Genomic DNA, 63,234 nt, shown 5'->3' on the forward strand with positions numbered 1-63,234 from the left:
AGCAAAAGCTTCAAATTTGACCTTAAGGTAATAGGATTCATTAGCTATGTTTAGGATTAAATTTACTTTAATAAGGTTATTTTTCTGCCTCTGTACATCAAACAGCGGTCAGCGAAACGCAAATCAATTATTACAAATTATACCATTTCAGTTGATTATGTAGAGTCTGCTAATTTGTATAATTAATGACTTCAGACAATGGGAGCAATTTATTAATAACTATCTGTACACATGGTCTGTATGACACTTTATTTTACAGCTGCTGGATCATCTGTTAAACATGAAGTATTATACACTAGGATGCTAGACATGTATGCTAATTAAACCCATAATTAATTGAAACAGTCATAGTTAAAGTCAGAATGCTGACAGGCTCTGCATCTTATTAATCGGGGCAATCAGCTATTCAAAAGGCAAATTCAATCAGTGATTCATAACCAAGCCACGGGTTTTCAATATAGCTACTATAGACTTGACAGCTGTCTACCACTAGTCTTTCTGTACATTAGAAATCGTAACCTCCCTATAGAAATTTACCACTGCTACATGGAACAATATTTTCAGATATATCAGAACAGACATGGCTAATATTTTACATCAGGTGTCACAGTAACAGCTAATATTAATGTTTCAACCATTCCTCCTAATAATACATTATTTACCGCATTTGTATTAACATGTATGGTATAATTACCCTTAGAAAAATTAATTCTGTCTTCATTTGGAGAAAAACAAGTTTATGTTTTTTTTTTATTCATTATAATAAATTACTTTTGATGCATATGACTGAAAAAAAATCACACAGTCCACTAGAGTAAAATAGTGCTTGTCTCCATTAATTTCTATGGGATTTTTAAAAGAATATTTATCAATGGGTGATAAATACGCCTTTAAAAATGCTATAGAAATGAAAGGAGAGTGGCAGAACCTAACTCTAGAGGACTGTGGCGATCTGTAACTCTTTGTTATATATACCCCAATTTTTTTTTCTTAGATAGTTTATACAAGTATGGGACCTGTTATCCAAAATGCCTGGGCTCTGGGGTTTTCCAGGTAAATGATCTTTCTGTAATTTGGATCTCCATACCTTAAAACTACTAAGGAAATATTAATTTAACCCAATAGGAATTTTTTTTATCCAATAAGGATTATTTCTTATTTTGGATCAAAAACAATTTATTGTTTAATTGTTACAGGGAAAAAGGGAAAACATTTGAATTACAGGCAGTTACGTACGAGATAGGGTCTGTAGGTTTGTTCTTAAGTTGAATTTGTATGTAAGTTGAAACATATACATTTACGTATTAAATGCAACTTAGACAGATGTCTTTCTTAAAGGGATCCTTTCATCGGAAAACATGTTTTTACAAAACACATAAGTTAATAGTGCTACTCCAGCAGAATTCTGCACTGAAATTAATTTCTCTAAAGAGCAAACAGATTTTTTTATATTCAATTTTGAAATCTGACATTTTCGCTAGACATTTTGTCAATTTCCTGTCATGTGACTTGTGCCTGCACTTTAGGAGAGTAATGCTTTCTGGCAGGTTGCTGTTTTTCCATTGTCAATGTAACTGAATGTGTCTCAGTGAGACATGGGTTTTTACTATTGAGTGTTGTTCTTAGATCTACCAGGCAGCTGTTATCTGTTATCTGTTAGGGAGCTGCTATCTGGTTACTTTCCCATTGTTCTTTTGTTTGGCTGCTTGCAGTACAGCAGTAAATGATTGAAGTTTATCAGCGCACAAGTCACATGACTTGGTGCAGCTGGGAAATTGACAAAATGTCTAGCCCCATGTCAGATTTCAAAATTGAATATAAAAAAATCTGTTTGCTCTTTTGAGAAATGGATTTCAGTTCAGAATTCTGCTGGAGCAGCACTATTAACTGATTAATTTTGAAAAAAAAATTTTTCCCTTTATCCCTTTAACATAGAATTTCTTTTTACCTTTCTGTACATATTGATTTTTACCTTTTTGTGCTCTGCAGTAGAGAACACACAATGTACCACTTGAAAGCTTGTGTAATTACTCATATGGTTTCTAAAAAAACTCTTACATTCTCTTATCTTCACTCCACACATCACACATACAGTAGTGTTAGGCTAAAAGCAAAATTTATATATTTTTTCTGTTTATTTTTGTTACTCCAAACACCTGGGACGCATATACCCTCTTACCACTTCTAACTGCCAACTGTTGCATGTATTCTTGTGTATTGGATCCTTCACTTAGCAGTTCTTCATTTTTTTTAACCATGAATCAGGTATCATTGGCCTGGGCCTAGGAACAGTTGCAACCCTTGCACCCTCTATAGTTCTGTCTCTGCTCAGAGAATTAGTATATCTATGCAGCAGCACAGGTATATCAGTCAAAATAAACCATTTTCCATGTAAAGGTAAAACTGTACCTTGCTTTTTTATGTACTTATATTAGTGGCAAAACAATCTTATTGGGGTTATTCATAATGTCTAATTGATTTTTAGCAGACCTAAGGTATGGTGATCCAAATGATGAAAAAACCCATATCAGTAAAACCCCAGGTCCCAAGCATTCCAGATTAAAGATCCTTTACTCCAGAATGCAACAAAAATCATATATCATAAGGGGTTTGCTTTTGCCTTTGACCGCTAGAGCAATGAATGAGCACACATATGCAAATTATTCAGGCTCCTTCAGCAGAATGATTTATATCAGTGTGTTTTACTTGACACTGATAGAAAGACAAATAAATTCACTGCCTGTTTATAAACTATTTATCCTTCATCCTCACAGTTATTTGCTTAAAATGAAGTCTTTGGGTTATATTTATCAAATAGTGAAGTTAGAGATCGCCACAGTCTGCTACAATGAAATTCCACCACTCTCCATTCATTTCTATGGGATTTTGAAAGGCGTATGAACTTTCAAGTTCACCCATTGATAAATACTCTTTTAAAAATCCAATAGAAATTAAATCTGACACGGGGCTAGACATATTGTCAGTTTCCCAGCTGCCCCAGTCATGTGACTTGTGATAAACTTCAGTCACTCTTTACTGCTGTTCTGCAAGTTGGAGGGATATCACCACCACCAGAAGTTCATCAGCAGAACAATGGGAAGGTAAGCAGATAGCAGTTTTCCTAACACAAGATAAGAGCTGCCTGGGCGAAACAACAGCCTGCCAGAAAGCAGTTCCATTCTTAAGTGCTGGCTCTTTCTGAAAGCACATGACCAGGCAAAATGACCTTAGATGGCTGCCTACACACCAATATTACAACAAAAAATACACTTGCTGGTTCAGGAATGCAATTTTATATGGTAGAGTGAATTAATTGCAGTGTAAACCGTGTAATTAGAAATAAAAACGACATCATAAAAATCATGACAGAATCCCTTTAAATAATAGCTTCTCATACACATGAGCCCACTGTATAGTTTATGTTTCATATGTTAGAAAATGGAGGGGGGAACCCGGTTACCCAAAAATAATTTTACGGACCTGTGCAGGCTATCACTCTGAAAAAAGGAAAAGACGCCAGCATTTTTTGGGACTTTTTGCACACACAAAAAAAAAAAAGTCCTATGCACTCCATTGTACCTCGCCTGGTCTGAGCTGGCGAAGGCAAGTCTGGCGAAAATTCGCCTGACGCTCTAACGTTCTAGCGTCTATCTCCTTTGCTAGTGAAGTGACGCCTGTGCCCAGTAGGAAATTTTGAATTTCTGAAACTACGTCACGCTGGCAAATTTTCACCAGCGTTATTCACTTCTCCCTTTTGGGAATCTACCCCAAAGACTTAACAAATAAGAGAAGGTTATTTTACAGTTTAAGCATATTTAATATTTTGGTGTTGCAAAGAAGATTCACACTAACGAGACAAATTATTTTGTGCATTTATTTGGGATCAAGTACAAGGTATTGTTTTAGTGCTACAGAGAAAAATAAAATAATTTTTTAAAAATTTTAGATATTTGATTATAATGGAAACTATGGGAGATGGCCTTTGCGTAATTCTGAACTTTCTGGATAATGGGATTCCGGATAAAGGATCCCATACCTGTATACTATATTGGCTCTTGAATAGGTAAAACAATTACCTGGAGTTCTGGTAGAGGCTTGGTTGCTGAGGAATACCTATAACTTTGTTATACAAGATCTTTCCTTGATCTGTGGTTCGGACCATCTTTGACAGATTTCACTTGTGCAGTGGCGTTCCGCAGTTTCTCTACAGCTCACAGGAAATATCAATTAAACACAGATGACTTGGATTTGTATAATTTATTTGAGAATTGGCTTATGTCTTGTTGTGGCTTGCCAAAACTTTTCAAACATTAACACTAATTAGGGCCTATTCATCACTAATTAAGTACATAATAGGCAACTTTACAGAAATCGATGTCAAACAGAAAATCCAACGGAGCAATATGCCCGCGCTATCACTACAACCAGCAATGACTTTTGATCCATTCATAAGTTTAGAGGCACATTTCGAATTCTTGTGAGTTTTTTAAAACTCTATTAAATTCGAATATACTCAAAATTCGACTGGGGGGTTCTTTATTAAAAAAAAATCTAAATAAATCTAAAAATCTAAAAAAAAAATACTCAAATTCGACTAAATTCGAATAGAGTTTTTTCTCTGAAAAAAACTCAAAGGGCCAGAGTATGATAAATCTCGAAATTGAAATTTAAACTCATATCGAGTTTGGATAACTCACAGTTTGGATTCAAGAGTTTTGACCATAAAAAAATTTTGAAAACTAGAATTTTCAATTCAACCCTTAATAAATCTGCCCCATAATGTTTTGAAAATTGTATTGTAATATAGCAGTCTCCCTATCTCCCCTTTTAGGAAAGCAGTTTAGTAAGCAGTTCATATTTTCCAGCATTTGTGATTAGTGTTTGAGCAATCTACTGGTCATGAAGGGTCATAGATTATTCACATGAGTATTTTGCAATACCTCCCAACTGTCCTGATTTTTTAACCCGCAGTCCCACGTTTGTTGCTGAAATGTCCCAACTTTCTCTTTGATCTCCTGCACTGAACAGCTATAAAAAGATACAAAGTTTCTAACTTCATTGGCTTTTGGAAGAGAGCCCAGAATACCTGCAAGATTCTTTTATAACAGTTTAAGATACAGTAAGCAAAAAAGCAATTGTAACTATTTAAGATAATCAGGTCTCTTAGGGAAACTGTGACTTGCAGCTTAAAGGGCAATTCACCTTCATTCAGGGGTGATCCAGGCCCCTTCGCTGCATGAGGCAACAGCAGTTGCTGCTGCCCCCCCTCCCGTGGAAATTCGCTCTTAAAGTACCAGGAGCAGCATTTTTGCTGCCCCATGTACCTAGTGGGGCGCTGCCGCCTGAGGCGACAGCCTCAACTTGCCTCATTGGCGAAGCACCCCTGCCTTCATTAGCAAAACTGTAATAACACATAAAAACCACAGAAATGTGTTCAAACTTTCCCTAGACGTACTCCATGTCAGTACGTTACGGGATAGCCCCTCCTCCCTGCTCCAATTAGAAGGAACCTCCCCAAGCCTTTAAAAGGCCACCACACCCACCTACCGGCGTCTTTTTTTTCCTTCTCTTATGCTCTTGGCTTTGTTCTCTAAACAAAGGCCTCAATCATTAGAAGCAAATTTTTGTTTTTCTCTTTTTATGCCTAGGAAAGCATTAGGCCTGCCCGGAAGGCGTCCTAGGGACAGGGGTTTTGGTCCATGGGACCTTTTTTCCCCCCAGCACACTACCTCAGACCTGGAGTCTTCTGAACTTCAGCTCCTGAATCAGGTAAGGCACTGAGGTGCAATGTTTGCTACTCCTTGTCTGCCTGTATTTCAGTTGCCTTCCCGTATTGCTATCAAGAGCATTGGGTGGCAGGTGCTTGTCCCCCCATTCGTGTGCCCTCCCGACCTGCCCAGAGGGCCTCAGGCGGCACTGGTGTATGTGGCCCCTACACCCCATTTTTACGAATGGGCGAGGGAGGTGGCAGTTAATTTAGGCTAATTAGTTAGGGGCCTGAACCTTACTGCCCCCTGTTACCTTTGTTTTATTTTTGTTTTAATGGGGGCAGGTCATGGCCAACTGCCTCCCTCAACAGACTTTCCTAAGGTGGAGGTAGTTAAAATAATAATAAAAAATAAAAAATATAAAAAAGTTTCGCTATAGGCTTCATATTATAGCAAACTTGGGCCTGTGCAGGAAGCACCAACACTAATTATCCAATTTGCCTCAGTATAACCCACGCAGTTGCTTTGGGTTCCCTGCCTATACAGACACCAGCTGAGTATAATCAACCCCCCACTGAGTACAGACTGAGTATAATCAACCCCCCACTGAGTGCAGACACCAGCTGAGTATAATCAGGTCCAGCTAAAGCAAGTGGAGATGGCTCCGCCCACTCTCTAACTCAGCAAGCGAGGAAGCTGCAGCCTCAGGTAAGTCCTGCTGTTGTCAGTAAACTTGTGAGGCCTGTTTTCCTGTTAACAATAGAGTGTCCTGGAATTTGTGACATTAAAGGGTCAGCTTCCAGCCTTGTATAATGAGCAGCAGGTAAGGAGTGTGCCCATATGCTGTTCTGCAGTGACTAAAGTCTAACTAACTGCTTGCATGCTATATATTCATATGCTTATCTGCACTGTGCCTGGTTATGATTGTTTCCTGCCGGAAAGCACAAGCCATTTACAAATAGGACACCAGTAGCCCTATTGAATATGGATCACTGGGCTGGGGGGGCTGCTAGGCTCTGATATATACTTGCTATAAACATCAGATAATCCATAATATGTATTGCGCTATTTTTGTTCTGCATTCTATGTTTTGGCTATTGCTCACATAGAAAAGGTAGCCATAATGGAGGTCGAGCAAAGGTCTGGCTGAATGCTAGGGCCCGATATAAGCTTGCTCTATACAGCAGCTAATCTAAACTATGGACCTCATGTTTCCGTGATTGTACCTGTGCTCCTATTTTGTTCTACAGCTTAAGCTCTGGCTATTGCTCACAGGTAAAACGTGGCCCTACAGGATGTAGAGCACAGGTCTGGCTGGCTGCTAGGCCCTGAGACATGCTTGCTCGAAGCAGCAGCTAATCTAACTATGTATTTCATATTGCTGTGATTGTACCTGTGCTACTATTTTGTTATACAGCTTATGCTCTGGCTATTGCTCACAAAGAACACGTAGCCCTGCGATATGTAGAGCACAGATCTGTCTTGCTGCTAGGTCCTGATACATGCTTGCTATAAGCAGCAGCTAACCTAATTATGTATTGCATGTTTTCTGCAGTTTACGATTTGGCTATTTCTCTCATGGAACAAGTAGCCCTAATGGATGTAGAGCACAGGCCTTTTGAGTTGCTAGGCCCTGAGATATGCTTGCCCTAAGCAGCAGCTCATATAAACTATGTATTTCATGTTACTGTGATTGAATCTGTGCTTATATTTTCTTCTGCAGTATATACCCTGGCTATGGCTCACCTGGAATAGGTAGCCCTAAGGTATGTAAAGCACAGGCCTGGGAACGGCTAGGACCAGATTTACGCTTGCCCTAAGCAGTAGCTAATATTTTATGTATTACATGTTGCTGTGATCATATCTGTATGCTCCTATTCTCTGCAGTATGATATGCTCTAATTATTACTCACCTTGAACCAGTAGCTCTAATAGATGTACATCACTGGACTGGGTGGCTATGAAGGTCTGATATAGGTTTGCTCTGACTGCAGCTAACCTAAACTATGCATTACATGGGGTTGTAATTGTTTCTGGGGTACATTCAGGTTTAATCCAGATGAGTACTGATAGGAATACCTACATATGAAGGTCTTTTCATTCTATGGCATTGCTCCTGGGATAAGATATGGCTTAATAAATTAAACACTAGGCAATATTTTTTCCCGATGGCAGGTAAGCTTAACTTTGTCTTGATAAGCACTACAGGAGTTCTGAAGCCTGTCTGTCATAAGGATTGCTGGGTTAACAATAACCACAGGTATGTACTACTTTTGGGACCATTGAATGTAAATTTTTCCAGATTCAGCAGCCTTGTATCACCGATCACTGCCTGAACGAATGGAGGACCAGATAATTGCTTTGCCCAGTCAATTGTGCAGTCTATTACTACCCACGCAGCTCGAGCTCTGGGGTCGGGTACTGTGCTCTACCAGGAGCTTAGGACACTGACCGAGGTACATATTATTATCACATATTTTAATATATGCTTGCACCATGGCCCACATCCTGCAGGGGGATTCTACTGCCTTCAGAACAAATGCTCAATAAATGGATAAACTCCATAATACAACTGGTCTACCAAGCAACATATATGTTTGCATCTATAAGAGGGCCATAGGCAGGTGCATATATTTTATTATTAAGGCATGTATATGAGTGTGTATATATGTTTGCACAGATATCTATATATGATTTGTGTCCTTGGGATGGGTTCTTTTTTGGAACCAGAAACGTTGGCTCAATAAACCTATATTTTTATGCAACATATAGTATTTTTGAAGATTCCTGGAACAATCAGTACTTGAACTCTTCATCCATAAATTTCACTATAGCAGCCAGGACATCTGGCTAGTTTCGAGGGGTGCAACCTGTGGAAATTCCATATTCATAGGTTTAAGGAAGAACAAGGTATACAGTTCTCTATGCTTGGCTGAAGGATCCCCAGATGTATTTCTACCGTTTTTTTAGGGTGACTCCTTGGTGCCTCCTACAAATTAGAGAGGGGAGCCACTACCCAGTGTTATTCCTATACTATTTCTACTGATATTCTTAATGTCAGGATAGAGGGGACATTTTATCTGCCAATACAGGGTGTCTATAGAGACAGGGTACACATACATATCAGGCCACTGGGAATTTGCATAAGGTATATATTTCAAACCAAGGGTTTTCAGGCTATAGGAGTCCTCAAAGTGTCTGTTAGTCAGTAGAGATGACCTCTGTTCAAGTCTGGCCCAGGATAGGGATATTCTGCTTATACTACCTTATACTATCATCAAAACGGCTTTGTGACTTAAGGCTCTGTGTCCAGAAGGCACTTATTTTGGGCCCATTTATTTTATTTATTTATTTATTTTTTCTTCAATTCTCAAACCCCTAGTTAGTGGTTTTTTAGAATACAGGGCCGGCTGTTCTTCCACACCAGATAGGTAACTGATTGGACAGCAGATGGAGGCATCCTAGGAGCGTTAATTATTTTCCCTCTCTATGTCTGTGCCCTCTTGGAACACCAGCAGTTTTGGATCTTTCCTCCTCACAGTTACATACTGCAGTGGCTACTTATCCTATTGCTTCGGCCGAAAATGTACTTGGCTCTTCTGAGCAGGATCATAGTCTTCCCTTAAGTGGGACGGTTGCAGTCATTACAGTAGAGTGTAATCTCTTACCACTTCCAGTCATTAATTTCATTGAGAATGAATTAAGGATAGTTTATGTATCTGTCCTACAGATTTGTCTAGCTTCAAATGGGAGGCTTGGAAGTATTTTTTTTGTCTGTTTTGACCATGTCTGTCACATTATTCCCTATGCTAGGGGGATTACATTTACACCTGCTGAAAATTGTGTCTGAAACATTCGCACAGAGCTCAATGTCCAGGTAATTTCCAGATACAACACTCCTATTATCCTGGTTTGTTCTCGGATTCACATTCCTGTGCTACTCCTGATACATATGACCCAGCATTACTCTAGTAGATCAGAGGCCCTTCTGACACTTACTGGAACATCCATAGTGTCCCTCCAGTTCCAAGGTCAGCCTCAACGATTAAATATGTAGTATAGTTGATTCCACATCTAAGTGGGTCCCTTATGGGTAGAGAGAACACAGGTTTGTGGGTGACTATAAACATTTATCCAGGGCATATAATTTGCCTCCATAAATCTTGGAATTAGTCCTTTAGTTGCACTGTGGTTATTGGGATCTGTAACCTTAGGGGTATTCAGTTATACCTCTCAGAGTACTAGGTTGGGTCAACCAACAGGGGCTCTTTCTTAGGTACTGGAGTTGCTCAACTCTTTACAGTTAATTGAGTCTGCCTCATCACAGGACCTTACACAGGGTAAGGAATTCTAATCCCAATTATTTTCTCAGGTGCCCTTGTCTCCGATCTTTAGGATCTGCTTTCTGTTAGAACAGTCCTGACTAACATGCATTCTGATATGAAGATATTTATGGTACTGGCCTTGGGTACCTGAGGGTACATTGGATATCCTACATTTATGGATATATCCTAAGCAGATCTTTTCTATATTGTGTCTGTTTTGGGTTCTTACTCCTACCAAGTGTTTCTTACAGGTACCTTGCAATGTGCACTGAAATTAGGCATACATGTGATGAATGCTTTTTGGTGAGTAGGAGAGTAAGTATTTCAGCTTGCTGAATTCGCCTTTTACAGGACTGTCTTCCTCTCTCTCTCTTCTGGAGGGTGAAGTGGTGGTTAGTGAGCTAACTTGTTCCTCACTCTCAGTGGGCTAACATCTCTCTCTCTCTCTCGCTCTCTCTCTCTTTCTCTATAGTATATGCTATACTATAGCTCTATTCTTAGCCTGGTGAACTTATTCTGGGGTTTTCACCTGGACTCTCTATATTAAGGTAAGGAGTTTGCATGATGGTGGACTATCTAGTCAGAGATACTCCTTTCCTTATTACAGTTTCTTCTTAAAGCATATTCCCTCCCATGGGATAACGTTAACTTGCTATGTCCCGTAACGTACTGACATGGAGTACGTCTAGGGAAAAAGGAAGATTATTTCATACTTACCGAGATCTTCCTTTCCTAGACGTACTCCATGTCAGTACACCCGCCCTTTCTTTTCCGGTAATTTAAGAGCTTGTTACAAAGACGCCGGTAGGTGGGTGTGGTGGCCTTTTAAAGGCTTGGGGAGGTTCCTTCTAATTGGAGCAGGGAGGAGGGGCTATCCCGTAACGTACTGACATGGAGTACGTCTAGGAAAGGAAGATCTCGGTAAGTATGAAATAATCTTCCTTTTTCATAACCTGACAAATTTTGTAAAGTGAACTTGGTAATTAGGAGGTGTGGCCACAACAATGGGTGTGGTCAAAAAAATTGCCACGCTCTGCAAGGCAAGTCTTTTTGTCCCTCCTTCTATTTCCAAAATGTTGGGAGGTATGATTTTGGTTCTTCTTCATATGGGGAAAATATGTCCCCCTTTCTGACATGAACTTATTCAGTAGTAGAAAAAAAAAAGCTGTGTATAAACCTTTGACTAGAAATGAACATAAGTGTTTTTTTACACAGATATACCAGATTCCACAGATTAAAAAATAACTATGATAGTCTATCTTTGTGCAACCCTTCCCTTACCTTGTACCATTTTTAAGTGAGGTATACTGGGACTGGTCCCACTGTTTTACATAGAAAAGGGAGGGGGTGATATCACTCCAACTTGCAGTACAGCCAGGCCCAGACTGGCAATCTGTGGGTTCTGGCAAATGCCAGAGGGGCTGCTGTAAGGTGCCATAGAAAGTCAGTATTTAGTGGGCTGGTGGGGGCTGTTTGGGCCTCTGTGTGGGCTGATTGGGCCTCTGTGTACCTGAAATGCCAGGGCCTATTTTAATTCTCAGTCTTGACCTGAGTACAGCAGTAAAGAGTGATTGAAGTTTATCAGAGCACAAGTCATGACTTGGGGCAGCTGGAAAATTGACAATATGTCTAGCTCCATGTCAGATTTCAAAATTGAATATAAAAAAATCGGTTTGCTCTTTTGAGAAATGGATTACAGTGCAGAATTTTGCTGGAGCAGCACTATTAACTGATTCATTTTGGAAATTTTTTTTTTCCCATGACAGTATCCCTTTAACTTCACTGTGGCATCACAGATATCCAGCAGGTATTTATCTGTTCAGTCAGACTCACATGTTTGACTCCACTAGTTAAATACATTTTATCTGCCAATGAGTACAAATTGGCCTCTACTGGGTTCTTTCTCTGTTCCAGGAATGTCACTAAAAAAAAAAAATCAACATTTGTTGTTTTTTCTTTTTCTCTCTCTTTACCTACCCTGAGGCCATCGAACTGAAGTTAATGACAGGCTAAAAAGTATTAGTTACCCAACAGCTGGCAGACAACACTTCCCTGTAGCTTTATGTCACAGCATATGCCAACCACTCAGAGCATGTTATAATTCATACTTCATCTCCCACCACAAAAGCAGATGGGTTGAAGTATTGTTGTTCTCACTCTATTTCTCAGCCCTTGAGGGATCACTAAATAAAATCAAAGCAGATGGGCCATTACAGGCTCATTTGTGCTTGTTACAATGTAATGCACACCGGAAATCTAACGGTATCAAGCACAAACACGATGAGACTTTGAGACTAAATTGTAAGTCAGAGGGCTCTATGGAAAAAGAACCTAGAGCAGGCCCATTTATCATACACTTATTTTAATTCTAAGACGTATTCTTTATTTGCTGCTTACAGGGTGCTTGGTAGCAGAAGCACTCTGTTTAGTAAGCACTGAAGCACAGCAAATGTTTGTCTTTCTGCAAATGGAACCTGTCATATTCCAGTCAGCAGCAGATTAAATAATACCCAAAGCCATTAATCCCTTAGCTCACTCACATTAGAAGTATTTGCCAAAAGTGGCCACTATGGGTTATTAGACCTGGTGCAAAATTGTATCTTTACATTACTGCAGTTAGGGGCAAATTCACTAAGATACGTAGTTGCACCAGGCGTAACTTCGCCGCACTTCGGCAGGCGTAGTTTCGCTAGCACTCCGCAAATTCACTAAAATCCGAAGTTGCGACTCAGGGGTAGCGTAAGGTTGCGAAGTTGTGCTAGCGTTGATTCGCTAAGTGAAGCGAAGTTACGCTAGCGATGGTTAATTTGCATACGGCGCCGGCTCCATCTATTTCAATGGAGGAATATGTAGCAGCACTACAAATGCCTGGGAAACCTTCAAAACATCACATAAAATTTTTGCCCTACACATGTGCCCACTGTATAGTTAAGTTGCCATGAGTTAGGAAATGTAGGGGGGAAGGAGGGGAGCCCCAAAAATTTTTTCGATCTTTTTCAGTCTATTACCCATAATATAGAAAAAACGCCAGCGTTTTTTGGGACTTAGAAAAAATTTGAACTTTTTTTGAAGCAATCCCTATCTACTCTATTGCTCTTCGCCTGGTCTGAGGTGGCGAAGGAAATCTAGCGTAAAAGGTAGCGTTCAGTACAATGCGCGCATTAGTGAATTAGCGTAGTTACGTCCGTTGCGCAAATTCGCCAGGCGTAAGGGTGCGAAATAACACTAGCGAATGTAAGCCAGCGTTCGTTAGGGAATTTGCGAAGTAACGAAAATGACCAACGCTAGCCAATTGACGCCAGCGTTAGGCGCTTCGGCGCTTAGTGAATTTGCCCTATATACTGGTATGGGACCTGTTATGCAGAATGCTTGGGATCTAGTGGTTTCCAGATAAGGGATCTTTCATCCGTTAAAGAGATACTGAAGCCAGAAAATAATCCTTTTTTTATCCATCATAACATTATCTTTGAATGCTATTTATAATTTTGCCATAAAAGTATTTGCCTGATGCTTTTACCTTACCTTTCTTTCCCCCATGTTCCTCTATGAGGGGGCTGCCATATTTGTGCAGCAGTAGTCGGCTAGCATTAGAAACTCTAAGGGAGGAACTCCACGATGCGGCTGGAGCCATGTCGCCATGCGACGAAACGCATGCGACATGTCGGATGTTCTGAAGGTAACAGGAAGTGATGGAGAAATCACAGGTAAGAACTACATTTAACCAACTATTGGATGGAAACACAGCGCGCGGGGGTAAGGATTTCTTCTTCACTTCCTATTATCTTCAGAACATCCGACTCGTCGCATGCGTTTCGTAGCAAAAAAACTATCAATGTGACTTATATGTAACTTTTAATGTAGAGTAATATTTATAAAAGAAAAAAAAATTTTATAACATTTTTTAGTTTTATGTAAACATTAAATAAACCAAATAGGCTGATTTTGCTTCCAATAATTATTAATTATATCATAGTTTGAATCAAGTACAAGATACTGTTTACTTATTACAGAGAAAAAGGAAATCATTTTTAAAAATTCAGATTATTTGGATAAAATGGAATCTATGGGAGACAGCCTCTCTGTAGCCTGGAAATGGGCCTTTCAACTGTTGCCACCTGTTTTTGTGACAGTAATGTTAAAAAAAGGGACAGCCCTCTGAAGTGACGCTGGGCAACATCAGCTGGAAGAGTTTGCAGGAGGCTCAGAAAGCAACATGTCACTAAGGTGATGGGCAGGGCAGCCATCGGGGGGGACAGGGGGGAGAGTTGTAGGGGGCCCCGAGGGTAAGGGGGGCCTGGCCTAACTTGATTAGCCGGGCCCCCCGTCTTTCTAAAAGCTGCTGACTTTGGGAAGGCATGGACGTTTAAGGGGCCCTGGCCACCAATTTTCTCATAATGTGGGGGGGCCCTGGCCACCAATTTTTTTTCTCATGTGGGGTCCTAGCCACCAATATTTTTTAATGGGGGGGCCCTGGCCACAAATGTTTTTTAATGGGGGGGGCCTGGCTACAAATGTTTTTTTATGGGGGGCCCTGACCACCAATATCTTTTTATTTTTTATTAACATGTGGGCCCTTTTTTATGGGGGGCCCTAGCCACCAATATTTTTTTTGTTTTTTTACTGTGTGGTGGGGCTTGCGGTGGGTGCAGCCCAGGGGGCCCAGGAAATTTTGTCGTATGGGGCCCTGCGATTTCTGATGGCGGTCCTGGTGATGGGCAAAGCTTGAATGCAGGTACAAGGGGCTGCCACACTCCTAACGCAAGACAAATGACTACCTTATGTGCAGGGGGAAAAGGATTTGGGGGCGGATAGAGAAAGATAAGCCCTACTTATCCTACCCTGAAACTGACCCGACTATAAAACACAAACACACAACAAATGACAGTGAATCGTAGGTCTCTGCTTTAAAACAGTCCTTCTTCCAACTGCTGTATTATATTATATACTGTAGCTGGTAGGCTGAGCTCTTCTCATGGTTCTGCATGCTTCACCACACAACTCAATCAGAGAGTGGTAGATGATTTACTGAGGGCTTCACTAATGTGGCAATTCTTACCAAGCACTGTGCCATGTCACAAATGTTGCAGGGAATACATTTTTCAGTTTAGGAGCAGTGGTGTGAAGTTGGGACTTGCACCTTGTACCTGTAGTGTAGTGTAGGCACAACATTTGCCCTTCACTAATTGCCAACAATAAAAGGAATATGCTTTGTGCCAAGCAACAGGAAAAAAACATGATGTGCAGTTGCGGGTGTCAAACCCAAGGTGCATCTATGCTCTACAATGGCAACTAAACTTTCTAGGGGCAGAAAAGCTTTTGGAACTTCACTGAAGACTTGTAAGCATTAAAGTTACAGAAGATCTGATGATAAGTTCAGTAATGTTAAAGCACCACGACTGCACAACCTATAAAGGACAACTAAAACATCATGCTAAATCTGTCTTGTCTTTCTAAACTTAGAGAATGCTTTAAGACATGCCAGGGTCTGGTGCAGAGCAGCACCTTTACCCTTTACCTTTTGTTAACTTGTACAAAAAAATCTCCTTGCCTTTTCTCTAACAAATGTATGAGTGAACTTGCACAACACCTAGAGAAAACTTTTATGGAATTCCAATTTAACATTTTTAACCATTTTAATGTCTTTGAGATGTACCTGCATGATGTAGTAACCCAATGGCTATATTTTCTTAATTATACATGTTAATGCTTTAGAAGTTAATATGCATTAAAAAAGCCACAGCCCATCTACAATACTGTAAAAAATAAAAATGAGTTTGTATGTAATGTCACCATCCCCTTGTTTGTCCATGGGAATTACCAATATAATGTCATTGATAGCATTCCAGTTGCTTTGTCATAGTGCATTGTATCAGAGACAAGAGTCACTGTTCCACCCAGCCTTGTTTTGACCTTAGCCCTGACAAACTTGTCAACTACTTTAACTCTTTATTAACCAATATAATTGACTTGTTTGCCCCTTTGCAGATTCTGAAACTTTCATTCAGCCCTCTGCTGTGCAAAGTGATTGAGGAGGAGGTCTTTCACAAAGGCAAATTTTCTGTGCTGTCAAACAACACTACAACTCTACACTCACAAACAATAACAAATCCAAACCACGTGCCTATTCTTAGTTCTAACTCCAATGTTCCCCCCCATGTGCTTTTATCAGTCTTTTGTTACTACTTTCAAAGGCATGATATATAACAGAAACAAATTCCCTTCCAATATAAGAGTCTGGCCTGTGTTTATCCTCTTCTCCCATCATGCTTTTATTTTCCTTTAAAGGCTTCATTTATTGTTTTAGCCTTTAATAAATATATAAAAGGCATTGATAAAATTAAAGAAGGAGCAAATGTTTTGTTGTTGTTCCCAAACATCATTGCCCAGTTTCACTAATTCACTTATGGCTGAATGGAAGAAAATCCCACCAACAATGCTCCAAAATCTCATAGAAAGTCTATCCAGAAAGAGTAAAGTCTGTTATACCAGCAACAAAAGTTCATACTGCCCTTGCTTTGGTAAAGAGATATAAGAGAGGCAAGTGCCCACATACTTTAAGCCATATAGTGAAATCTAGCTAGTACCTATAGATATACACACAAAGGAAGCTATCTACTTACCACTTGGTCAGGTTTAGGGCTCCTTTGTACCTCGTGCACCAAAGTGAGCACAACTTGGTTATTGTTGCATGACACTAGTATAGATGGGCACAAGCAATCTCAGTTGTGTGTGGTGTTTCAGCAGGAGCAATTCTGCACTATTTTTTGCATCAACCACTTTTAAATGAGCCCTAAACATTTAAGATTTCTTGGACAACATTTTTACCTATATGCAAAAAGAATTTACTCCATTGATTGTTTTGTGCAGCTTTTATACTAACATAGCATAGTAATATAGTAGATGAGGTTAAAAAAAAACACGTCCATTGAGTCCAACCTTTTATGTCTAAACCTGCCTGACTGCTAGCTGATCCCAAGGCAGGCGAGAAACTCCATCTGAAGCCTCTACAATTTGCCTCAGAGATGGGAAAACTTTCTTTCTGACTTCGAGAGGAGAATTGGACCAATCCATTGATCATTGATTGTACATAAGTGGGTGCAACCTAAGAGTGATGATGTGTGCAGGGTTACCAACAGAATTTCCCACCGGAACAAGGGTTTTTTTTAAAAAAAATTCCCAAGACAATTTGAAGAAAATTTGCAATAGAATGGGAATGGGGCAGCCTGTAGCAGAATAATGTGCATGCAGATTTAAGATTATGAAAGAGTAGTGGCTAAAGCAACAAAATTTACACATAGGGATCATATAATAAGCTCTTTACTGCTTTATTTACCAGAATAACAAGAGGGACAAGAGGTAATACATTCCGATTAGAAGAAATGAGGTTTCATCAAAATATTTGGAAAGGGATTTTTACAGTGAGAGCTGTGAAGTTGTGGAAGTCTCTCCCTGAATCAGTTGTACAGGCTGATACATTAGATAGCTTTAAGAAGGGGTTGGATAGCTTTTTAGCAAGTGTCCATACAGGGTTATGGAAGATAGCTCGTAGTACAAGGTGATCCAGGGACTGGTGCGATTGCCATTATGGAGTCAGGAAGGAATTTTTCCCCCTCTGTGGCCAATTGGAGAGGCTTCAAATGGGTTTTTTTTTTGCCTTCCTCTGGATCAACTAGTAGTTAAGCAGGTTAAATATAGACATATGTGGTTAAACTTGATAGACGTGTGTCTTTTTTCAACCTAATTTACTATGTTATCTGAATAGAAAGAGATGTAATAACAAGTAGCAATAAAACAGTAGCCTCACAGAGCGAAAGTGACCGGCATCGGTGACCATTTGAAAGCTGGAAAGAGTCACAAGAAGAAGGGAAATCATTCAAAAACTATAAAAAATAAAATAAAAAGAAACATAAAAGTTGCCATTTTATAACATACTTAAAGGGACAGTAACGCCAAAAAATTAAAGTGTTTTTAAGAAATCACAATATAATGCACTGTTGCCTTGCACTGGTAAAACTGGTGTGTTTGCTTTAGAAACACAGTTGTCATTTATATAAACAAGCTGCTGTGTAGCCATGGGGGCAGGATACACAGAAGATAACAGATAAGCTATTTTAAGGATCCCATTGTATACTACAGAGCTCACCTATTATCTGCGGTGTAGGCTATGCCTTCTCTCCTTTTTGCACTTCGCCTGCACCCATGGCCTAGATGGCAGGGTGTTTTGATAGGTATGCAAAGGTTAAAATAGCTTGGGGGAAACTATCAGTTTTATTGATCCACTCTATCAGATTGATTGGGAGACATAACCAGTTCCCAAAAGCTTTTGCACCAGTGAGTAGACTGATTTCCGATTGCAATAACCCTATGGATCCAAATGATTTGAACGGTTCTACTCACTTCAGGTCTGTACAGCTCACTTCTTGAGGGGGAGGGCTGTCTACCTATGGGCATGATAAAGGACGTATGTCAGTCTACCCTTAGTCCTGAAAAGACCCCAGATTGATTTATTACCTTGAGGAGCTCTTTGAGGGGACCACTCTGCACACAGCAGTGTCATCTGAAAACAGGCAAATACACTTTATTCATTGCTTTCTGTAAGTGCTAGGGAGAAAAAACATGGACGCCTAAGAAAGACATTTGTTCACAAACTTCCAAAACCTAAAGCCACTTAGGAAGGCATCTCTACAGTCAGGAACAGATGTTGCTAGCTGGGTTGTTTTAATAAATGAGCACAAGAGACATTTGCCCAGGGTCACCATGACACATTTCATTTAATAATATTCTTGACTTAAGCATCTTCCACTAGTGGCTGAGTCTGCCTTTTAATCCACTATATTAAAGTTATTTTTACATTTTTTTTTCATTTTTACATTTTTTCGTTCTGGTTTGTCTGCTCTCATGGCGGTTAGTCCAGGTGGTGCTCCTGGAACTCACTTCTGCATTGTAAGCACCAACCATTTCATTATTGCCTGCTCGTGATGAACCTCACCAACTTTGTAAAATGGAAACAAATTTGCAACGGGCATTTTTTCGTGAGACGATTTTTCAAACCGTGCAACATTTTTTTCTCTTACCATCCATTAGAGTCTATGGGCATGTTTTCTCGACAAAACACAGACAAATATGTTGCATATCCCTATTGCCTGCCTTATTATAAAATTTCACCTGCTTGACGGTAGCACTGGCACAAATTTTTGTGGGTGGCCCATCAGTGAGATCTTTACACAGGGCCTACTTACACCATAAATAGCCCTGGTTGCTAGAAGTGCAAAAACAAAAAAGTGGGAAATGTGATCTGGCACCCCACAGGGGAGATTGGTAAGCTCTGCCACTTCTGGCAGGAGAGGGCTGGGCTATAATAAAGGGGTAGTTCACTTTTATGTTAACTTTTAATATGTTATAGTAGTCTTAGAAAATTTTCAATTGGTCTTCATTTTTGAACAGTTATACAGACAAAATGCAAATTGTCTCAGACTATCACTGCCTATATTATACGAAGAGTTGATGTTACGGTGAACTACCTCTTTAAACTGTTATTAATATATTAATACTGTTTGTAAATATTTATATATAAATATATTAAGGTTTCACTGTTGTTTTTCACCCCAAATATACTGGGTTACCACAAATCTTATTTGTCACGCTATGAACATTCCTATTGTGTTTTAATAGGTATTATGCATGGGCAATAACAAACATTATTTTCATTGAAATTCCACTAAAAGAAGCAGCCTGTAATCCTGAATCATTATCAGTAGGTGGCACCAAAGTATAACATTCTCAGATTATCCTGCGCTGCAGTAGTTCTTTATAGAAACGTTATTCATTGGTGTTGTTTGATTGTTGTTTTAATGTATATTCCTAAAAATCACTACCTATAGTACAGTGAAAGGAAATTGTGCCATACTGTATATCACTATGGTGGTGATGGTGGACATATCTCAGTTTCACACTGGATACACAGGTTGTCTTATGGAAACTAAGGATTGAAAGGTGAATGGGACAGCCTATAGCAGAATAAATGTGCATGTAGATTTAAGATTATGAAAGAGTAGTTGCTACAGCACCAAAATTTGCACCTCGATTAGCTAAATATACCCCCCAAGTGTTGGAAGTGACACAAAGTCATCTAAAAAAAATGGCATGATAATGGTGCAACACTAGTGGAGTACTTCATTAATTGTGCAGTGGAGATACAGTGCTCTAGTGATCATGCAGTGGTTAAGTGATTTTAAATTAAGCTCTTGTGAGCAGAGCCCTCTGATCCCAATTTGTTCTGTAATTCTTGCATGGGAAATGATTTGAGTAGCCATTAATGAGAATTTTTTTTGCCAGTGTTGAGGTGGCCGAAGATAGTAAGCTCCACAGGCACAGATTGATGTGAATAATTAATATTTTATGTAAAGTGCAAATACTGAGCCGCTATCAAATGCTGGCTTGTCAGAGGATATACCACATAATTTATTTTAAACTTTGAATGCGCTCACAAATATTGATATAAAAACCTCATAAAATGTCAGTAACAATTTTTGCTCTACAAACCATATCCGAAAACACTGCACCCTGAAAAAAATCAACAAAGTCAGTACCCACAACACCCTGAAATCCCAGATTTCTAGAATCATGGGGACCATAATTATAAATGGTTACGGCAATATTAAATAACTTTAATGAAAAGGCCATAAATTGTGTGCAGGAGAGCCTCTGTTTGGTCAGCATTTATTTTAACTATTGTAAGGAGAAATAAGGCAGCAATAAAGGTCCACCCCTGCCACTTAACACAGTTTTTTTTAATTTAACTGTACAAGGTGGTATAAGGGTGCTGTGGGTCATTATTGCTCAAATTACTTCAGTGTCAAGGTAATCAAAAGGGAGTTAAAGGGGAACGATCATAAAATTGATAATTCTTGAAATGAACGATCACATAAAATGATTCCATTTTTTAAATATAACGTATTAACATTTTTATACGGCTTTTAAAATATTCCAGTTATTATAGCGATCCCTCTGGAAGCTTCTCTCCTAACTGGCCTCAGCACAGCTCTGAGGTCAGGGTAGGACTCATTTGCATAACAAGTCTGCCTTTACTTTCATTGGCTGTTGTGCTGTCAATCATGAGTGTTTAACTGAACCTCCAGCAATTTTCCAGTTACAAATTCTTCAAAGTCAGCATTGGTACTACAGTGGTTCGAAAGGCTTCTTTCTCCGTTCCCCAAACTAAACACACATATATCCTGCCTTCTTCTTCATCCCCCAGAAAGACGTTAAAAAGCAGGATCAGTAGTCTGTTCCTTGACAGCCCCACATAACTCTGACTCACTACTTCTTAAACCCTCACTGCACATTCAAAACTTGTGCTTTTAATTTGAGTCCTAAATCATAATTAAAATTTAAAAGTAAAGCATGGAACAAGGAAGAAGGTCACTGACTAGCTAACGATTGCAGGAAACAGTGAGAGTAGTGTGTGAGGAAGGGAGGAGGAAGTCTTTGCCCATACCCCCAACATTTTGGATATAAAAAGAGGGACAAAAAGAGCTGCCATGACGAAATGGTTTGACCACGCCCATTTTTGTGGCCACACTCCCTAATTACCATGTTCATTTTACCAAATTTGGAAGTTTATAAAAGTTTGAACACATTTCTGGGAGGGTTTTTTTCAGTTATTAGTTTTGCAATTGAAGGTGAATTGCCCTTTAAGCTGTGAGTCTAAATTCTCCCAAGAGACCTGTTTATCTTAATTGATACAATTACTTATTTGTTTATCTCTTGTTTATTTGTTTATCTGGTGGCTGTTCTGGGCTTTCTGCAACAAGGCAATTAAGTTTGAAACGTTGTATCTTTTTCTGGCTGTTCGGTGCAGAGAAAAATGCAGGACTGCGGGTAGAGCTGTCAAAAGCAGGACTGTCCCGCTCAAAACGGTACAGTTGGAAGGTATGCTTTGCCACCACTTCTCTACAGACAATGCTGCCTTTCCACATGTCATTTTAAGGGGGGGGGGGTGAAGGAGAATGGTGCTTAGGTGGGGAATAGGTACTGCACTACCAATGATCAAGTACAGATAGGACAAAAAAGTTAACACTATATACTGTAATTTTAATACTTATTGTGGAAAAATAGACTATTACTATTACGATTAAAGTGCACTTCATAAAAGTGCCTAAAAGCTACTTTTTCGGGTGCAGTTAGTTATAGTTCTATGTTAGTTTAAACACCAGCGGTGCTTTTACAATGTAATGTGTAAACCAATCAGCACTAATGACCAATATTTATGTGCCCCCCAGTCCACTCACCTAAAATCCTTCAGACAGAAGTACCCCAGAGTAACTCCTGAATATATATATATATATATATATATATATATTTATATTTGGGTTGTTGCCCTGGTGCTAACACAATATATGTATAAAAGTAGAATGAAAGCTGTTGCACAACAGGGTCTTGCAAAAAAAAAGTAATTATTTATTATTTCACAAATCTCACATATATATATATATATATATATATATACATACATACATACATACACACAGCATGTCTGTCTATTACTCTCATGTATAAGAAAACCCATATTAAAGGCCTACACAACAACACAGCATGTCATTTTAAGGAGTACAAATATAAATAAGTAATTTGAACAGAGAGACCCTTTTCCTATACATATCTCAATTCATTTAATATGTACATAAGGTTTTCTGTGGAGAGAGAGAGAGAGAGAGAGAGAGAGAGAGAGAAAGAGAGAGAGAGAGAGAGAGAGAGAGAGAGAGAGAGAGAGTGTGTGTGTGTATTATTATTATTTATACAGCAAGAAATTGAAATAATTAGGCTGAATCACTTTCTCTGAAGAAAGCATGAAGATCCACAACACTTCACTATATATGTAAATGCCTAATTAACTCTGTTGCAATAACAAGGAATTCAAATTAATTATCTCAACCCAAATTAACAAATCACACATCAGTTGAAAACCTTCTTAAGTAGCACAAGGTAAAAAGAAGAAAAGAAATTCTAAGCAGGGGGTCCCTCGATTTAGAGATTTCTTCCAGCCCCACAAAAACTTGTATATTCTTAATTGGTTTTGTTTTAATACCTGTTACGAAGTTATATATTGTCTTATGAACAACTTCTTAGTCTACAGTGAAGTAAACTTTAAATTACAGCCATATATTACTACTGCTCTTTAAGTGATCCCTAAAAAACATATGCATATTTTACATATTTTTATTTAGGGCAAGAAAACCAACATTTTACCATATAAGGAGAGTAAAGCCGAAAAAAAATCAAAGGATTTAATGTGCATTTTAACATAATGTGCCATTTTCCTGCACTGGTGAAAAATATGTATTTGCTTCAGAAACTCTAGTATTTATAAATTAGTTGCTGTGTAGCCATAAAGAAAGTCAATCAAGTCGAATAAAAAAGGCACTTGTTTACACAGCAGAAAACAGATAAGCTCTATAAAATACAATGAGGTTTGCTCTTACACAGGAAAGTAGACAGGAGCCAAATTATATTCATGGCTCTCAATGGGACTTTAAACTGAAAATCGTTGCCTAGAAATAGGTTATTTGCAGGTGCTGGATAATCAGATTAAAAATAAAGTACTGTAAATAAAATAATCTTTACTCTTTAATGTTACTTTAATAAAGTGCTGGCCTTTTAATCAGTGTCTACATATCTTTATAAGGATAACCTGGGTTATATGTTTCATGTCTTAGAACACACACACAAAAAAAAGCTCTAAATATGCTTTTAAAACATTTAGGGGCAGATTTATCAAGGGTCAAATTTCGAAGTGATAAATACTTCGAAATTCGACCCTCGAATTAAAATTCTTCAACTTCGAATATCAAAGTCAAAGTATTTTTCACCGAATTTGGTAATCGAACTATCGAAGTAAAATCGTTCAATCTAATGATTAAATCGCTGTGAAGACTTAGAAAAATGGTCTAGAACAGGGGTAGGGAACCTGCGGCTCTAGAGCCTCATGCGGCTCTTCATCCTGCTTGCTGCGGCTCAGTCTTGCGGTTTTGCCTGTCAGGTCGTATTTACGGCACCTGGCACATACAGCTGTGTTATGTTTTGCGGCTCCAGACTATTTTTCTTTAGTGGGAGAGGGGCAAAATGGCTCTTTTGATAGTAAAGGTTGCTGACCCCTGGTCTAGAAGGTCCCCATAGGCTAACATAGCACTTCGGCAGGTTTAACTTGGCGAAGTATTGAAGTATTTTTTAAAGAGACAGTACTTTGATTATCGAATATTCGAACGATTTTTACTTCAAGTCGAAGTAAATTCGAAGTCGTAGTATCCTAATCGATGGTCGAAGTATCCAAAAAATTACTTCGAATTTCTTTCCCTCGAATTCACTTCGACCTTTGCTAAAACTGCCCCTTAGTCATAAGCTTGTTGACATAGCTGCAAATTCATTGTGCTTTATTCCTCAGCCATGAGGCCAACATGCAACAAGCCACGGGATCCAAGATAATACTACTTTGGAACAGGAAACAGCCTGCATAACTTTTGCAAATAAATGCTGTAAACAGTAAAACAGTGCTTTCAATTTGTGCTGTTTAATACTTTTTTTTTCCATCATTTAAGTCATATAACTTAAAGCTTTAGTCCTCATTCATTTCCCTGTCTGATACATTCTGCAGAGTTAAACAAAAAAAACCCTCTCTGAAGTGCAAAAAAAGTTTTATTAATATATGAAAACCAGCCTAAAAGCAAGTTGCTAACCAGTATACAGGAACACATTTAGGGGCAGATTTATCAACGGTCAAATGAGAAAATTTGAATTTTTAAATTCGAATTTCGAGGTAATTTTAGTGGTTTTTTTTGGAAAATACTTAGATCGAATGATGGAATGCAGCCTATTCACCCAGAGTTAAAAAGTTTGATTTTTTATTCGAATTTGGAAGCCTCGAAATTCGACCCTTGATAAATCTGCCCCTTGTTTGTTTAAATAGCTTGCCCTGGCAGGTTACGCCGACAGAAAAAGGAGTTTACAGTACAAACAACCATTTCAGTGTGTGTTAAGCAAAAGTCAGTTTACTTGTATAAACTCATAGTGGGGCTCTGGTACATGCACATATATGCATCGCACAGGAGCCGCCTTGCACAGCCCTGTATGTTTCGAGAATCTAAGGCATGGAGTTCTTCAAGGGACATTTTCAGGTATTCTCCAACCTCTGGACATGGAGTGACTTGTGGGATGTTAAACCCATTCTGGCCACCTACAGACAAGAAAAAAACCGTAGTTAGTCCTTAATTACTCTCTAATAAATACAATATATTGTATGGCCTAAGTGGCTCAAATATCCATGCTATAGACCAGTACTGTCCAACTTCTGTGGTACAGTGGGACGGAATTTTTCTGGCCTATGTGGTGGAAGGCCGACAATGGAAGCCTGTGTTGACCACTCCCTGTTTTTAAAACACACCCACTTTAAACCACACTCATGTTACCACAATAACTTTTAAGACCATGTCCACATTAAAGGGGTTGTTCACCTTTAAAATAACTTTTAGTATGACGTAGAATGATATTCTGAGACAATTTGCAAATGGTTTTCAATTTTTTATTATTTGTGGTTTTTGATATTTAGCTTTTTATTCAGCAGCTGTCCAGTTTGTAGTTTCAACAGTCTAGTTGCTAGGGCCTAAATGACCTTAGCAACCATGCATTGATGTGAATTAGAGACTGGCATATAAATAGGACAGGGCCTGAATAGAAAGATGAGTAATAAAAAGTAGCAATAACAATAAATGTGTAGTCTTACAGAGCAATTGTTTTTAGATGGGGTCAGTGACCCCCATTTGAAAGCCGGGAAGTGTCAGAAGAAGAAGGAGGCAATGACATTCAAAAACTATAAAAAAGGAAAAAATGAAAGCCAATTGCTTGGAATTGGCCATTCTAGAACATACTAAAAGTTAACTTCAAAGTGAACACCCCTTTAATGGTGGTAGCACACCAAAAAGACAAATGGTTGGTGCTCACTGCAGGGATCATCACTCATATGTGAAAAATTTAAGATACCCTTAAATCCATATGCCTCCTCCTCCCCTGGGGAATAACACAGCACCCCCAGCACAACATTCAACACCTTTGTGGCTTGGCCAAAAAAAAGCCTGATGGCAGAGTTTGACACACATAAGGAGCACAGGACAGACAGAATAAGACACACTCTGCGTCTCAGGTGTGAACAGTACAGGGCTTTAGGGGTGTGAACAATAGAGGTGTTACAGGTGTGAACAATGCAGAGGGGGGATTACATGTGTGAAGAATACAGGGGATTACAGTCTGAATTTGTGGTGTAAACAATGCAGGGACCAGATAATGTCGGTACTGATACCTTTTAAATCTTACACAAGTAAGCAGTCACAGCAGGCAGACTTTAATGTGGGGTGCACACAAGGAGGGGTTGTGGGCTGGATGTGGCCTGCAGATCGACAGTCAGGGCCAGACTTACATAGCAAGCACCCCCAGGCCCACTGCCATTTGCCGCCCCAAAATCCTGCCGCCCTAGGCCCGGGCCTTGGAGGCCTCTCCACAAATCCGGGCCTGCCGCCTGTTTGACAGCACTGCTATAAACAGTTATGGTTAGGTTAGAGAAGGCTGGAAATCTGCATTATACTGTATTCTCTGTCTACAGCATACAGTTTATTTGCAAGCATCAAGTAAATAACAGTAAAATATAGTAAAGTAAAAGTGAAGATTAATATTAAAATATTATTGGTTAAACGCAATAAGTCTGTCTAGAGGCTTTCTCGCACACGTGGACCTTCAAATAATTTCTGTCTTTTAAGATGCCCACCAACTCGAAACACTTCTTTATCCTAATATTTTGCTTTTATCTCAGTTATGTTGTTGAAATAATGCAGATAATGGTCCCACTTCTAAGGATTGTTTTGCTTGCATGTGCAAGTTTATTTTCTGTTATTTATGTATCTGCAGCTCCTTCATTTTACACAAAAAGTATCAATGCTATCATACATTATAGCCTATCTCTATTAGTGATGTATCACTCAGTAATCTCTATAATTAGTGATGTATTGGAAACCCATTTTGACATACTGCATATGTACTATTAGACCCCTAAAAAGCAAGCATAATTTTATGTAAAACTTAGTAGGTGAAGACTTAGATAGGTATGTCTGAGTGTTCATATTAGTTCCTTGACAAAGTCTGCATTCATGCGTTTAAAGGGCATGTAAAGGCAAAAAAATAAAATCCCATTTTTACTTTCTTTAATGAAAAAGAAACCTATCTCCAATATACTTTAATTAATGTGTACCATTTTTATAAGAAACCTGACTGTATGCAGTGAAATTCTTTCTCATTTACTGCTGTGGATAGGAATTGTCAGACGATCCCTAACTGCAGGGCAGGGCAATCATACTTATGAACAGCAGGGGGGAGACCCCGCCTTACTTCCCAGCCATGCAGAACTCAAACAGCATTGTTTGTTTCCCTGTAGAGCAGTCGGCCACTGTGTAAAGATTTGTATTGGATTTTATTTTTGCCTTTACATCCCCTTTACTGTTTCCAACTCCAGCTGCAGGGACAAAGATCATGGAGCCAGATTTAAACAGATAAACTGGGATTCTATTTGGAGGATTAATTTTCTGAGAAAGTTTGAATCAAACAATACAAAAAACTATAAAATCCACATTAGATGACATGACAACACAGGACCCAGTGCAGTCTGCCTATTCTGATTTTTAATCAGTCTTGCTGTATTGGCTTCTGTCAGATATTATTTGACTTGTGCTGTTTTGATAATTTATGATGATTCCAAACCAGCCTAGACCACACTGAGCATGTGCACAATCTTGTTCTTGCAAAGATGCTTAACAAAGTTACAAGATCGTGACCCCCATTAGCCAACTTTGAAAGCATAAATTATTTGTTTGATTAGGCTTGTGGTGCAGTAAGTTCACGTTTATGTTTAGTGTACAAAACACAGCATTTTGAACCTTATTCTATTTTAGACTTTACTTCCCCTTTAAGCCATATACCTCAGTCAACATACGTGTGTGTTTTGTTGTAGCAGTAAAGTTTAGCTCAATATATTTAGGTCCCAAACACAAAAGTGGCAGCAAATCATTAGAAGTAACAGCATACGTACCATCCCGATCAGCCATGCTGTCAAAGAAAACCCAAGAAGAATCGTCCCTGCCGTACTTAACAAATGCCACATAGTGACTAGTCTCTATGCATAATACAGCAAACAAGTCCATCTTCTGGTATGGTATACAGCCATGTCTCCAGTCCCAATCTGGAAGTTCTTTAGGAAGGGATACCGGGTTGAATTTATGATGCTGTCTTTTAGGATGGAGATGAACCTAAGTATATGAAGAATCAAATACAACTGAAGTATTCATGGAATACATTTATTTTATATTAAATTGGCCTTGCTAACTCTGTGTACAGAGATGTGCTTATATTGGAATTTGGGTGGTCAAACATCAGTGATAGGTATCTATTCTTAATAAGCCTGTCCCCCTTTAAGGTCATTTTAACCCTCAGCCTTCAGTCCTCAAGTAATGTATCTATTTTAACATGTAAAAAATCAGTAGCAGACTCCATAGATTCATGCTGAAAATGTGGCTCTAGGATTCCCTTACCAATAACAGCTAAACAGGCACATAAATATCCACCAGCATAAAGCCTCCACTTGCCTCCCCAGCATAATCTGCACGAAGATCTGCCATTAGGCCATAGCTGGAAGTCACTGGCCTGGTGGATGTGCTGCACTATAAAGGAGAACAACTAAAATCAAAGGAATTAGAGGGTTTCCACAATATTTTTGCCAATGTATTAAAACCCTTGTATAGAGCTGCTGGTCATGTAGACAGAGGGCTACAAAAACAAACAAAAAAATGTAATATGCTGGTGAAAACGCTACACACAATTCTCTTTACAAATACACCAAATTGATTGGTATGTCTTTTTTTGGGTGAGAACGGTCTTTTGATCCCTTCATCAATATGCTACTTAGCTTGCCTTTATTAAAGGGGACCTGTCATCTGAAAAAAATATTCCAAATCCTATTTTATCACATTAGTCAAGCAAAATTAACTTTGATTACACTATATAAATTATTTGAATCTTGTTTCCTTCCGTCTGGGTTACAGCAAGGAGGCAGGAGCCATTTTGTCGACACTGTTATTAAGGCAAGCCATGCATCATCTCAAAATCTTGTTTGTGCACCAGAATGTTGTCCATCCCCATGCACTGGTTACACAATTTAATGGTGAATAGAGAGGGCGGAATGTGGGGAGTGCAGTGACATCTAGTAAGTGCTGAATGGAAAGTGAAAGTAATTGCCAGCCCCCTTTCTATATATACATATCAGGGGCAGGCAATATTTGATTGAGATTTTTAAATGAGTTTACAACTATAAATGCTTAAATAAAAAAAGAATTTGGATTTCATGTTTAATTTGAAAAGGACTTTAAGACTTTTAAAGGAGAAGGAAAGGTTAAAACTAAGTAAACTTTATCAGAAAGGTCTACCTTAATATACCAGTAAATCCTCAAAGTAGTGCTGCTCTGAGTCCTCTGTCAAAAAAAAACACTACATTTCTTTCCTTCTATTGTGTACACATGGGCTTCTGTATCAGACTTCCCGCCTTCAGCTTAAACCTCCTTGCCCTGGGCATGAGCATGCTCAGTTTGCTCCTCTTCCCCTCCCCCTTCTCTACTGTAATCTGAGCCCAGAGCTATAAGTGAGCAAGGAGAGACTCGGGTAGGAAGTGATGTCACACCAAGCTAATACTGCAGCTGCTATCCTAAACAAACAGAGAAGTTCTAGAGCTTTTTACTCAGGTATGGTAAAACATTCTACAGAATAAATATAGCATTCTAGCTTGCACTATTGCAGCTAATCTATTGGCAATAAAATGCTTCCGTAGCTTTCCTTCTCCTTTAAGCAAAGTGTCATATGAATGATATGTTTGCACCGAAGCACCAGAAAGGTTAATCACATTTCCACCCAAGAAATGTTTGTATGTTGTATGATCACATTAATTTTCTACAAGATTGCATGATAAACATAACTATTGCAATACTAAAACATAGAATGGACTCAAATAAATTAGTATATCTGCTAAGTAATATGTCAAGGTCAAGTATCATAAGTCGTAATGCCATGAAGCAACTTGTTTCATTACTGCAGGATATATACCTGGGTGTTGCATATCTTGCAGAACTGCTTGATTTTCCCTGCAGTAATTTCTGGGTCATCGTAGCACTCTCTGCACTCATACATAGCAAGGCCTCCACAGATGCGGCACTGACGGGGTGCTGGAAGAACATTAAAAACAAACACGTATTAGTCTATGACAAACCTACAACCACAGTAAGGGTTGTGGCACATGGTAGCATTAGTCGCCAGTGATTTTTAAAAGTGAGTTTCTGCGACAAGTCGATCGTTTTGTCTTCTCATTGAAAATGTATATCGGCAGCTACTTTACACACTATGCTACTTGAAATCTCCTGTCGTCCCAAAACACACAGAGACCTTTTTTTGAGCAATTAGAAATAGCAAGCCCATTCAGATGTATTGAAATCCACAATAGCAAAACACACAGGGAGATTAGTAGCCACGATAGTATCTACATTTTACTATGACGTAGTACAGCATGTCATAAGCACGTAAGAAAGTCTGTACGTCAAGCTCGGCGTAGATATTCTGAAAAACCTTTGGAATTTTTCCAGACAGCTGCATAGTTCACCAGTGTCAGTCCAGGGGCCCATTCTCCAAACTATTTCTCCTCTTCCTCACCTCACTCAACCTCTATCTTTCCAAGTCTCTTTTCTTTCTATTGTATTATTTATTATTCTATCTATTTAGCCTCTCTTTTACCATATAGAAGTAGGTATTGACAATGAAACAAGCCAATGGTTATAAGCAGGAGGGCCCACTGACACTTGGGCCCACTGGGAGTTTTCCTGGTATCCCGGTGGGCCAGTCTGACACTGTAGTTCACAGTATAATACATGAAACTGTCTGTTCCTTAGCTGCTGATTTGTGATGGGATGTACCCAGTATTTTTTAGCAGCAGCTCTTTCTTGTCTTTCTTTCTGTAACAAATATTGATAGAGGTATATATAAGGACAAATAAAACAGTCAGATCACTGTTGTTTGCAATAACTGCGTGAAGAAAACATGTGGTGACGATAGCAAAAATGTGTTTTCGGTACACAAGGGAGGAATATCCCTTGTGAACATCATTTCCTTTTCCCATGTGGGTAGAGAAATCAACATGTTGCACTATGAGATGTAAATCGCTTGAAAGATGAAATTGCTTGAAATCTTCGCTTGCAAAAAGACCATCGACTTTTTGCAGAAACTCACTTTTAAAAATGGTCGGTGACTAAACTTCCCTTGTGCCACTACCTTAAACAATTAAAAGCAAATATCACATGTTATTTAGACAGAAGTCGACAATAGATTATACTGTTTCAAATAAACTGTATACAGTATATTTTAATCAATATCAGACAGCTTCTGCAAGGGAGGCATTATACACAAATACAGAAAGGATGGAGCTCCATCTACTGTGCTTTCCTTATTTGGAACCAACTTTATGTACTAAACATTCTTGACAACCGATACACTATTCTTCAGTTCAGTTTTAGCTTCAAAGCTGTGGCACACCTATTGTAAGCTAACATGTATAAAGCGGAGCATTACCAAGTTTGCTTCCTGCAGTGATTTACATGTTGGTTTCATGGCATTTTCATGGCTTTTCGCAATTGTTCCTGCCACAGTAATTTGTAAATGTGAAGTTAAGTAATGGATTCTGGTTTCTGTATGTCAGTTTTACCTGAGACGATCACATTGATCAAAGTACATGTGCTACTACTTGGATTTCTTGTGATACTGATGAGTAAAAGCTGAAGATGTAATCAGTATAGAAGTCAAAGTTTTAAGTATAGTTCAGTCCTCCATTATTAATGATATTCACCAAAATCCTACAAACTAAAGGAATGTGCCATTATTGCTTATCTTAAAATAACTCATTTTATGCTTGGTACTCTGCTTTTGATGTGATCTGTCAAAACAGCAAAAAACAAGACTTGGCTATGAAATAGCTCATTATTACTTACTGTCTTCCAGTAAATCTGTGATGTTTAAATCCAAGGAAGGGAATATTTTGTTGAACATTTTGAAGTCTTTGCCAAACCGTGGCATCTGGACAATTAAACAAGAGGGAGCCTAGAATACAGAAGAATGGATTTCTGAGAATCATATCCCAACACCTCCTAGTGCCCATTGAAATTGGAGAATTATGGATTAAACATTCCACGAAGAGACAAAACAGAATAAACAAACAATATACATTTTAAACCACAATTATTTGAAAAGACAAGACAATGCCTTAAAAATATGACAAAAAAGGGAGCACTTTAATAATATGTGCAATATACACATTAATGTGCTTTTGCAGATCTGCAGTGGACAGAAACAACAAATATTTGCACAAATCAAGTCTGACCTTCCCTTTGAAGCACAATTAAAGTTGTCTTATTATAGACATATGAGCAGCTTATTTGATTGGAAAAGATGTTTATGCTTATAAAAGTTGAAGGAAAATTAAGACAAGGAACAAGATAGACCAAAGAGAAGACATGATAGAAGCACAGAAGAAATGCTATCTTACCAGATTTACTGACTGAACATGACAGTGCGGAATGATAAATAATTAATGCTTTCTATGCACTACTTTTTTTTGCATTGGAATGTGTGTCCAAATTAAAAGTAATAGAGGAAAACCACCACACCATTGTAATAATTGCCTATAAAGGGTACAATAACAAACTAGTATTGCCAAAGGCAGGCGTCCTTTAAACAAAATTTTATTTAGGAGACCACCAAAAAAATATTGATTTTGAGTTAAAAGGGTTTAATCTTTGGCCTTGTGAGGTATCATTATTGCTGCTGTGAAAAAGGACACCATACCCCCTCCTAGAAGATTTGGTTGAATTCCAGAGAGTCGTTTAATGAGCTCATTCCACAGGATCCCCACAGTAACCCACAACAACAGCACCTAGGAGTGGGTATAGTAAGATATGAATAGGAGGCCGTATGAACCATTCATTTTATTTTTAAATTTTTTTTTTATTGGGGATTTTTAAAACAAATGAACAACGTGTACCGCTTCTGTAACAAATGATATTAAAATATTGAAACAGAAAGTGTTATAGATATGTGTCACAGGGTATTCTTTTATACAGGGAGAACAAGCCGGTGTCCTCGTTCTGGTGCAGGTATTATGTTGAGTAATGACCTCAGGTTTGTACGATCATATTCAGTAGTCATAGTTGTCAGCTTCACTGTGACCGAGAAAGTCAGTGTAATCTTGGTCTTGAAGGAATGAAAAAAAAAATCCCAACATATAAAACAATCCCCCCCCCCTTCAAACCAGTTAACTTAATATCCAGCCGAGAGAATTAAATAGAAGACAAACAAGCAGGAGAGAATTTACCTGAAAGTAAATATAGTAGTATTTAGCACTGTTCACTATTTAACCTTTAGGAAAGGTGGTCGTTTGGCTCTTGTGTGGGGAAGTATTTAGCCAGCCACGGTTCCCAGACCTTCTCAAATTTAGAAGGGCATCCTCTTTGTGAATATATTAATTGGTATAGTGGGACATTATTATTTACCATTGATATCCATTGCTCCCTTGTAGAAGCCATGGTTGCTTTCCAGTTTCTAGCGAACTCCGTTTTTGCGTATATAAATAGTGCTCTCTCCAGAATAATTGCACCTGAGGGCATGCCCAGACCATATGTATGAATGTGCCAGGGGAGTAATTACATTTCAGGGACACATCCTGTATAGTAGGTGTGATTTTGTGGAATTAGATATGTTCTGTGCAGGCATCTGAATTGCACCATTTTGTCTCTTACACTTATTCATAAACTTATTTCAATACATCTTAACAATTAAGCTGGGTGAGGGGGGCCCAGTCTGAATATGGAGGACAGCATGAAGATGACAATTCCTTTCTCACTTATCCCATTTAACAGTGTTCTTTATCTTTGGGTTAAACACAACAAAATAACGACAAAAAGATAACTAAAAAATGCTCTGGAATCTGACATCCATACATATTGTTAACAAGTCTCGATTGGTTTGTGATTTATATATTAAACTTGGATAAAAGAAAAACACAAAGAATAGTCATATCAAGTAAGCCTCTCAAAGTTTTCAGTCATTATAGAGTTAACAGCCTCCTTTTTGCCCTAACAATTGATTGACCTCCTCCTTGATTAGTTTAGGTTTTACAAGTCACAATGCAGAACTTTATCAGCAAGTATTAACCCATAATTTTCTTTAACTGGTTTTAATGGCACAAACCTCAGCAAACTTCAGACTGCTGTTGATAAAGGACCACTCTAAAAGCTGCTGGATAGTGGGGACCCCAATATTTTCATTCTTGTCCATGAAAATCTGATAGAAGTAGCAGTCTTGAACCTTTTGACCTGCTGATCTAAAAAGTTTGAAATAAAGCACTTCCATGAATTTATGGGGGATGATGGAATGATTTACATTCAGCAATGCATAAATATCCTAGAAAAATGTACAAAGGTAGTTAGGTCATGAGCACCTAAATACATACAGTACAGGTCCGTGACACTGTTCTGGTCCCATTAACACATCCTGCACAGCAAGTTTATTAAGGGAAAACATAACATTTGTACATAAATGGGTTGCCTTTCCTTACAAAATTATGTATGAAAGAATACTTTACTGTATGCACAGAACATATGGGGGAATATTTAGAGTGAAGTTAGAGAATGCCACAGTCCTCTAGAGTGAAATTCTGCCACTCTCCATTATTTTCTATGGGACTTTCACTTTCACCCATTGCTAAATACTCTTTAAAAAATCCCATAGAAATGGAGAGTGGTGGAATTTCACTCCATTTCACAAAGGACTGTGGCGACCTCTAGGTCTCTGCCTATCTGCATTTTTACCTACCATAAGAAGACTAATGTGCAACGTATATAGTGTTTTTATAAAGTTACACATAGTGCTTAACTGGGTCATCAGGTTAACTTGATTAAACCAGAATTTTAGCACCCAAACAAGGGCAAGTCAGAAATGGAACGGACTGTATGTAAAAGTAGTGATTGTGAGTACAGTTTAAAGCTAGGACCCTCTAGTTGTTTTGATCATGGCTACCGGTAGAGTGAGCTCATAAGTCTTAATAATTCACAGTCTAGTTCAATCTTTAGGGTGCACCCCAAGAAGCCCAGCGCCAGTGTTTGTCACAAAGAGTTTTGGGTCAATATTCTTGACCAAGGGTGGTTGAGGTGCCTTGTGGCTTCTACAGGCAGAGAGGTTTAACGCTTAAATGTGTCTGTTAACAGCTTTTGTACAAAAGTAAAAGTATACCTTATTTTCAGCAGTGGATCCACCCTCAGTATGTGATGAAACAAAATGTTCAAAAATTCTTCTGGATCTGTAGTAAGATTATAAAGTTGAGATTTTAGTAAGATATTACCAGAAGGGCTGCACATGTTGGTTGAATTGCCCTATAAATGAATGGAACACACAAAGTTGCCAACTACTACTAATATGCTCTTTCTGTACATAAAACAAGGAGCCTGACTGTTCTTTACTCCATTTTACAGAAACACGTTTTGGCTTTTTTTCCTCAACTGTGTGCCTTAAAGAGCAACTGTAACCAAAAAGAAACTTTTACTGTTTTGAGGACATTAGTTTCAGCAGTTTCAGTTCTGAGTGCCTGCTTGGATTGTGATACATTCTTACAAGTACATATTTCAAGTCAGGTGTGAAACCATGATTTTGGAGACAGCACTAAAATGCTGATTCAGCAGAACGGAGTTTACTGAATTACGAAAAAACTTCCTGCTTTCTTCCACACATTTTAGAAGTAAACAATTCATTCACCCTTATTATCTCCCTGACCTTTTTCTTCAGATGTAAATCCCGACGCCGCCTCTACTTTTTCCAGAATTTTCCTTAATTTCATAATTTTCGTTGCACAAACATATCCATATCTGGAAAACATAAAACCCACATGCAAATGAAACCAGTGGACTTGGCACCTTTACAAGGTCCTCGTGAAACAATGAAAGTTGTACAGATTAAGCCACATTTTTAGTCAAAATATTTTGAAGGGGATGTTCACCTCACCTACAATAAATACTGTTAAACAACCATTTTATTCATATAAAAACATATTTGCAATTTATTGTAATTAAAAATATATGCATCGTTTTTAAGTTAGGGACCCTGTAACATTTGCAATCCGCAGATGACTACTCTCCCCACTCTGCATGTTTTCGATGTTACCCTGGCTTGAGTCAGCAGTCCTGCCTGCTGTGCATTACTTAAAAGCTGTAGAGACTGCAGCCCAATCCTGTGATGCTGCACGTCACCCTTCCTCTTCATGCCCATTTGCATGTCCTTGATCTGATTGGCTGGCAACATTAGACGCGATATAGCCAGATCACTCCAAGAGGAAACCTCAAGCGATTTTGGGAGACTCAGGCGACAAATGGGTTTAACCACCAGTGATTATTGTCTATGGGAAAGCTTTTACAGGAAATTAACCACCTGCAGAGCAGAGATTTAAAGATGGTGTTTAATCTCCTGGTGTGAGATTGCCAAAAGAAAACATAACTATAAGAAACTTTGCAATATACATTCATTACACATTTTCTATGGTTTTTAGGTTATTAGGCAAAAAATTATATTTTGGGTTGACATTCCCTTTAAAAACTATGAATTTTGTTCAAAGGTTAAAAGATGAACATCCCCTTTGTTTCTGCCTTTGTTATTGAAACTAAGTTTGTTGTATTTTATGAACCCATTAATTAAATATATCCATGCAAAATAAACACACTACGCATTACATACGATGAATCCATGGACTGTTAATAATGAGTGGAAACTGTAATCTAGTGGTTCCCAAAGTTAGGGACTGGCCCTCCTTTTGGGGGGCCTGCAGCCATGGTTGGGGGGCTCAGACTGAAGCACAGAGAGAAAAAATAGGCCTATCCGGAACTCAGAAAGATCCACAAGGTTAAAATGCGGCTTTATTATATATATATATTTAAAAGTATAAATGCATCCCCATGAGCCCTATGCATTTCGTACCTACGTGGTACTTAGTCATGGGCTAGCCCTGTGGATATTTCTGAATGTCAGATAGCTCTATTTTTTCGCTCTGTGTATCGGTTTACCGCTCCCTGAAGCTGGGGGTCTGGGGCTGGTGCACCTGGATCAACTTGGTGAGCTATTTACTGTTCTTATTCTGGAGCAGCACCCATTCATTTTTTGTTGCAATTTGGGCTCAGACTGAAGGCCAATTTCAGCGAATGCCTATTTATTCTTTTACATACTCCTGTTTACATTTCTGTTTACCAGTGCACAATACATATTTAAGTAACATGTAATTTTGCCTATGAACTCCTATGTATTTCAGGAAAATGTCACAGTTTTGCGAATTGTTTGGCAAAGGAAAACTTGCCAGTTCACTCCTCACTACCTCACAGTATTTTGAAGTGTACCTGAGGCAGTGAGCAAAGACATAGTATCTGGATTTATCTGTATCACAAATATACCAGATTTAAAAGTTCTTCATGTAACACTTACATTCTAAGAGGGTTCACTACTTCTGTCCTTAAAAGTGCTTGAGTTTCACTGTAATACTCCACATCTGTCTTCTCTTTCGGTCTTAGAAGAACAGAGTCTAATACGGAGCTGAATGAGAAAAGGCTGTGGGGAAGAGATGATATATAAAAGCAATTTTTACTCATCAGGTTTTAAGAATTACTTGTTCTAGTATCCACTCACCAGAATAATGTTGAATCAAGATAGCAAGAGTTGAAATGCCCTTGGATCCCTTTCTTCTTGCCTATCATCACTTCTAGTCCTTCCTTTTCTGTTCTTGGAGGTGTGTTCCCTTCTACAACCTCACTCAAGTAACCCCCAAATGCTTTAATAGAAAAAAAGAGAGATTTTAATACAGTAGGGCTCCTTTACAAACAAAAGTGCCAAAGATTTGGCATGTTTTTTAGGCAGAATTGAGCGATTTTTCCACAATCCCAGCGTCGTTGCATCCACATAATTGCACTTGCCACTACTGACTTTCATGCATTAACAACTTTATTTTTAATGTACAATTTTTTTGATGAATCACAATTGCAGTTACAGCTGCACTCACTATTGTAAAGAATACTACAGTAGAATCTCCATTTTAGGTTTTTCAGAGGACCAGAATAAAATGGTGTAAAATTAGGGAAAATGCAAAATCATTTATAAAGCAAAATATATAGGTGGGATCACAAAAAAATTTAAAAAGGGTTAAAACTTGAAATTAGAGGATGTGAAATTAAAGTTTTACTGTATTTACATATTTGTTTGTTTTTCATGATACCAGTGTGATACCAGTGTGATAGCACCATCTACTGGTCAGGAGAAAATTGGAGTGAAATGCAAGAAAACCAAATAAAACCACAAAAATGGGATACTATGGGGCAAATTCACTAAGCAGCGAAAATGCGCTAGCGACGCCTTCGCTGCACTTCGCCAGGCGAAGTTTCGCCAGGGCGCCGCAAATTCACTAAAATCCGAAGTTGCGCTCAGGGAGGCGAACGGTAGCGAATTTGCACTGGCGTTAATTCATCAAGCAAAGCGAAGTTACGCCTAATTTGCATACGGCGCCAAGTTAAAGTTGAATGGACGTATATGTAGCAGCAAATACATTACACTACACAAGCCTGGGAAAGCTTCATAAAATAAAATAGAGTTGTTATTTTGCCTTACACATGTGCCCACTGTATAGTTTAGGTGCCATATGTCATGAAATGTAGGAGGGTACCCCCAAAAAAATGTACAATCTTTTTCAGCCTATCACCCTTAAAAAGGAAAAAACGCCAGCATTTTTTGGGACTTAGAAAAAATTTCAACTTTTTTTGAAGCAAGTTCTATCTACTCTATTGCACTTCGCCTGGTCTGAGGTAGCGAAGGCAAGTCTGGCGCAAGAGGTAACGTTCAGTAAAATGCGCAAGTTAGTGAATTAGCGTAGTTACATTGACCATTGACCCTTCGCCAAAGCGCAACTTCTCCTGGCGTAAGGGTGCAAAGTAGCGCTAGAGCAGGTCCACTTCCCTATCGAATTTGCGCTAACGTTAGGCGCTTCGCGCTTTAGTGAATTTGCCCCTATGTAGGAAAACAGAAAATGTGGGGACTTTAAAATCAATGTTCTTATATATGAACTGTTTGTACGATATTTTGTATGATTTCCCTATAAAGAGATTAATATGTTCAATACCTAAATTGACACAGCTTTATGGTAACCCAACAAGCTACAAGAAAACTTAAAGGAACAGCTCAGTGTAAAAATAAGAACACAACTTACTGCTTTTCAGCTCTCTGACTGAGCGAGTCAGCAACTTTAAGGGGGACCACATGGGACATAAATGTTCAGTAAGTTTGCAATTGATCCTTAGCATGCAGGTCAGATTCAAAAGCAACAGTTATGACCCATATGGCAGTGGAAACAAAGAGCTACAAAACAGGAAGTTGGGTTCTGGCTATTATGTTAGACATTTGGCTAAGTATATAGAAACATTTTTTATTTTGCACAGCCTAACTATTTACCCAGTTTTTTTTACACTAAACAATTCCTTTAAGAAGTTGGCCCTGCTGCATTTTAATGCAAAGCGTCTAGCCATGTCATGGTTTGACTATTGCCTGCCAGGCCATATCCCTTATTGACATCTAGAGCTACTGTATTTATGAGTTAACATGACTTTTTCTAATCAAGCTAACTATAGTTTTGGGTACAATATTCTAATATACTATACGAGTCCCTCCTTTGCCTTTGGCAAAGCTTTTCAAAATCATTACTTAGTTTCTGCTACTCAACATACTTTCATTACCTAAAGAATTACATCGTTCAATCTGGTTGGAGACTGGTTGGAGTGATGCAAACCTCGAATCTGGGCGACAGCTCTTCAGCTTTACAAAAAGTGCTTTTTTAGGGGCGCAAGTGAAATATTTTGTCCCTTTGAAAGTGCCATCCGTGCATCCTGCACATTCATCCTCCTAGATAAAAAAAAAAATAGACCAATTAGGGAAAAAAAGGATGTAAAACCAACAAGAGATACAGAAAAAGCCAATCTCAATGGCATCCAACTCCATTTGGTGCTGGGAACATCTGGTCACGTAGATGACTAAAATTCCAGCATTTTTCAACCACTTAATCACTTACTAATTATTTTAATGTTAAAAATCAACTAAATGGAATAAAAACTTCTAATACGGTAACTATTATAATAATTACCAGTTCTAGTCCAGCTAGCATCTCATTAACTCCATCAGGCTGCCCGATCCAGCGGATAACCCCATAAAAAGGAGGGTTCTCTTTAACTTCAGCCAATGAGCCCACTTCAAGACCATGTAAGTAGGATAGGTGGGTAAACCTAGGTGGGCTATCCTGAAGGGATGCATTGTTCAGCTCCCCGATAACAGACTGCACAGACAAAGAGAGGGGTGTATGACCCATTGTTCCATTGGTACTGGACATTTTGGAGAGGCTGAAGGGCAAAGAGTGGAATCTGTTTTCACCAGGAGAGCAGCTGCTTGCAGAAGGTTGCAGAGGTGGAGAACAATGCCCGAATGCAGCAGGGGATGAATCTGTTAGTGATTTTGCAGAGTCTTCGATGGCTTGCAGAAAGAAAAAAAATTATATATTTTTTTAAATATATTGTTGAAATAAAATGATGTGTGTGAATATATTTATATGCATCACTTCTGACATACAAATGTGCTCAAGGTGTTAAATATGGCATTAATTTTGGATTTACTTGCCTCAAATCTGTAGTGACTACTGATGCAACCCCAGAATTACCACCATTTCCAGGTTGGCAGTAATTACAGAGTTCCTAGATTTAATAGGTGTTCATGCACACTGTTCATCAGAGCAGACTGGGTGGACATATAGTCAATGAGCGCAACTATGTGTGTACCCCACTGCTGTAAGGGCTCTTGCAGACGAGCATTTCCTGCGCTCCCCTGTGTTCCGGTTTCATTCGTTCAGCCACAGGGGAGGGCAGGAGTAGACGCACTGAATTCTTTTTGTACTCACATAGATGCATGTAAGCGCCGAACGCAGGTAAAATGTAACATGCTGCTCCCAACCTGTGTGAGTAATGCCACATTGAAAAAAATTCAGTGCGTCTACTCCTGCGCTGCCCTGAGGCTGAACGCATGAAACCGGAATGCAGGGGAGCGCAGGTAAAAACGCTGGTCTGTAAGAGCCCTAATGTTCACTTTAGAGCTCACCTGGAGCATTGATTGCAATCACCCCTAGTTGTTCTAGTGTGTCAGATATGCCTTTAATGTCACCAGGCCCGTTGGGCTCAAGGCAATTGAAATCAATGAGGGGTGACAATTACAAGCATTTTGTCGTTAGCCTTTAGGTGAGAAAACCTCTTTGAATCACCCCATCTGCCATTTAGGTAGAAGTCTGAACCTGATTGCAGATTGCCTCACCACTTCCACTGCTGAATCCTACCTTAAAGAGATACTGACAGCAGAAATTTAACCTTTTTTACAACTACCATAAAATTTACTTTGCATGCTTCTTATAATTTTGCCATAAAGTATTTGCCCAATGCTTTTACATTACCTACCTGACTCCCTGTGATCGCCTATGAGGGGGCTGCCATATTTGTACAGCAGGAGTCCATTAGCATTAGAAACATTAACTGACAGGCTGAGATGGGACAGTCAGGTTGGCAAAACAGTCAGGTTTAAGAACTTCAACTAACAATTACTTACAAAAACAAACCTCTCAGCAAAAAATAAATAATCAGCATGACCTATAGGTAACTTTTAATGTACATTCATATTTTGAAAAAGTTTTTTATTCACAAGAACCCACAAAAAGCTTTTAACCAAATGTTTTTAACCCTGCAGAGAATCCCCTCTCCAACTGTATCAGTGCCTGAACCTAAAAGTCCCCTGCCCCTGTAGGGGTATTATTATTATTATTATAGTTGCTAGGGCAATTTGTCCCTAGCAACCAGATTGCTGATTTTGCAAACTAGAGAGTTGCCGAATAAAAAAAACAAATAACTCAAAAACCACAAATAAAAAAAATTGCACATTGTCTCAGAATATCATTTTCTACATCATACTTAAAATTATAAACCTAGACAAAAAGACTACTTCCTGGACGACTGTTAAAATATGAGACTCGTTGTACTTATGAGGGAATATCACTGTAGCAGGACTTATTATCCTTCTATTTGTGTCTGCAAGTTTCCCACCCGCTTTGTATATATTATTGTATTAGATTCCTGCCTGTTCTATTATTGTATAGTTTTACTGTACAGCGATACATATAAATAAATTATACATATAAAGCCCTGTAAGTTCCATTAAGTCTGCATAGCAAATGAGAATGATATGGGCAGTTAAGCCAAATTAATTGTTTTGTGGAAGGGATGTTAGTCAATATAGCAATATAAAAAGAATTAACAGTTGTGGTTTTCAAGAAAGCCTAACCTCACCCCCCCCTCCAAAAAAAATAACCACAACACTACTGGAACAACGTCCTTTGGAAAGAAAAAATGAAAGCGGAGCTGTTTTGTCTTAAAAGGAAAAAGAGTAAATACCAAGAATGTGCAGAAATTGTTATGCACCTCCCAGTGACTAAAATTACGTTTTAACCTAAGCATACTTTCCGGGTACTTTCCGCAGTGCTGTCCCTTTCAATTTTCCCTCCCTCAGCTATCAATTGTACCACTCTGGACTGGGCAGTGCAGCACTTCCTAGCAGCCCATTGTACACTGCAGCAAGGGAAATCTTATAGAAAAGGTAGCAGTACTGAGCTCTTAAGGAAAGAGTCCAGGGGCAGGTCAGAAGTAATTTTAGTCACTGGCACCCCTACTCTACTTCTCCTTTCACAGACAATGTCAAGTTGGGAGAAATCCAAACACTGTATCACCATAAAAATCCCAAAAGTGAAGAATAGTGGGGATAAATTTGGACTGTTTTGGAGTCACTATTCGGAAGTTCCACTATCACTGGGTAAGTAATCACAATTAATATATAGGGACCTCAAGAGAGCTGTGGATAAACAGCCCATAAACATTAATAAACCGAAGATATGTTGTCAGTTGGATCGAGCCAAAATTCAAGTATTATTACATTATTAAATCCCACAGAAAATTATTATTTCAAATACTTCCAACTAAAGTTTGATGTCCAAAATGGGGCATATCCCTGGAGTGTAGAGTTTTTCCATTAAACAGCATTATAATTGCTATTTCCCTACTGGGTGCATTTTCCCTATTTGAAAATGCACCACAATGCCCCAAATGCCAATAACCTGAGCACAGTTCACAGAGGGGTTATTATCCATATTGTATCTGTTGTTTCACAGAGCAAAAACAAGACATTCCTTCTCAGAAGTAGGGGGTACACCGTGCCCCATTCCATTTTTTTCAGGGGACCAGGGGAAAAAAAAGTGTAAAATCCAGTAAATTGTAAAATCAGGGAAATGTGTTAAATCAACTTATACTTCAAGTATTCAAAAGATATAAGCACAGGAGTCAGTTTTACTTTGAAATACAATATTTATTGTTAATGACAAGGGTTAAGCATTGCAGCATTAATGTAACACTATGGAGCAGCATGTGCAAGACCTCTCTGACAGTCACATGCACAACCTAAAGCAATAATTGGTTTGTACATAACTGTATGATGTGCAGACTAACTAATTCACTGTATACATACTGTATATATACTGTACCCGTGGTACTACATGCATCTGGTTAGTATTTTCATCATCTTACTTTCACTTATAATAACATTCAAAGAGGAGAAAGAGTAACTTTTTGGAACATTAGGACATTTGTTTGCCTAATATAACTGCTAACTTTAGTCAACAGACATGTTCGCAACTGAACTAACAGGTAAATGATTTTGTCTGGGCTTGGGTTTACTTAAGATAAAAATGCCCCGGCCCTGGGCGGAATTCATATTGCGCATGCACAGTACAGTATAAAAGAAAATGGAAAACATTACTTCATTCCTTTACCCTCAAAGAAAGAAATTCTTCCCAAAATGAAAAGCTCAATTGTAGGACAAAAGTGGTAAAAAAAAAACTTACTATCACAGCGGCTGTTCTCCTGGACACCAGAACTTCCCCTGGAGGGTCTTTCACGGGCTGAGTTAATACAAATTTAACAAAAAGAAAATAAAGTTTGAGCCTTTAATGTATCTGATAAAAACAAGAAGTAAACAATAGATTTACAAAATACCAGTACCCTATAATAATTAGTTAAAATGTTCATGTTAAAAAAAACAAACAACTAATTTACGTGTGGTCTATAAAATAAAATTGTATCTGATCAATATTTTTATAATCCGACTCCACAGCCTGGTCATTCCTACAACCCCAATTGTCATCAGTCACGTTTTCTTCCTAGATTCAGTTATCTGAGACATGTAATATACTGCAGACCCACACAGCAGTGTACAATCAGAATTATTTTGTTCTCTACAGTGTTCAAAGCACAATAATGTGACAAAGATGGCTTAAATATGCACAGGTTAATAAGACTTGTAAGAATTTATTCTACTTGTATATCATTGAAACAGAGTGGAATAATGTGAGGAGATTTGAGTACAGTAATGCTACACTTAAATATGAGTTTCAAGTTATTCAGCTTGACAGCCCATTTACTATGTTCTGCATGTCAGCAACTGCAACAAATACTCATAAAAGCCTAGCATTAGTAAGACAGCAGGCATATTAATGTAAATGAGGTGCAAGGTGTGCACCCCCCTTGCTTGAGTATTATTCAGTCAAGGAAGGAAGGAATGTGCCCCAGGGGACACTAGGCTCTTCAGAGCTCTCTAATTAACAGCTGTACAGGACTTCCTTGTGACCATGAGTGCTGTGCTCTAATGGGTGCAATTTGAGCTTAGCTTGTACAGCACTTGCATCTTGTGTTAATAAAATAGTCTTTAGGTGTATCTCAAGCTATGAGATCAGTCTCGTTTAATATCCATACAGACACTAGAAGAACCTATTTAAGTTTTAAATATTTTGGCCTGGATAAGTGGTAACTTGGTAAAACAAAAAAAACTTTTTTTAAAACCTGTGCATCAGAGGCTCAGAGAGTGACAGATTATATGAGCAGAATGTGACAAGGGAAAGACAGACCAAAAAACCAAGCATAATACAGAATATATTACATATAACAGTAAAAGACATTGAAACAAGACTTTGTACCTTCATCCGTGTACCAAGTATTTTTCGACTTCTGCTGGTGCTGTGCTTCAACCGAACTTCCATTTAACGTATAAAAAAATTCTGAACGTGTCCTGCTTCCTGGCTCCGAGGTAGATCCTGTTGGAAAAATAAATCTTATATAAATTTAACTGGCTTATATAAAAAAAGCCATTAGTCAGTAGCGGGCAAGGAAAGTATTACCTTTCTAAATAATATATTGTTTTACTGGGATTTTTATTACTAAGTTTGGGAAAAAATTTATCAGTTTTAAACTGTGCCCCTTAGTGCTCTTTCCCTGAGCCCTTGAGTCAGGGGCACATCTGTACTCGCATCAGCAAGTCCTTGCACAAAGACCTGTGCATATGGTGCAGGGTATAAAAGTGCAAAGTACATGCTCCTCAAGGTTTAATAGGAAGAAAAATCCTTTGCAGCTTTAATGTTTTGTGCTTACAGTAACCCAAATAACGAAGGCTAATAGGTTTATCCTCTTTTAGTGTCTGCATACAAATTATCTGCATGCAATGCATTTGACAAAACACGTGCAATAGGAATGTGCACTAATGATTTCTCAAAACAACACATTTTACCTGTAACCTTTGGTTTGCTATGACTGGACAAATTTTTTTCACTGCCACATCTTGACATGTATGCTAGTTTCAGAGGTCTCCTCTCCTGGGTTATGGACTCTGCATCAGCACCAAACAAAAATGTTAATAAAACAGTTAAAACAGTACATTTACATATAATCATTTAATACAATTAATTGAAGCAGTATATTGTTATCCTTTTATATTAAAAACAATAATATATTTGACTGTAATGGATTTTATAAATACAAGTTAGAATTTTACAAAATAAACATTGTCAAACTAGAATAACACTGCACTTAATAAACAAATTTTTGGTTTATAAGTGAAAATAGAAGTAATGAAAACAGGGCAGAACATTAAAGCAGATGCTTGTTTGACAGCAAGTTCAGTGTGCAATATTGGATGCAATCTTCTGGTGTTTTGCCTCAAAATGATGTATGCACCATTCTGTAGAATGTGTTCAGTTATGTAGGCAGCTGTGTCCTACTGCCACTTTCAGAGGTGGCAGTAGGTCCAGGGTTCCCATGCATCAATACACACACACTGGTTTGAAATTCAAAACAGGAGGCTGGACAAAAGCAGCTAGAGCCAAGAAAAACTATGAATGTACCAACTGCAGCTAACTTCGCATAACTACACATTTGCAGAATTGCAAAAGAGAAGGAAAGTAATCACTTATGCAGAGCATTCACACCTGCAATTATATCATTAATATGGAGAAGAAGGGTGCTCTCAACACTTGCAAAGCTACAGAGTTGAATTCCATTGTATCTTCCATCCCAGTTTCCTATAGGGTTGTCCTGAAAATATACAGCACAAAACACACATTAGTGGGGCATTAAATTGTTAAATATATCAGTAGCTGTATGTTGTTTTCTTAACAGATAACTAAAGCTGCCAATACAATCAATATGGCCTTATTTAATGACCATTAATGCATTTGAGCCCTCAGAGAATATATTGGACAGACACTGTGCTATCCCACAAGGGCAATGCAAAACATTATAATTGCCACAAGTAAAGATTAAGCCAAATCGGCAGGAGTAATGTAATTTACTTGCAGCGATTACAAGGTTAGTGAATGGCAGGGCATTTTCGAGGTGATGTGTGGCCTGCGGTAGTGCTTTTTTAACCAGGGCAACAAATCCCCTGTGTGTCATTGCCCTTATATAACTAGTCTATCAAGGCAAATATCCTGATCGGATAATGAATTGCAAGGCATTAGCAGATCCAAAAGTAAGTGGGGAAGCAACTCTTTGTGGGACACAACCCTTGTAGAAGATGATCTGTACACCAGTCAGGCATCTGGTCTGCAATATTACACACCCTGCATTGAAAAATATCAGTACAGATTTTTCACCATTTACAAAATCTATGCATGATACATGTCTTACCATATCCACTCCAACAAAGTATCCAAGACTTTCTTTTCCAGGCAGAACATCACAAAATATAACAGTTCCAAACTCCATACCCTCCCCAATCTTCAAAGATACTCTGGAATTGATCTCTAGGGGAGGGATCTCTGACTGACAGTTGTCTGTAGGAGATGCATAATCGCTCTCAATTTCATCATCATCATCCTCCCATAATTCCAACTTGTCTACAGCTACAAACACTCCGCATTCCTCATCACATCTGAAATGTTGCTTCCCCTGGTAGGAGCCATCTGTAAAACCTTGGCCCCGTCCATCTTCCTAAAAGAACGAATTAAAAAATAAAAATTTGTAAACTTGAAGCTTAACATTTATTTTACATGCAGAAATATGAATCTGTTATTCAGGTTTAAGCAGAGTTAAATTTACCAGTTTCTGGCAATATTTCAGTATATAAGGAATAAAAAAACTATTTTTTTTTTTATCAAATGAGGGGGCGCATTGACCCTATCTAAAAAAAACAAATGCTCCATAAGGCTACAAACCTCTCTTATTCATATTCCAGTCTTATGGTTGATAGGGTAATTTGGACCCTATCAACCAGATTCTGAAATTGCAAACTGGAGAGCTGCTAAATAAAAATTTAAATACCACAAATAAAAAATGAAAAACAATTGAAAAATATCACTCTTTACATCATACTGTTTGGAAAGTTAATTTAAAGGTGAAAAACTCCTTTAAAATAAGAAACTGAAATGCTGAAACCTGTAATTCTGATTATAGTATTCGTTATCCAGATTTTTAGAAGGTACTTAAGGTATGGTGATAAAAATAATGCAATAATTCCCCTTTTCTGGGAAAACCCCAGCTAGCCAAATGATACAATAGTTACTAATATGCCACAGATACAGCTGAGAAATGTATCAACTAAATTTAGCAAATTGTAACAGTTGAGAATGTTCCTGGATCACTGAGCAGTCAAGCTGAAACCAAAGAGACACCAATATTAAACGTTTAAATTTTGGGAGAATAGTAAAAAAATAAAAGATGGAAAGCAACTTAAAAAAGTCTTTGTTTATGGCGAACAATCTAAAATCAGCTGAACTAAAAAAAAGTGTTTGGAAGGTGAACAACCCCTTTAAATTGAATTGTAATACAATTTAGACAGTTATACTGTTGGGGCAATTTTTGCCAACATCTAAGAGAATAAAGGCACTGTGCAATTCATTATGTTTTCTACCTACAGAGTTTTTACCTATTTTTTAAGTGCAACTGTGTTCAAGCAAAAATTGCTTTAAAACTATTTAATTTTTTGGTGTTACTGTTCTTTAAGGTACCGTAAGATTTCAATTATCAAGAAGGCTCCAAACTAAAGGAATGTAATTTCCCAGGGCATCCATTTTAAACAAACAGTTCTTAAATTTTGTCAAATTGTTTAATTTTTTTTCTGTAATATTAAGGCAACACTTGTTCTAGATGATAATCTAGATAGCATATATCTATGTGTATGGCAAAACAGTACTATAGGTTTGCATTTTTAAATATTTTTAGTAGCTCTAAAAGCAGTGTGTTACTTAAAGGAAAATACCCCTCATCTTATAACCCGTGGTCTCAAGAATTCTGTATAATAGAGCAATATACATATACCCCGCACAATGTCTAAAACAGTAAAGCTGTTTTAGACATTGTGCCGATACACAGGCCGATAAAAGATGCCAACAGACAGAGTCAGCAGCTTATTGGCCCGTACATGGGGCCCTCCTACAGGCTTCCCCGGGCGATATCTGGCCGAAAGTCGTCAAGAAGTCTATTGGGCAGGGTTAAAAATCCCGTTGGATTTCAGCCGCATCTGTTCATTGATGCAGTCCCACAATCCGACCGCTCCGTATTGGCTGCATTATAATCCACGTTGGGCCCTAGGGCCCACGATCGGATAAGCCCTATATCGCCCACCTCAATGTGGGCATATCAGGGAGAGATCTGCTTGTTTGGCTATGGCCATCTTAACAGATGAGATTTTGAATATATTATAAAGAAGCAACAAGTACACACTAATAAGTAAAGGATATTTTAATCCATGCCATAATCTAGTTAGTTTTCTGGATGTGAACAAATAAAGTATGTACCAGGTGAAAAGAGATAATGGTTATACCCATAGCTTACCAGTAACTCCACTCCAAACCATATCCCATTGGGAGACCTATCTGGTAACAATGGTCCCCTGTAACGTACAACTCCAGGAAAGACTTCTCCAGGTCTCAAAAATACCCGCACTTCAGAGCCAGGTTCGATCTGCATGGCTTTCGTAAGTCTGACTTTATTCTTGAAAAGGATGTACCTCTCCTCACAGTTTGTAATGGCTAAAAGCAACTCAGTAATTTTTTCCCCAATTTCATAAACCTCTTTCTCATCCATAATCAGGAGAGCATGAGACTGATCCAGGATCTTCAGTGCTATCTGCAACTTCTTGCTTTTAGAGGAAGGTATACCCCTGCTATGTACCACCGCTGATCGTTCCTGAACATACTGGCCAATGCTGCCTCTGGGAACTTTGATCTGTTTTTGGGTTTGTTTGTCAATCACACTTGCTTCTTGGAGCAGAAGATAAAAAATACGCTCCTCCCAGTAAGAGCTGCTTTTCTCTTGTCCCCAGAGAGCTGCACTCATGGTGACAAGGTAGGCGGTGACAGAGCTCAGGGACACTGATCCTTGGAACCAACAACTGTGACATACATTTGGGGCTGTGAATTTATTGCATACATCACAAAAACTGACGAATGACCAAGTAGCCTAAAAGAAAAAAAAAAAAAAAACACAGGTTGGATGCAGATTGGTGTACAAGTCACACTTAACTTACATTGGTCAACTCTTATTACGTCAAATACTCAAATCCACCTATGTAAAAAAAGGCCCTAAATTTGCCCAAGTACAGTAACCCACAGCAACTTATAGGATGTATGCATTTTAAACTGGTGACATACTACCTGCTGATTGTTTTTTGAATTATTATTTGCATATATTTACAGTATAGTGTGCCAACATATTCCGCAACGTTGTGCAATAAATGGGCTTATACACTGAACAATTAATCCCACCATTAACTGATACAAGAGGTAAAGAGAACCCTGCCCAAAAGAGCTTACAGTCTAAAAAGCTGTATATAACATCTTAAACATAGGCTTATAAATTGTCCATAGAAATACCAGCTTTGTCAAGGCATCTGTAATATATAGAATATAATAGAACAATAATGATTTCACAGAAAATAAATGACAACTATTTGCATTCTGGATTGTTGCAGATCATACAATCCAATCCACCCCTTCAGACTAGAAGAAAAGAACTTTCATTTGAAGCAACAGTGAGATTGTGGAATGCACTGCCGGGTGATTTTGTGATGGCTGATTCAGTTAATGCCTTTAAGAATGGCTTGGATGATTTTTTGGACTATTGTGATACTAAACTCTATAGTTAGTATAGGTATGGGTATTTAGAATTTATGTGAAAGTATGGAGGGGTGTGTGTGGATGCTGGGTTTTCATTTGGAGGGGTTGAACTTGATGGACTTTGTCTTTTTTCAACCCAATTTAACTATGTACCTATGTAAGTTATTAATTATAATTATAGGTTTATTATTTTGTAATTATAATGTATAGTAATACAACATAATTATAAGTATGGTTATCATTTATAAATTGGTGTTCATAATTATAAGTTTGTAACAACTATTAATTATAAGTTTGTAACAACCATTAAATGTGCTGACAGTTCTATTGCTCTAGACAATATCTGGGTAATCGTCCAAAATAATAAATAATAATAAATATCTGGGTATTTAAAATCCTCCCCACCCCATTACAAAGACTTGCCTTACTATTTCCCTTGTGACTCAAAAAAAAAGGAATGTTTCAGAAATTCTAATGTCCGAGGCTGTATCTTTAGTCTGTGTACTATAGGCACCAGACCCAGAAGTGCATCTCACCATTTTTGGCAATCCGTGCAGTTGAGTGTCCATACTGACAACTAGATACTCCTCCCCTGGGCACTTGTGGACTGCCCCCAAAGAGCTCCTGTCCTAAACCCAGCTCCCCACTATGTAAGTACAGTCCTGCCAATGACATCACGTTTCTCATCCAATGCCATAAAATACAATGCTTCCATTTTATAAGCTATTATCACAATTAAATGTATGTCTTTAAGATCAAGAAGCTGGGGCCTACCCTCAATTTCACCTGTCACACCCAGGTCCTCATCTAACGTACCCTCTACAAAAATCTATTTTGCAAAGTTTATTTATTTTATATGTAAATAGAATCCCCCCAAACTGCATTTTTTGTTTATAACCCTGGGAATAAATTTTAACACCAAAGATACACATTTTCTCCCTCCAGACAAGATATCGTGTTTGACAGATTCCATTGCCAACCTACTGGGCAGACCTCTAGAGACACTACAGATATGCATTCTTGTGTTGGGAACAAAGTCTTGGTGCAGCACCAAAAGTCAGACTACATGTAAATAACATGCAACAAGACACCCTGCAAAGTTACAATTAGTTTTTCAAAAAATCAGGAATCACTAGCATTGCTGCTATGCAACCTTGCAATTCGACAATAATTAGTGGAACACAGATCTGGACTGGGAGTCAAAATAGGCCCTGGCATTCCCATACCTCCCAACTGTCCCTTTTTTAGAGGGACAGTCCCTCTTTTGACAGCTCATCCTGCAGTCCCTCATTTGTACTGGAAAGTCCCTATTTTCTCTGCACTGAACAGCTAGAAAAAGAAACAAAGTTTCTCACTTAATTGGCTTTTAGCACAGAACAGCAAACAGGTGCAAATAAGATACTTTGTAACAATTTTGAGACACAAAAAAAAACAGATAAGGATAATGATTTTCAAACTTTCATAACCTGCCAAATTTTGTAAAATGAACATGGTAATTAGGGGGTGTGGCCACAGAAAGGGCGTGGTCAAAAAATCGCTGTTCTACGTGCGTTTTACTTCCAAAATGTTGGGAGGTATGCATTCCAAGTACACAGAGACCCAAATAGTCCTACACCAGCCCAATAAATAGTAACTGTGTATGGGACCTTACAGCAGCCCTTTTGGCATTTGCCAGAACCCACAGATTGCCAGTCCGGCCCTGGTGGAACAGAACATACTAAGAAAAGCCACATTGTCGAGATGTGCAGCAGCAGCAGCGGGAACCTTCATAGCAAAACAGTTTATTCATAATAATCTGTATACAGTTATCATAGAAGACATGACAGGCAAATGTATTTTTTATGCACTCACCTGAAAAATCCTTTTCTCTCCTTCAAAGGATTTTCCATCATGGAAATAAGGAGTCAACCTATGCAAATGTTATCAGCCAATGTGCTCTTTATGGACTCATGGTTTGAAGATGAGCTAGAGTAGACATATGCAACACTAACCTGTTAGCAAAGAGAGAGAGAGAAAGAGAATGAAAGCCGAGTAGAACACAGAGCTTGCACAAATGGTTTAGCCTTCACCCCGCGATGGCTCTCTGTGCATATAATTCACCACAAGCAAAAGACCCATACAGGGAAGCCTGGTAAGGGAACAGTGGCTGCTGAATGTACGCAGCACAGAACTCACGTCGTAATAAGATAAATATATGTAGGAGTTCAATATTTGTTCGACTTTACTTGCCCTTTAAAGTCATACTGTCATCAACAGCAGAGCCACCATCAGGGGGACATTCCCCCCCGGTCGCTGCTAGTTCCAAGTTGCTAATAGGCCTCGGGTGACGTCACGAACAAGTGACGTTAAGCCGCGGGGAACGTCTCTAGCACGTGACATTCGGCGCCTTCTTCAAGTGGCTATAGAAATACTGTAGAATAGGCGAGTGCAGTGGGAGCCTGGAGAAGAATGTTTTTCAGTCAGTCAGTTCCACAAGCTCCTCTGCTCTAAGTGAAAAGCATTAGTATTTTTTTTTTCTTGGGGCTGAATTAAATGCTGAATAAACTTTTGCATTTACATCTGTAGTTTTGCAAAACTGTCTGGGGCACTTGTAGTTCTTTGGAGGCTGCGGATCTATGTTATGGCACTTGCTGCTCTCTGTAAGGCGTGTGCCCTTAATATTAGGGAGCTGTTGGAGCCTGCTTATATGTGTGGAGTGCTTTTATTTTTTGGTGTATGGATGCTAAGTTTTGAGGTGTGTGCTTTTTTTTGAAAGGGGTTGTGACTTTTATTTTGTATTTTTGTGTTTTGGAGTGTGCTGAGGTTTTTGTATAGATCATTTTTATGGATGGCTACATTTTGTTTGGCAGAGGGAGAGTTTTTTTGTGCTTAGAAATTGTTGTTATTTTTTTTAAATCTTTCTTGGTGCTGTTTTGCTAGTGTGCTTTTTTTTTTACCCAAAATTTTGAGGGTTGTTTTGTTTTTTATAACCAAAATTTTGAGTGGAGATAGTAGTCCTATGGTGGGCATAAGTATTTGGATGTCCTAGGGTGGGAGGTACAGTGTGTGCTGATGGTGACATTAGAAAGTTCTAGGGGTGTGTAAGTAAGGCATTGTTTATGTATTAGAGTCCTGCATTGGGTCTGGTACCCGCAAAAACCTGCCGTACCCTGCGGGTTGCAGGTAGAAGTTCTGGGTGCGGGTATAGACGCAGGTCGTGGGTCAGGCAGCGGGTCTTCTCAATAGCGATTTTTACTCCTTTTTTCTGGTCATGCCTACTTCCGATGATGTCCCTTCCAGTTTACAATGACAGCACTTCCTGATTCTTGATGGTCAACGGGTCAGGCAGTGCTGAACTTTTCGAAAAAGCCGGGGGCCCCTTGACAGAGCTGAAGCCGTACCGCCCTTCCGAAGTCCCGAACAGCCGAATGTGGAAGTGCCGAAGTCCTGAAGCGGCGAAAAGACCCGAAGCAGCAAAAAGACCTGAAGTCACGATAGGAGGCAAAGTTGAAGTCCTGTAGCCACTAGTTCAATTCTACTAAACACCAATGTGTGTTTTTATTTAGATTTTTTTTAATCCCCTGGCCACCAATGTATTATTTTAATACTCTATAGGCCCTGCCACCAATGTTTTTTTTTTAAAAAAGGGGGACCCTGACCACTATTTTTTTATGGGGGGGCCCTAGCACCACAGTTTTTTTTTAACTTATAAGGGGGTGCTGACCATCAGCTTTTTATAACTTTGTGTGGGGGTTACCTTTTTTAGCGCTAATGTCTTTGTGGTCTTTTAACTGTGATGTGGAGTGGGGCTTGAGGGCCAGGGTAGGCGAGGCCCCGTGATTTCTAATGGCAGCCCTGTGTGTCACCCCTAGGGATGTTTGTGTCTCTGGGGGTGAGGTTATGGCAGTGGGAGGAAAGGGGGATCGGTTGGGTCAGTCCTCCTAGGCCCCGTGGGTTTTTGCACTTTAAAGGGGGCGGCTGACTGTGCTGCACTTACTTGGATTACCGTATATACCCCTGTATAAGCCGAGTTTTTCAGCATCCAAAATGTGCTGAAAAAGTCTACCTCGGCTTATACTCGGGTCAGCGGTACCCGACCCGACTCGCTGAGATTGCAGTCACTTTTAATCATTCCTATACCCACAGTGCACTTGGGGAGAGACTGCAATATCCCACAATGCCCTCTGTTGGTTATATGAAAGAATAACAGTGCACCCTCTGTTGGTTATATGAAAGAATAACAGTGACTGCAATATCACACAGCGCCATCTGTTGGTTGTATGAAAGAATAACAGTGACTGCAATATCACACAGCGCCATCTGTTGGTTGTATGAAAGAATAACAGTGACTGCAATATCACACAGCGCCATCTGTTGGTTGTATGAAAGAATAACAGTGACTGCAATATCACAGCGCCCTCTGTTGGTTATATGAAAGATTAACAGTGATTGCAATATCACACAGCGCCATCTGTTGGTTGTATGAAAGAATAACAGTGACTGCAATATCACACAGCGCCATCTGTTGGTTGTATGAAAGAATAACAGTGACTGCAATATCACACAGCGCCATCTGTTGGTTGTATGAAAGAATAACTGACTGCAATATCATACAGCGCCCTCTGTTGGTTATATGAAAGAATAACAGTGACTGCAATATCACACAGCGCCCTCTGTTGGTTATACGAAAGATTAACAGTGATGGCAATATCACACAGCACCCTCTGCACATGGTAGTGGGACAGTGGGACAATGCACACAGTAATCCGTTTGTCAATTCTCTGTCACCATCAACTTTGCAAAGAAGTCCGGTTGATCACTGGGGGGTCGCTTTGGCAGAATGTGCGCTGCTGGGAGACAGGGCTGTAGTTGTGTCTAGGCTTATACTAGAGTCAATAAGTTTTCCCAGTTTTCGTAGGTAAAATTAGGTACCTCGGCTTATACTCGGGTCGGCTTATACTCGAGTATATACGGTACCTGGCCCCCTACATTTATTGAGCACACACTTTGGCAGGGAGGACAATTGCCAGTGTGCCTGCAGCTTCTTTCCTCTAAACATGTCTCTCTGTTTGTTTTGTCCGCTTTCATTCTGGTAGAGCCGTATGGGCAGGACCGCCATCAGAAATCACAGGGCCCCATACAACAACATTTCCTGGGCCCCCTGGGCTGTGCCCACCACAAGCCCCACCTACAGGTCCGCCCAACCCACAGGTCCGCCCCCTACCACACAGTAAAAAAATTAAAAAAAACATTTAAAAATATTGGTGGCTAGGACCCCACATGAGAAAAAAAATTGTGCCCCCCCCCCACATTATAAGCAAATTGGTGACCAGGGCCCCTTAAACGTCCATGCCTTCCCGAAGTCAGCAGCTCTCAGAAAGATGGGGGGCCCCTTACCCTCTGGGCCCCCTACAACTCTCCCCCCTGTCCCCCCCTGATGGCTGCCCTGCGTATGGGGGACTAGATAGGCTGGAGGAAGTTCATCCTCTAATTCAAGTAAATGCACAGGGCCCAACAGTCCCGCTTTTCTAAACACAGCCCACAATCCCCAATTGCTACTTATACCTTCTGCAAAACGTCTAACTGCAAGCTGCTTCCTCCTCCTGTCTTTCAGAAAATCCTGACGCCACAAGCTTCATCATACAAGACTTTACATCACAACCACATGTATGCGCAGTGACGCATCACGTAGCCGTCTTGTAGGAGTAACGAACAGAGACTGCAAATTGCTTTAAAGATATTTTTCCATGTTTCATAAAGGCATCTTATTGCAATGGGTGTTTCAATTATCTTAACCCTTAACCTATTAAAGTGCAGGCATCTTTCATTGCCAAAAAAAGTATGAAAGTGGTGGCAGCAAGTTTTGTGAGCGTTGGTTGGTCTTTGGGATGCTGGTGCGTTGGTCTAACCTGAGTGCAAGGTGGGTGAGAGACTGAGTTAGTGAGTTTCAGTGAAAAAACCTCTATACGACCTCGACAGGTTCGGATTCAAGCTATTTCCAGGTTCGGGGTATAATACATTTCTAAATTTCTAATTTTTTGGGTAAAAATCAACTCGACCTTTAAAGGAGAATTAACCCCCCCCCCCCCATGGTGATAAGTGCCTGCTGGCCCCCTTCCTCCCCCTGAATTTTGTCCCCTCTAGAAATAGTGACCGCACATGCAGAGTGAGCGCTGCTTTAAGATGCCATAGACAATATAGTCAATATTTATTGGGCTGGTGGGGCTTTGTGTACTTGAAATGCCAGGGCCTATTTTGTATCCCACTCCAGACCTGGCTGGATGCATCTGTTTTCTGTTGTGTCAGTTCTGGAAAGTATTTTAAAGATGCCTCTATGTTGTCAAGATCTAGGGGCTTGTATAGGAATAAACAACCACACACCCAGGCTCCTTATTAATTGCAGTCTGATGTTCCTTCTGGGGAGATTGGCACTCCATCAATTGACCGGCACAATATGACTATGCAGTTCAGGGATCTCCCCTACATTTATTCAGTTACATACATCGCTTTTGGGGAGTGCGCCTTCATCCTGACACATTGTGCCAGTCAATCTGTTTTTCTACTGGTCAACATCTAGGTAACCACACATGCAGAACAAGCTTGTCAGATGATTTACAATTTCTGGATGTAAGCGCATTCAGGCAAAGCTGCACTGTTGCAGAGTCCTGCATGGAGTCTGCAAAGCCTTTAACAACACAGGCTTGTTAGTGGTGGGCACTGCAGGCATTGTTTTCATGGTGGTTTCCAGCCATGCCCCTGCCACCTGAGCTCCCAATATTGGTTGCAATATTTATTGTATTCTCTACTCACTAGAACTTGTAAGTAGAGAATACTTATGAGTACTAGGCACTTCCTAATGACAGGGAGCTACTTAGTTTTCTTTCCCTAGTAGGTGCCTGCAATAGCTGCGACTGTAGTATCTGCTCCCAATAATAATATTTATATGCATGGCAATGTAATCATCAAAATTGTGCCTGCAAAAGCAGTGGAAACATGTACAGGTATGGGACCTGTTATCCAGAATGCTCGGAACCATTTTCCGGATAACGGATCTTTCTGCAATTTGGTTCTTCATACTATGTCTACTAAGATCAATAAGATTGTTTTGCCTCCAATATAGATTAACGATATCTTCGTTATATATCAAGTAGAAGGTACTTTTTTATTATTACAGAGAAAAAGGAAATCATTTTTAAAAATTTGGATTATTTCATTATAATACACAAAAGCTATGAATATCTTGTAAATTATATCCTTATAAACGGTGAGTTCTGATGTCATTGGTTATAAACGGTGAGTTCTGATGTCATTTCTGTCACATGACTCACTGAAATTTGTGTATTATACAGTGCTTGAATTGGGGCGGGATGGGATCCCGTTACTTTTTTGAAATGACCAATCTCCATCCCCTCAGGCGGGATGGAACGATTTATAATACCGGAACTATGTGGAACCGGTTTTTTAAAAAAACTTCCCTTTGTTTTTGCGCTTTAGTGTAGGTGGGAGCGTGCGCCATGTGGGACGGAGTTCCCTTCCAATCCAAAGTATAGATAGGCATAGGCGGAGATAGGCAGAGAGGAACCCCGCCTGCTGTAGTCTGCAGAGAGGAAGCCCGGTACAGGAGGAGGAGCCGATGCAGCAGTATCGCGTTGGCGCGGCACAGCGCTGGCCTGTGTTCAGGGTCTGCTGCCTCACCTGCTCCAATTACTCACGCAGAGTCGCAGACACCGGCCGACGGCCATCAAGTCAGTGTTTCACCGGTGACCGGGTGACCAGCCTTCTCTGCTATTCTGCACACGCAGGACTCACCCTGTCCCAGGTCCCTAGTCGCAGTCCCAGCCAACTAAGCGAGCAAGGCCCAGGTAGGCACTACGCACATCCACGCCATCCATCCATTCCTGATTCAAATGGAGGTCCTGATTCTGTCCCCACTCCCCAGAGACCCTTAAATTAATATTTCAAACTATCGCCCTCGTATGGTCTAGTGTCCCAGTGCCTAGGTAGAAAATTTCAACAGATAGGAATGTTTGGGACAATGCCACCCTTATACTATTTTCCTTTTCTGATCTTTAATTAATGAATTGCTGGCCTCTTAATTTTTAAGTTAATTAACTCAATTTTTAATATTTCGTTTTTTTTAAGCACATGCACTTTAATTAATTGATTGGCTTATTTATTATATTATTTATATACCAAAATAATTGATTAATGTATTAATTGATTGATGTGCTGGCACTGTATTGATTTGGCCATTATTGCATATGATTGAATTGGCACTTAGCGCTTATTTATTTATTTATTTAAAATCAATATTTGTAGAGTGTGGGGTTTTACTGCTGCTCTATTTAAAGTATTTCTAGCCATGTTGTCATGTAATCAAGACCTTGAGCATCTTAACAATTTACTATTCCTTGCCCCTGATCTTTGAAGGGGTGATTGAATATTTGAATATTTGAATTATGGTTCACTTTTTAAGGTAACTTTTTTTTTTAGTATGTTATAGAATGGCCAGTTCTAAGCAATTTAGCAATTGGTCTTCATTAATATATTTTAATTTGTTAAAAAAAATTGAATTATGTTGTTATTATATTTATAATTATTTTGCCTCTTACTTGACTTTTTCCAACTTTCAAATAGAAAGCTGACCTATCGGAAACAATTGCTCTGTTTTTTAGCTTTTCATTACTCCTTTCTAGTCAGGCCTTTCCTATTCCAGTCTCTTACTCAAATCAGTGCATGGTTGCTAGGGTCATTTGGGCCCTAACAACCAGATTCCAGAAATTGCAGACTGGAGAACTGCTGAATAAAAAGCTAAATACCGGTAACTCACAAGTCACAAATAATAAAAAATGAAAACCAATTGCGAATTGTTTCTGAATATCACTTTCAACATTATACTAAAAGTTATTTTAAAGGTGAACAACCTAATGAACAGGGGGGTTCCACTTCCACAGATAAACTATTTAATCAGATTTATGTTTTCTCAGAATTGCTTCTCTCTTGCCACTTCCTTGCTGCCAAACTTTCTGTTCATTGGCCATGTTTTAGTGATCTTACTTGCTTGTCTGGGATCAATTGAGTGCCCATTGCCCATTTCTATAGTGATTATACTGGCACAGCTAGGGTTTGCACGACTTGGTTATGTTTTTTAAGTGGTTGTGTTTTTTAGGGGGTGTGGCCAAAAAGTGGGCATGGCTTTGTAGACATTTTTTCGGCGTGCTTAAAATGGTCCTGACTTGCGTTTTTCTCCTGTGTGTGCCATGATGTTGCGGGAGCCGGGGAAGGCTTGATTGGTGTGAGCATGTGTGCAGCATCCTGCCAATGTGACATGCTTAATGCGTATGTATAATGTGTGTGTGTATAATGTGTGTGTGTATTTTGTGTGTATTGTGCATGTGTGTGTATAGTGTATGTGTGTGCATAGTGTATAGTGTGTGTATAGTGTATGTGTGTATGTGTTTGCATAGTGTATAGTGTGTGTGTGTATGTATGTGTGTGTATATAATGTGAGTGTGTGTACATGTATGGCCACCAGCCTGCCGGGTCTCCACATTGGCCGGTTTGTCTGTGTGTCCAGTGTCCAGTGTTATATTTACCGCACCCTCACCTTGTCCACTTTCCTGCACTGGTGGTGCTGGTTCACCGCGGGCCCGGCAAGGCCCCTCAACAAATTGCAGTATAATCACGGCTCCGCACACACTTCATAATCAGCAGGTTATTTATTGTTATTTTCACCACACATCAACGTTTCGGGGGGTGAAAATAACAATAAATAACCTGCTGATTATGAAGTGTGTGCGGAGCCGTGATTATACTGCAATGTGTGTCCAGTGTTCCAGGCTCTTCCTACTGCAATTGCCTGTATGAGTATGTGGGCTAGTGACTTGTTTTGAAGAAAACAGGAACCGGCCAGGCAAAACAGGCTCCATGTGTGTGTGTGTGTGTGTGTGTGTGTGTGTGTGTGTGTGTGTGTATATATATGTGTGTGTACTGTGTATATGGACTCATTGCTCTTATCCGGGGCACAATGACAGTACCTGAAATCTTGCCATGCGCCTGACTAGTAGCTTTATGTGGGATTGAGCAGGAGAGACCGACCCACTGGCCCCTGTATGGTTGGTTCTTGCAGAGCAGAGTCAGAATTCTGTTGCGAATGTACAAAATTTTCACATGTTTAAATAACCGGATCTCCTGTTACTGGCTCAGTTGTGCATTTTTTGTATAATGGCAACGCTTGAGAAGTTGACCCCTGACTTGAGATGAATGCGCATTGTGCAGTTGCACACTTTAAAAAATGGTGGCTGAGGTAGGCAAATAAATGAGTTTAGCAAGGCAGGGCAGATGGCTAGGAAAGTCTGGTGGCAGAAGAAGTACAGAATGTGTGTGTGAAACACGGGGAGGATGGCTTTACTCACTGAAACAGCTAAACGCCTATTAAGGTCTCTTGGAATTTGGCAGATAAGGGGAGAGGCCAGAGGGAAAAAACACTTAATGGGCAAATGAGTCTGAATTTAGGGAAATAAAATACAGCAGAGGGTGGAATAAAGTTAAAGGAGGCAGAATGCAGATAAGGTCAGGAATGAGCTGAGAACATTAACGTATATATAAATGAATGATAGGGCAAAAGAACATCAGGGAAAAGTAGATAATGTACACAGGAAGAATGAGAACATATTTTGCTCTATTAAAGTAGGAAACTTTGAAGCAAGTAGTAGGATGTGGGTGAGAACAGTAAAGAAAAAGAAAATATGTGAGGATGAAATAGAAAAGATTAAAGGGAAAGTTTACCTAGCAAAACGATTTTTTTTCAGGACAACCAAGGCTTTCACAATCTGCTGATATATTTTGTGTGAGTCTACTTCTGTAAATTTACAAGCTTTTAAATGCATATTCTGTATATACATTTCATTTGAAGCAACATAGGGGGTTCATCACAGTGAGGTTGGGGAATGCACTGCCGGGTGATGTTGTGATGCTGATTCAGATAATGACTATAAGAGGGACTTTTTGGACAGACATAATATCAAAGGCTATTGTGATTCTAAACTCTATAGTTAGTATAGATATGGGTATATAGAATTTAATTAAAAGTAGGGAGGGGTGTGTGTATGGATGCTGGGTTTTCATTTGGAGGGGTTGGACTTGATGGACTTTGTCTTTTTTCAACCAAATTTAACTATGTAACTATGTAAATGTAAAAAATTAGGGTCATTCTATTTCTTGCAATATTAAAAAAAATATTTTTGATAAACATGGAAATAGCAAAATAACTGGTGGGCGAGACCTATTAAAAGTGGGTGTGGCCTATATTTGTGGGCGTGGTCTAAAAAAAATTTGCGCCACGCTACGCGCGACACTTCGACCATCCCTCCACCTTTTTGAACCCAATTCAAGCACTGGTATTATAATAAATAAAGTACCCCCAGTTGTAAAATATGAGGATATTAGAAGTTACCTCGGAGTTCCATGACCTGTATAAAAACACTCGGCCTTTGGCCTCGTGTTTTTATATGGTCATGAAACTCCTCGGTAACTTATTATATCCTTATATTTTACAAAAGGGGGTACTTTATTCACTATATAATGGAGTCTATGGGAAGACGGATAACGCGTTTCCGGATAACGGATCCTACACCTGTATTTCCTTTAGTTGAACTCACGCCAGTGGTGCGTTGATTACGAAACTGAACACAGCATAATTTTTCCTTCATTTCAGTGAAGGAAAAAAGCAAAACAACTTCTATATATGTCAAAATGTCAGAACGTAACAGGCCTTGAACTTACATGTAACATAGTAAGTTAGGTTGAAAAAATTACACCGTCCATCAAGTTCAACCTCTTAACTCTTTTTTTTTTAACCTGCCTATCTGCTAGTTGACCCAGAGGAAGGCAAAAAAACCCATCTGAAGCCTCTCCAATTTGCCTCAGAGGGGAAAAATTCCTTCCTGACTCCAAAATGGGACTAGTCCCTGGATCAACTTGTACTGTGAGCTATCTCCCATAACTAGGGTTGCCACATTTTCCCAAATGTTTTACCGGCCGGTGGGAGGCGGGAACAAAAAGGGGTGGGTAGTGACATCGAAAGGGGCGGGACCATGACACAAAAGGGGGCATGGCTACATCACCGAGATTTTCAGACGGGGGTCAAAGTCAGCAAAGCTAAGTTTACTGGGGATTGGGGGCAGGCCGGGGGGTCTTTTTGAAGGGTATTACAAATTTACCGGCAGCTACATTGCCGATAAATCTGTAATACCGGCCCCGGCAGGTGTTTTACCGGCCGGGTGGAAACCCTACCCATGACCCTATATTCCCTAAAAGCTATCCAATGTATCAGCCCGTACAACTGATTCAGTGAGAGAATTCCACATCTTCACAACTCTCACTTGAAAAAAAAAAAACATTCCAAATATTTAGGCCGAACCTTTTTTTTTTCTAATCGGAATGGGTGACCTCATGTCAGCTGGAAAGACCTACTGGTAAATAAAGCATTAGAGATTATTATATGATCCCCTTA

At 39.1% G+C, this 63,234-nt stretch overlaps 1 protein-coding gene across 1 annotated transcript; it reads right to left on the reverse strand.

The window, feature by feature from the left end:
- Positions 1-24,706: 24,706 nt before the first annotated feature.
- Positions 24,707-53,067, reverse strand: cyld.L (CYLD lysine 63 deubiquitinase L homeolog). Its single transcript, XM_018257842.2, has 19 exons — positions 52,917-53,067; positions 52,593-52,732; positions 49,459-50,085; positions 47,314-47,616; positions 46,614-46,719; positions 45,917-46,015; positions 45,330-45,446; positions 44,202-44,258; positions 40,365-40,747; positions 39,961-40,126; positions 37,871-38,012; positions 37,670-37,792; positions 35,978-36,069; positions 35,441-35,507; positions 34,400-34,532; positions 32,146-32,254; positions 30,218-30,336; positions 28,158-28,374; positions 24,707-25,262 (listed from the first exon to the last, which is right to left on the reverse strand). The coding sequence occupies exons 3-19, from the start codon at positions 49,960-49,962 to the stop codon at positions 25,078-25,080; spliced, it is 2,922 nt and encodes a 973-aa protein (XP_018113331.1). The 5' UTR covers positions 49,963-50,085; positions 52,593-52,732; positions 52,917-53,067; the 3' UTR covers positions 24,707-25,077.
- Between the last annotated feature and the right edge of the window lie 10,167 nt (positions 53,068-63,234).

Source organism: Xenopus laevis, chromosome 4L (genome assembly GCF_017654675.1).
Source record: "Xenopus laevis strain J_2021 chromosome 4L, Xenopus_laevis_v10.1, whole genome shotgun sequence".
Classification (NCBI taxonomy): domain Eukaryota; kingdom Metazoa; phylum Chordata; class Amphibia; order Anura; family Pipidae; genus Xenopus; species Xenopus laevis.

Coding starts and splice junctions, on each gene's coding strand:
- cyld.L (XM_018257842.2), bottom strand. CDS start 49,962: ATGAGTGCAGCTCTCTGGGGACAAGAGAAAAGCAGCTCTTACTGGGAG. Junction 34,533..35,440: donor GATCCACTGCTGAAAATAAG/GTATACTTTTAC, acceptor CAAACTTTTTAG/ATCAGCAGGTCAAAAGGTTC. Junction 32,255..34,399: donor GCAGTCTGAAGTTTGCTGAG/GTTTGTGCCATT, acceptor TCTGTATTCTAG/GCTCCCTCTTGTTTAATTGT.